The following is a 70,848-nucleotide window of genomic DNA, read 5'->3' as shown; positions in this document are numbered from 1 at the left end:
AGCTTTCCTTTCTGCACCCTGCTCAGGACACCAACCATCCATGGACCAAAAAGAGTACAGCCTTCTATGCTTCTGTGAGAAGCAGAAGGATTCCTAAGAGGTGTCAGTGACCTGGCCACAAAATTCCCTGGGGAGGTGACTTAATCTTCACAGAATCCTTTCTTCTTTTTTTAATGTTTACTTATTTTTGAGATAGCACCAGCAGGGAGGGGCAGAGAATCCTAAGAGGGCTCTGTGCTGACAGCAGTGAGCCCGATGGGGCGCTTGAACTCACGAACTTCAAGATCATGACCTGAGCCAAAGTCAGACGCTTAACCAACTGAGCCACCCAGGCGCCCCGGATTCCTTTCTTCTATACCAGCAGTTCACAAAGTGTGGCCCCTCGATGGGGCCAGCACCTGCTACAGCAGAACCACCACCAGAAACTATTTAGAAATGCAAATACTCAGACCTCACCCCAGATCCACTAGATCAGAAATGCCGGGGATGGGCCAGCCAATTTTTTAAAGAAGTCCTCCAGGTGACCCTGATGCACTCTGATGTTCGAGAACATTTGCTTTACATTTACCACTGGTTTGAATAAAAATAGCATTTCTTTATCTTGACCTGCAAGGTCTGCATACGTGTGGGGGAGGGGCGGCGTTTGGATGTCCTCTCTCTGGCCCCACTGCTTGCTTTCTACCCCTTCTCAGATGATTACACCTGGGAAGGGAAAGAATCTAAGCCCTTCTTTTATGTGGACTCCCCTCCATACACAAATATGAGGTTTTCTTCTTCAAGAACAGAAGACACCCTCTAAACAGCAAAGCACCTGCTACCTAGATATAAGGCTAAAGACAAAGCCTCAAGGAACTTAACAGTTTTTTTTTTTTTAGTCATTATTCAGTCAGAATTTACCTGGTGCTAATAAATTTGCAAGCTTTACTTTATCACACACTTTATGACAGCTTGTGAATTACTGGCTAGAGAAATTACAAAACAGTGGTGTGAAATTAATGATAGTCACCAAATTGTATCCGTTGTTGTAATTGATCCAGCAGTGACTTTTGGAAGATTTTCCTTAAAGGTGCATTGGATTCTGTATGGGAGGGAAAGACCCTTTTCTTCTACCCTCTCAGATGTAATGACTGAGCCCTGCAAATTATACTGACCAAAGATGGATTAACAGGAGAAAAGGTTTATTTCTTTAAAAAAAAGTTGTTGTTTTTTTTTTTTTAATTTTGAGAGAGAGGGGACGCGAGCACGGGAGGGGCAGAGAGAGACGGAGAAAGAGAATCCCAAGCAGGCTCCACACTTGCCATCATGTGGGGCTGGATTCCATGAATGGAGAGATCATGACCTGAGCCAGTATCAAGAGTCGGAGGCTTAACGGACTGAGCTATCCAGATGCCTTGAAAAGGTTTACTTCATATGCACATGGGGAGCCATGTGACTCCCCACCCCCAAAGGTGGTTAAGCCTGGGCGCTTTGTGCCATTTTTAAAAAGGGCAATACATTGTGCAGAAGTGACAAGACAAAGAAAAAAGTTTCGGCTTCTAAGAGTAGTGAACTGTACGAGGGTAAATATACAGGGAAAATTAATGGAAGAGAAAGGACATTTAACAAGATTTGATATGTGGACTCAAGTGGGTGCTGTCTCCACTGGTAAGAATCATCTCCCCTTGCTGGTACAGAAGATGCAGGGGGGACACAAAGGGAAAGGGAAATCTTATGCCCTGCTTTTGGGCAGAAAGGGAGAGGGCAGAGAGGTCTGAAGAGAATGATGTAATGTAATGCAAAGTTCAAGGAGCTTTTTTCTGGATTCATTTTAGCTCAAGAAAAGTTTACGAAGCTACTCGGTGAATTGTGCTGCTAGCTGGGAAGTAAGGTGCTTGACTTGGCAGAGCAGACAGATACACGCTTGCTACATCCAATGTCTAAGTGTGTGCACTTTAACCAGTGTGGGAGGTGAGAAAGTGGCTCAGAGGAGGGAGTGTTAATGTGTGCGCAGGGGTGTGGGGTCAAGAAGGGTTCACAGAGGCAATAATGTTGCATAATAACCCTCCCCCAAACTCCAGGGCTTATCATAACAAATACTTGTTTATTTCACTTACAGTCTGCAAGTGGGTAGGCAGGAGGGGGTCAGGTCTGCTCCAGGGGTGTCTCATCCACTTTGGACCAGCGGCTACCGCAGGACATAGTCTCATGGCAAATGGCAGGAATGCAAGAGGACAAGTGGAAACATGCAACGTCTCTGAGGTCTTGGCTTAGAACTGTCACAGCACAGCTTCCACCCACGTGGCATTGGCCAGAACAGCTCAACATGGCGAAGCCAGGAGGCAGAGAAATATGCTCTCTCCCCACTAGTGGGAGGAGGTGCAAAGTCAGACGCAAAGGGGGCAGGTGCATTAGTGTTAGCCTGGGGCAAGAGATGGCAAATGGGAACAGTAACCCACACCATGTAGGGAGGTGATACTGGAGCAGGGTTTTGAAGGATACATAGGAGCTAGCCGGGGAGTGAGAGTGAAAACTCCATTTCATAATTGGCCTGGCTCAGGCTAGAGCCATTAGAGGTTCCCTCAGACGTCAGTTACTGACTTTCTGGGATCCAGGTGTGAAAGGAAACCGACCCCCGCTCTTTTCTAGCTGAGACCTTCTTAGTCCTTCCCTGCAGAATCCTCAAAGGAGTTTTTTGTTTGAGCTCCTACTGGGCTGTCTTTTGTTTTTTTTCTTCAACCTGAATGTTGCAAAGGTGAACTGGGGAGAAAGGCCCTGGGTAATTGGGACCCTTAGGAAGAAGGTGACCGATGACAACATTGGGACACACCTCTGTACTACTGACAGGGCACCTGTGGTCCTTCCCAGAGAGACGTAGAAGGCCAGGTTTGCTAGTCTCTGGCCCTGCTGAAGAAGATCATTATCTGCGGGGCTCTCACTCTCTCCCAAGTTTTATTGAGATATAATTGGCATGTAATGCTGTATAAGTTTAGGGTGTACAACATGATTTGGTGCATATATGTAATACATACTGAGAAATGATCATAATAAGCTTAGTTAACATCCATCACCTTACAGAGTTACATGTTTTTTCCTTCTGTTGAGAAATTTTAAGATCCACTCCAAATATGCAATACGGTATATTTTTTTTAAGTAGGTGCCACACCCAACGTGGGGCTTGAGCTCATGACCCTGAGATCAAGAGTCACATGCTCTACCGACTGAGCCAGCCAGGCGCCCCCGCAATACAGTATTATCAGCCACAGTCACCATGCTGTACGTTACACCCCTGAAACTTACCTTTTTTTTATAACTGGAAGTTTGTACCTTTTGACTCTCTGCACCTATTTCCCCCACCCCTACCCCCACCTCTGGTGACTACCAATCTCTTCTTTGTATCTGAGCTTGGTTTAAATGTTTGCTTATTGAGAGACACAGAGAGAGAGAGAGAGAGGAGCAGAGAGAGGGAGAGAGAGAATCCACACTGTCAGCACAGAGCCCGATGCAGGGCTCAATCTCTTGAACCGTGAGGTTATGACCTGAGCCAACGTCAAGAATCTGACACTTAACCAACTGAGCCACCTGGGCGCCCTGGTGTTTGTTGTTTTTTGCTTGTCTGTTTCTCGGTTCCACATATAAGTGAGAGGGTGTGGTATTTGTCAGTCTCTGACATATTTCACTCAGCCGGCCTGTCTCCCGGTCACCGTGCTTCCCCTCGGCAACCGCCCACAATCTCTTGGCTTCTCCAGCCTGCCCATCTCAGCCTGCCCTGGGCCTTTTGCCCTGGGTGTTTCCTCTGCCCGAAATGTTCTCCCCTTGGGGTTTTGCAGCTCTGGACCCTTGTCCCTCAGAGCTCAGTTTGAACATGTCTTCTCAGGGCGAGCTTCCCGGGTCACCCAGTTCCCATCTCTTGCTGTTTATTCCTTCACCGAGTGCCCCCTCGCCATCCGGGACCTTTGCATATGTGCATTATGTGCATGTCTATATGTTTACTGGAATATAGAGACATTGTCTATTTGCCTGATTATGGGACTCTAATCACTAGTCTTCTTCTAATCACTAGTTGAATGAGCTCCCAATTCAACAAAACTACATTTTCTTTTCTTTCTTGAATTATGCTTCCAATTTGCTCTTTCTTTTTTGGCTTCTTGCACAAAATTATTGCTCCCATAGAATAGCTTGTGCCAGACTACGGAGAATCATATTTCATATCCTCATTGTTCATTCTTTACGTACACCCTATGTACTTTTTTGCAATTCTTTGCAATTACTTGAGCAAAATTTCAAGAGAATTTTTTGGGGAGTTTTTGAATCGACAGTTTATGTGGAAGATACAGGAAGAGGAAGAATGTTTTAGGAAGAGCTAAAAATAATTTTGAAAAAGAATAGTCACTGGAGACATACGTACAAGAATGTGTGCCTACAGCCTTGGACAAATCTTAAGTGGGGTTGAGACTGCTTAAATAAATTAGAAAACATCAGCCCAATGAAATGCCGTGCGGTCATTAGGAAAAAGAAATAACTCTCTATTTGCCCATACAGAAAGATCTCTAGATGCTAAGTGAATGAATGATATGTGAAGCGTTCATTTGTGGCAGACTAAGGACCACGAGGCATCAGATGACATGGGTTGTCCTTCCCCACCTTGCTGCTGAGAGTGGAGACACAGGGCCCTCAAGGCTTGACTCGGGGTCTCTGCTCCCCTCGGGGGTGCAATTAGATCACATCTTTATACCAAGAACAGTTGTGTGAGAGTTGAACAGGATTAGGCTTGCATCTCTCAAAGATTATGCTGGCTGAGGTGTGGACAATACATCAGAGAGGATTACAGAAGGATTGGCAATGATGCAAGGAGACCAACTGTGATAATCCACAGGAGAGATAATGGTGGCTCAAAATATGGAGGTGGTGTTAAAGATGGAGAGAAATGGATGGATTTGAAACACACAGATGAGGTAAAATGGACAGGACTCGGTGATAGATATGGAGGATGTGTGAGGAGGAGAGTCAGGAGTGACCTCCAGGCACTTTCAGGCACAGTTCCTGCTTTCAAGGAAGGGGCAGTAGTTAAACCAATACAATACGCGGTTCGTGGGTTCAAGCCTCACGTCAGGCTGGGTGCTGACAGCTCAGAGCCTGAAGCCTGCTTCAGATTCTGTATCTCCCTCTCTGCCCCTCCCCCCTCTCAAAAATAAACACTTAAAAAATTGTTTTAAACCAATACAACGACAGCTGAAATTAGTCTACGTAGGGACTTTTCCCAGTGGATGAGCAATGATACCTCCTCTCTTCCCCAGGCCAGCCCCCTGCCATCCCTGTTCTCACCTGTGATTCTGCGGCAGCACCTAGCTCAGGCCTCAGCGCGTGATAATCGACACAGCTTTGTGGAGTGAGGGGGGGCGGGGGATGAGGGTTCCCACGGGCAGTGTACTGAGTGCTTAAAACCTTGTACCCAACTTGTGAAATGGAGCGGATTCAACGTAGGAGGGGCCAAATCAATGACTCCTTTTTGAAAGGGCATCAGTAAAAAGCATCAGCAGTTAGCAGAACGGCAGAATGTGAGATGTAGTATTATAACTGATGAACTGATTAAGTCAGAGGGTTTTTTTTTCTTTAAGTTTTTTAAGTTATTTATTTTGGGTGCGGGAGAGGCAGAGAAAGGGGGAGAGAGAGAGCCCAACGTGGAAGCTCAAACCCACGAACCGACTGAGCCACCCCCCCAACTTTTTTTTAAAGTCTAAAGAGCATAGCAAGGACTAAAGCTTACCGCCTCTGCTATGTCACATCTGCTCTGCCTCTGTTGGGGACACCCTCCTTCCTGGGGCTCCAAATAACTTGAAAAGCTCCCATTTACTTTTTTGAGATGAGACTTAAACATCTCTGCCTCTGGGAAGCTGCTCATGACCCGTCCAAACCAAGAGGACTTCAGAGAAGGCATTTATACTGGCTCCAGTTCAATGACTGCATTTACACTGCTCTGCACCTACCTGTTTGTGTCCAGCTGTCCCCCGCTGAGGGCAGGGGACCTGCACTTTGCATCCCAGCATCCATTAGAATGCCTCTCTTGTGGTAGTAGTGTTTCGGTCTAAAATCCTTTTGGGGTCAAAGTGATCATAAGGATGAAAGAGAAAAAGAAAGGAGGAAAAGAAAAGAGAAGAAAAGAATAAGAATGTTCATCAGTTATTGTTTAATAAGAGATTGAAAATAATAATCAGTAAACATTTATTGAGGTACACAAAGCACATTTTGTTCAACTCAAGTTAGAGGCGGCATAGTTGCAGGGGAAAAAAAAAAGTGTTGGACCTTGGATGCAGAAGTACCAGTTTTGACCCTTGACTTTGCTTACCCTGCTGGGTTTGGGTTTCTCATCTGTTAAGAGACGAGGGTTGGGCCACATCTGTATGGTTCTTTCCAGTTCTGAAGAGTCCGGACAGCAAAGTGGATGTCAGGAGGTCTGATTCCTATTCTATTCAACTGTCAAACATTCCAGCCAGATCCTGTGCTCAGCCCTGGGGGAGTTGGGAGCAAGGGGGGGGGGGGGGGTGGGGGCGGGGGGGGGGCCACGGGGGAGGGGTAAAATAATGACTCAGCATTTTGCCCTTTTTTGCTCACGTGATTACTTACATGTTTCCAAAAGCCAGAACTAAATGCCCTTTTATATGGAAAATGCCATTCTCTCCCCTCTCCCTTTAATCCTGTACCTCCTCACCCCTTGTCGGCAATCAACTTCATTGTTTCCAGGTTGATCCCCTATGTTTCCTTTTTTGAAATAAGCAGATATGCGTATGTTTTCTTATTTTCCTCCTTAAGCTGAATGTAGCTTTCCACATATGCTCTTTTGCACTTAGCTTTTCTCCGTTAACAGTATCTCCGAGAAATCACGACATATCAGTACATAGAGATCTTCCCCATTCTTTTTTGTAGCTGTGTACTTCTCCACGTAATGTGTGTGTGAGTATTGAACCAATCTCTTGTGCTTACATGCGTATTTTCATACTGCTGGAGAGACATCTTCCGAGTATGTGCATTCTGACAGACTTCCACACTTGTTGCAAAGTTGGCCTCCAGAAAGCTGTTAAGTTATGCTTCCACTTCTAGTGCTTTCGACCATATAATATTAAAAAAAAAATGAGGGGCGCCTGGGTGGCCCAGTCGGTTAAGCATCTGACTTTGGCTCAGAGCATGATCTCACAGTTTGTGGGTTCGAGCCCTGCATCTGTGCTGACAGCTCAGAGCCTAGAGCCTGCTTCAGATTCTCTCTCTCTCTCTCTCTCTCTCTCTCTCTCTCTCTCTCTCTCAAAAATAAAACGTTTTTAAAAGCAACAACAAAGAAAATAGACTTTTTGAATTTCATGGAATATTTGGTATTGTAGAATTAAATTTCTTCCTTTCTTTGTAAGGTGAAACCATCTATCAGATGTTTCTCTGCTTATTGAAGTAAAAATTCAACTTGGAGTACGTTTTTTCTTTTTCTTTTTCTTTTTCTTTTTTTTTTTTTTTTGCTCTGAGAAGAGTCACTAGGTGGTGAGTGGAAAATATAAGTGACTAACATATTATATTCATCCCTTAGTGTATTTGCTTGAATAAGCAGTAATGCTGTCTGAATACCCTATCTTAGGTGAGAGAGGAAATTGAGATTATGCTTTATAAGTGGTAGAACTCTGAACAAATAATCATCATCCCCTCTACAGCTCAGAGACCACAAAAGTGCATCAGAAAAGGGCATGCTGTCAACTGGGGCTAAATGAAGTGTCTAGGCAGGGGTGTCCGGCTGGTTCAGTAGGTGGAGCACACAACCCTCGATTTTGGGGTTGTGAGTTCAAGCCCCAGGTTGGGTATAGAAATTTCTTAAAAATACATGCTATCAATCAGTCAATCAGTAAGTGCCTAGGTATTATTTGGGCAAGAAGGGGGCATCTAAATAAACATTATATCCTAAATCTAAACCTGAAGGTACAGGGTGGCTCTGTCTCGATTTGAGGCTTAGCTCAGCACGATAGGTTTTGCTTATTTCTTCCTTCTTCCTTTCTTCCTTCTATTCATGCGTATCCCAAATGCTTTCATTAGTGTCACCGAAGGATCTGGTTTATTATCACCCTATGCCTCTGGCGACATGAAAAATAATTCCCTTCTGGGGCACCTGGGTATCTCAGTCAGTTGAGTGTTGACTCTTGATTTGGGCTCAGGTCATGATCTCACGGTTCAGGAAATTGATCCTGCTTGGGATTCTCTCTCTCTCTCTCTCTTTGCCTCTCTCCCTCTCTCTCTCTTTCTCTCAGAATAAACACTTAAAAAATAATAATTCCCTTTCTTAATATCACAATGTCTATTTCTATTTTCAGACTTGACAGTCATTCAATTATTCTGTTTCTGGACCTGGTAAGAACAGTTCCTTTCTAATTGGTCCATTTCCCGTTAATAATTTCTTAATAGAGAGCTACATGAATTCAGAATTATTGTGCTCGTTTTCATCATATGATTGTATCATTCAAGCATTAATTTTCCCACAGTAATTCTGCAGATGATTATATTTTAATTATTTCAGAATCCTGATTATATTACATGCTCTTTTAACGAAACACCATGTATTTCTGCAGGCCCTAATCCTATTTTTTAAAATATGATTTAGGTTGATTTTATTACCATTTAGAAACAGATACAAATTACAGGGAGATCAGAAACAAAATTGGCACACAACAGGTCCTCAATTTCATGATGCATTAAATCTGGAGGCAATTTATTACAAGTGGGAAAAGTTCAAATGACAGCAATGGCAATATATAACTGAGATCTTAGTGAGAGAGATGATTTTATCTTTAAGATCCAGTGCCAAGAAAACTCATCTATTCCCTGCCTGAATAGGGGTGACTTCATGGCTTTCATTTTTCAATAGGGAAGCCTACAGATTATTCAGGGATTGATTCTGAAGTTTCTACTTTGGAAAAGGTGATCTCATCAACCGTGAGATCACAACCTGAGCTGAAACCAAGGGCCAGACACTCAACCAACTGAGCCACCCAGGCGCCCCCAAAGTAAAGAATTCTTTAATTTTTTTAAGGTTTTTATTTATTTTTGAGAGAGAGAAAGAGACAGAATCCAAAGCAGGCTCTAGGCTCTGAGCTGTCAGCACCGAGCCCAATGTGGGTCTCAAACCCACCAACCAAGAGATCGTGACCTGAGCCGAAGTCGAACGCTTCACTGACTGAGCCACCCAGGCTCAGTAAAGAATTCTCAGCGAAGAATTATTAAACAGAACACTCAGAGCTTTAGCCACAAAGGAAAAGACTGATAAATTACACTATATTAGAATTAAGAATTTGTTTATCAAAGGACACCATTAAGAAAATTAAAAGACAATGTACGGAACCAGAGAAGGTATTTGAAATACATATACCAAAGAATTCATATCAGAATAAGGACTTTTGACAAATCAGTTAGGAAAATAAGGCCAACACAATAGCAAAATAGGAATGAAATTTGAATAGCATATTGCACAAGAGTAGTTCTACCTGGCTGGAAAACACATGAAAAGGGAGATCGCCTCACAAGTAAGCAGGGATATTCTAATAAAAATACAATGAAATATCACTACACCTACCAGAATGACTAAAACTTAAGGGAACAACAATATAGTCTTAGAGAGTACCGAGAATCAGTATACTCTGCTGGTAGAACTCTAAACTCCAATCAACTTTGGAAAAATGTTTTGCATTATCTACTAGAGTTACATATCTTCAGACCCTGTAACCTACAATTCCACCCGAGAGGAGTGTGTGCACATGTATCAAAAGACAGGAACATGACTGCATAACAACAGTGCTGTAGGGTTAATTCCAGCAGGCCTGGAATTAGCCTGAGCCGTTCTGCTACAGGTGCATCGCAATGTCCTTTGGCCAAGCGAGAAGCTTACTGATTCATACATACTGTTGCTTTGTAACTATAGGTCTAAGAAGCTTTGGGATGGTTTGTATACTTTTCGACATTGTTTATTGATGAAATGGATGATTCTCACCTGGTTTGATGAGACTATCAGAGGCTGGTTATGGAACAGGCAAATGCCTACTTGGCCAACAAAATGGGCAAAGTAATTGAGACTCTAATTCATGCTCTCTGATTCGAAAATGTTCCATGCACACATTGATTCCTGATTGGAGAAAAAGAGTATGGTCCTTACAGAGGGAAGACAACTAGAGCCTTGGTCTGGTCCCTCTGGACCCCCTGCTGTTGTCTGTGATGCATATCCTTATTTTAATGCTTCGCCATCATAAGTATTTTTAGTATAATAACTTGGAGACTTACAAGCATTCAGACTTTGGGTCCTGTGAGTCTTTTCTAGCAATCAAACCTTGCTTAACTGCCACTGGCATCTCAATAGCATTATTTGTAATAAATGACCCAAATGTTCATCAACAGCAGACTGGATAAATAAGTGAGGCTACATTCATACAGTTGAATACTGAACAGCAATGAAAATGACTACTCCTACATACAGAACATAGATGAATCTTACAAACATAATGCTGAAAGAAGCCAGGTACAAGAGAATCCATTGTATACATGTACACATGTATGTTTACATTTGTATAAAACGGTGCAAAAATAGACAAAGCGAATCTAAGGTACATGCTGGTCACCCTCGGAGGGGAGGGATGGAGTAATGATTAGGGGAGGACAGGCGAGGGGCTTGTGGGCAGTGTTCTAGCTCATGACCTGCGGTGGTTCCGTGGACATTTTCAGTTTGCTGTAATTCACCAAACTTGTGGTTTTGTGTATGACACTATAAGTTTTAAAAAGCTTATTAAAAACAAAACAAACACCAATGAGTCCACAATGTTATTCAAAAAGAGAGAGAGAGAAACACTTTGTTGGTGGCCTTTGGAAGTAACTAGAAGAATAACACCTTAAGGTCGGAAAATTGGACACTAACGAGGGAAACTTCCTTTCTTGTACAGACTGTACTTCAGTGTAACTCAAATAGCCCAACTTGATGAGGGAAAGGTCTTCTTTACAAATTATTTCTGATTAATAGATGTGGAATTAACAACGGAATTAGAAAATTATCAATCAATAAACCCTCGTGAAAATAATCCAGGCGAAGATCACTCTAGTAGTTACCTATTGCTACTAACAGATTACCTCAAAATGTAGCAGCTTAATAATGTCTTTTTTTTTTTCAACGTTTATTTATTTTTGGGACAGAGAGAGACAGAGCATGAACGGGGGAGGGTCAGAGAGAGAGGGAGACACAGAATCGGAAACAGGCTCCAGGCTCTGAGCCATCAGCCCAGAGCCCGACGCGGGGCTCGAACTCACGGACCGCGAGATCGTGACCTGGCTGAAGTCGGATGCTTAACCGACTGCGCCACCCAGGCGCCCCAAAATGTAGCAGCTTAAAACAAACATGTCACTGGGGCACCTGGGTGGCTCGGTAGATTGAGCGTCTGGTGTCATCACAGGTCATGACCTCCTGGGTTGTGAGTTCAAACCCCAAGTTGGGCTCTCTGCTGTCAGCACAGAGCCCGCGTTGAGTCCTCTGTCCCCCTCTCTCTGCCTCTATCTCAAAAATAAGTAAACGTTCATTTTTGAAACACAAAATAAATCTGGAATCTGGGCCTGGCTTAACTGGGTGCCCCTGGCTCAGGGTCTCCCACTGGGTTGCAGTCAGCTGCCTTCTCCAGGCTCAACAGGGGGAAGGTCTGCTCCCAGGTTCACTCATGTGGCTGTGGGCTGATCTCAGATCCTCGCCAGCTGTTGACCAGAGATACATCAATTACTTCCACAGGGACCTCTCCATAGGGCATCTCAGAAGAGGGCAGCTAGCTTCGCTATGAGGTAGCAAGTAAGAGCAAGAGAGGGAGTCCAAGAGAGAACCAAGGTAGAACCAAGATAGACTTTTTTTAGTAACTTACAAAATAGAAGCCACAGTTTTTGCGTAACTTAATCTTGAAAGGAGATGCTGTTACCTTTGCTGTATTCTATACATAGAAGCAAATCGTAAGTCTCGCTTAGACTCCTGGGAGGAAATTACACAAGGGTGTAACTACTGGGAGGCAGAGGTCACTGGAACCGTCCTAGAGGATGCCAACTGTAATCGTCAACGGATGGAAGCCATCAGGTGAAAGGTTGAGGGGTCACCACCTGGATCCACTACTCAATCTCAAAATCACTAAAGCAGGAACAACCAGATATTGTTTGCCTTGTTGTGAGGCTGTCTGAAGTACACAGCGTCACCTAACAAAGTATTCTTTCGAAAAACAGTTGAGCCTGAAAATAATTAAACTTGTAGCAAACATCCAATTTACAAGAAATATGGATAATGGGAGAAGTTAAATGACACCATGAGGGTCCAAATCTCATTTGTGGGAACTTCCACAGGACAACAGACGTAGTTCCTCAGTAAGTCACTTGGATGAAAAAACAATGAAGAATTGCTCTAGGTGAAAAGAACTTTATGAGGCCAAACAATCAAATGCAATCTTTAGACCTTGCTTGGATCCTGATTTAAACAAATCAACTAGAAAAAGGAACTTTTGAGACAATAAGGGGATTTTAAATATGGATAAATAAATGGTACCAAGGAATTACTGTTAATCTTCTTGGTATAATAATGGTATCAGGGTTATGAAAGAAAATGTGCATAATTTTCTGAGATGCACACTCAAGCATATAAGGATGATATCTTAGACATGAAACCTAAAATTTGCTTTAAAATACTTCAGCAGGGGTGCCTGGTTGGCTCAGTCCATAGAACATGCGAATCTTGATCTCGGGGTTGTAAGTTTGAGTCCCACGTTGGGTGTAGAGATTACTTAGAGAAATAAAATCTTTAAAAAAATATTTCAGCAGACACAGCAAACCCAGTAACAAAAGGAATAGATTAACTAAGTGTGGGAAAATCGTAATAAATATTGAATCGAGGTGATGAGGATGTGCAGGTTCATTACACAATTTTATTTATTTTTATGACTGTTTAAGTATTTTCATAGCAAAAATGGGAAGAAAGATGTCAGGACTAGATGGTTTTATAGCTGATTTCTAGCTAGATTTTAAAGAATAAATATATATTTTTTAATGTTTACTGATTTCTTTATTTTGAAGGGAGAAGGGGCAGAGAGAAGGAGAGAGAAAATCCCAAGCGGGATACACACCTAGCATGAAGCCTGACTTGGGGCTCAATCCCATAACTGCGAGATCATGACCTGAGTCAAAATCAAGAGGTGGACACCCAACCGACTGAGCCATCCAGGTGCCCCAAGAGGAAATATTCTCTCTTTTTTAAAGCTTTTATGTATGTATGTATTTTTTTTTTAAGAGAGAAAGAGAGGGCATGAGTGAGCAAGGGACAGAGGGAGAGGGAGAGAGAATTCCACGAAGGGCAGAGAGAGAGAGAGAGAGAGAATCCCACACAGGCTCTGCACTGTCATCACAAAGTCCAAAGTGGGGCTTAAGCTCACCCCGTGCAAGCTTTGAACTCAGGAACCGTGAGATAATGACCTGAGGCCAAGCTGGATTCTTAGCCAACTGAGCCACCCAGGTGCTCCAAGAATAAATATGTCTAATATTTAAATAGCTATGGCCTCATACAAAATGATAACTCCCCAACTCATTTTATGAAGGTCACATAACTTTAAAGAATTTTTTTAACTATAACATACACGAAGAAAAGTTGACAGAAGTGCATAGCTGGGGAGATTTTTGCATGCTCAACACAACTGGGCACACAGATGAAAAAACAGAATATTATGAGCACCCCAGAAACCTCCCTCATGCCCATTTCTCATGCTGAAGGTATTCATTATGCTGAAGGTAAAATCCAATTAAAAAAAAATTGTACCAGGGGTGCCTGGGTGGCTCAGCCAGTCAAGTGTCCGACTCTTGGTTTCAGTTGAGGTCATGATCTCACTGTACGTGAGATTGAGCTCCGTGTTGGGCTCTGTGCTGACAGCATAGACCCTGCTTGGGATTCTCTCTCTCCCTCTCTGCCCCTGCTCATGCACCCTCGCTCACTTGCTCTCTCTCAAAATAAATGAAAATAAATAAACATTTAAAAAATAGTGCCAAAATAGGAAAACATAGACTAACTTGACTTAAATGGAGGCAGATTTTCTAAATAAAATATTAGGAACTAGAATCCAGAAATACATTTTAATATCTACACATACACATATATTATTAATCATTTATTTGCTTATCATTATTTCTTTAAAAAAATTTGTTTATGTTTATTCATTTTTGAAAGACAGAATACAAGCAGGGGTGTGGCAGAGTGGGGGGGGGGGGGTGGGTGGTGGACAGAGAATCTGAAGTAGGCTCCAGGCTCCGAGCTGTCAGCATAGAGCCCCAAGCGGGGCTCAAACTCACGAACCATGAGATCATGACCTGAGCCAAAGTCGGATGCTCAACTGACTGAGCCACCCAGGCGCCCCTATTTCTTTTTTTTTCTTTAATTTTTATTTGTTTTTGAGAGAGGGCAATCAGGGGAGGGGCAGAGAGAGAGAGAGAGAAAGAATCCAAAGCAGACTCCAGGCTCTGAGTTGTCAGCACAGAGCATGATGCAGGGCGCAAACCCACAAACTGAGATTATGACATGAACCAAAGTCAGACGCTTAACCAACTGAGCCACCCAGGTGCCCCATTAACTTATTTTGTAATTTCTTCCTTTTTCTTACTGTGATATTCTCTCTCAGTGCTATCTTTCAACTCACTAATCCTCTGTCTTAAGATATATCCAGTATACCACTGAGATAATTTATTGAGGGACATTATAATTATTATTTTACTTCCAGTAATTAGATTTTTCACTTTCAGGATTTCCAAATTGTTTTTTTTCAAATCTTCCTGTTTTTATTTCATAAATGCTACTTCCTTCCTCATGTCTTCGAGCAGTTAACATATTATTAAGTTCGCAGATTGATCTCTATATCCTCAGGGGTTAATTCTTCCATTTGTTAAATTTACCAACTAGTTTTATGATAATATACTTCTTCGTGTGCTTACACTTAAATTTTTTTTTCAACGTTTTTTATTTATTTTTGGGACAGAGAGAGACAGAGCATGAACGGGGGAGGGGCAGAGAGAGAGGGAGACACAGAATCGGAAACAGGCTCCAGGCTCCGAGCCATCAGCCCAGAGCCTGACGCGGGGCTCGAACTCACTGACCGCACACGAGATCGTGACCTGGCTGAAGTCGGACGCTTAACCGACTGCGCCACCCAGGCGCCCTCGTGTGCTTACTTTTTAAAGAGGTATTCTTGGGGCGCCTGGGTGGCGCAGTCGGTTAAGTGGCCGACTTCGGCCCAGGTCATGATCTCGCGGTCCGTGAGTTTGAGCCCCGCGTGGGGCTCTGTGCTGACAGCTCAGAGCCTGGAGCCTGTTTCCGATTCTGTGTCTCCCTCTCTCTGACCCTCCCCCATTCATGCTCTGTCTCTCTCTCTGTCTCAAAAATAAATAAACGCTAAAAAAAAAAAAAAAAAAAAAATTAAAGAGGTATTCTTACTTGGTAGTTCTTCTTCCTCGGAATCCTTACCTTTCACATGATCCAGATTTGCCTCAGCCTTGGTCCAGATGGGTTTCACAAGTCCAAACCTGGTCTTACCCAAGCAGATCAATTCGAATTTTTTTCTCTGTATTAATGGCTTGATTTTGGACTTCCATGAATATTGTATGGATCCAGTTCTTATGTTCCATGGCTCCTCCCCTCTGCTTCTTTACTTTTCATGTATAAGTTCAACGCTGTCAAAAGCAAAATCTACATCCAAGATATTTTAAGAAGCTACAGGTTTTATTTAAGAGGAAGTTGTACTTTTTGGATAATCAACCTGAGGATAAATGACTAAAGACCTATAAACTAGAGGGGGGGAAATAACACCAGGCATCTGCTGGCTCTCCACAAATCTCTTCTCACTGTTGTATTTTATATTTATGAATGAATCTGAAGTACCGTGCTTGAACTTCACGATCCCCTTGTAATACCTCCACTCCAGATCCCTTAGATCCATGAATTGTTTTTCTGCAAAGAATCACATTTTCAAAGAATTACATGACGGAGTGACTTAACCTTCAGTTACCCAGAGATGCTTCATGAACAGAATGAAACTTAGATGAACTGGAGTCTCCTTCTCCCTTCTGGTGGAAAGCTGTTTCTAGAGCTTTATAAACTAAAAGGTCACCTAAAGTGTTCATCTGATCTAGAGCTTTCCTCCAAATAGGAAATTGGGTGGGTCTAGCTAACTGGGCTGGAGTGGATGCTGCAGGGCCATAGCAGGTGCATGGGCTCTCATTTGGTGCTTGGATATTATAATGTACAAATGGAGAGACCCTACAGAGCACTGAGGTCAACAGGGAGGATCCTAATGAGGGCTTAATACAGGGACAACGATTGGTTAGAAGTACATAGACTGCTAGTGTCATTTTTTCCAAGATGTTGTCTTAAGCCCTGGGTATAAAATGGCAGTGGCTTAGCTAGAATTTGGCTGTTTCCCCTACTTTTTCAGGACCTACTAATTTGGGGTATCACTAGTGGTTACAATCCCTTCAAGAAGGGATCTTTTAAACATTTATTTTATTTTTGAGGGAGAGACAGAGAACATGAGAGAGGAGGGACAGAGAGCGAGGGAGAGAGAATCCTAAGCAGGCTCTGTGCTGTCAGCGCAGGGCCCGATGTGGGGTTTGAACTCATGAACCGTGAGATCATGACCTAAGCTGAAATCAAGAGTCTGGCACTTAACTGACTGAGCCACCCAGGTGCCCCAAGAACAGATCTTTTAATGACTAAATTGTAAACCACCACCACCCCTCAAAAGAGAGAAAAAAAAAAAAAAAAAAAAAAAAGCAAGGCCCAAGGCAGATTTGAGTGTAAAGCCAGAGGCCAAAGAGCCAAGATGGTAAATGTAATACAAGGAGAATAACGGTACAGCAAACAAGGAGGAAGTCTGATCTATTTCTCTCTTACTATTGAGTTAATACCTTCCCTAGCGGAATAGATACTGGAGCAGGCTATTGGTGGTGAACACTGGGGGTCAACAGTCCTTCCCTAAGGGCAGTTACCAACTGTCAGGGAGTTTAACAAGATCTTGGCAGGCCTGGCATCGGAAGATCTGGTTATAGAAGGAAGGAAAGGGATATCTGACAAGAGAAAGCCACAGAGTTGATTATTTTGATTACCACAGAGCTTTATGTTGTGATCCGTGGTAGATACCATTCCATTCCATACCCATTAGGGTCCTCTTCTATAGAAGAGGGTCACCCTCTGACTATAGAGGGTGAAAAGCTAAGATCTCTAGTCACCACCCAGCAGTAAGGGGTGGCTATTGGATGCAATTCTGACCAATGAGATGTAGGGAGAAGTCACTAGAGGAGGAGTGTTTGAGGAAGTTTTGCTTTTCTATTAAAAGAGAACAGAAGTGGGGTGCCTGGGTGGCGCAGTCGGTTAAGCGTCCGACTTCAGCCAGGTCATGATCTCGCGGTCCGTGAGTTCGAGCCCCGCGTCAGGCTCTGGGCGGATGGCTCAGAGCCTGGAGCCTGTTTCCGATTCTGTGTCTCTCCCTCTCTCTCTGCCCCTCCCCCGTTCATGCTCTGTCTCTCTCTGTCCCAAAAATAAATAAACGTTGAAAAAAAATTAAAAAAAAAAAAGAGAACAGAAGTAGCCAATATGGTCCTTTGTCTTAGCCCCCTTTCCTGCCCGGAATGTGGCCATAGTACCTGGAGGTGAAGGAGACCTCTTTTGTCCATGAAGACAAAAGCCACACACGAAAAGGTGGTGGAGCCTGGGTCCTTGACAATATAAAAAAGCCTTGTCCCAACACTGTCTGCCTGCCTCCAGACTTCTAAGTGTACAAGAAAAATAATCTTCATTTGCTTTCTCTGTCAAACACATTCTTAACCTACATGGTCCCACATGATTTAGCCTGAGCAAGAGTAACTGATGTGATAGAAGAAGAAAATGGCAGCACCCACTCTCTTTTCCTCCCCCAGTGCCTGATGCTAGTAAGGATATGTTCTATAACATTCTTTGGTACACTAGGAGTCCTAAAGTTCTCCTGGGCTGAGAATACTTTAGAAACTGGCTGGCTGATAAAATAATAGTAATGCTGGGGAATATAGGACTGTAAAAGATGAACTGTTACAATACCAGTTAAACCTAAGAAATTACTGGGTATTCTTCATAGGGATGCCTACCTGGCTTCATGCATGTTCCTTGAACAGACAGGATGCGTGCCTGAAATCCTACGTAAGGATCTGAGGAAACGAGGTCATGAAGACAGAGAAGAAACTCTAACACAGAGTCTGGAAGGCCACACGAGAGAGCTGGAGAAGTTAGGTAGCCAGGGAAGGGAGGACAATTTGTTGCCTGTGGGTGTGGCAAAACCACAAACATCCTATGAAGCATCCAAAGCCTTCAGTACTTTTCAATAAGCTCTGGCAGTATCTACTGATTACCAATACTTTCCATGACTTTTCCTCTCTGGCCCAAGGCTTGACCTTATGCACTTCTGTGGATTATCTAGGCCATTCCTATAATTGCCCCGATTTCTACTTCTGCCTGGGCTCCAGAACACACAAAGTGTGACTCTACCGAAGGAATCTGAAACCTGCATTAGACTCTGTCAGGACATCAGTGTGGGGAGTTACGGCAAAGACTGTTGCAGTATCTTGGACCAGATACGAGCAAATTAATCCATCTGTGCCTTTAAGTTTGCTCCTCTGTCTCTCCCACGACTTTTAATATAAAAATGGTGTTGTCAAAATATTTGCGGTGCAGATGGTTTCTCTTGAGTCGAACCTACTTCAGAAAGGCTCAAATATTTTATATCGTTGATTTAATCTATCGTTTTTTTACAGCTACACAGACTCACAAATTATTACCTCCCTCAAATTAAGGAAAATGGAGACCTTATAAGACACTCCCTTCTCATTAAAACTCGCCACCATATATTTCCAACTTTCTCTGAATAATCTTTGGTCTTTTATGAATACCTCCCTATTAAAGAATCAGAAATGAAGGGAGGAGTTTCCTCTTGTTAATGTAACAGTAAAGAAGAGGTAAAGGTTCATGAAAAAGTATCTAAAAAAGCTCTCAGTTGCATTAAAGCCAAGATGCTTGAGAAAAAGAATTTTTCTTCCAGTAAATTATCTTTACTGGAAAAAATTATCTTCCAGTAAATAATTGGCTAAGTTCACGTAACAAGAAAGAATAGTTATGAGTGCTTTAGAGGCCAAGCTTAACCTGCTCGTGTTGTAAAGGTGAGTGTAAGGACTGCATCTATACTCCTTTTTGAGACTGGACCTGAGATTTGACCCTGGAATGTTCGAGTCTCTGTTCTCTACCTCGTGTTGGCGCTGTAGGCGGCCAGCAGCACATCAGTCGTGGACACCGTGACTGCCAGGTTCCCGGGGGTCACTATTTGACTATTTTGGCTCCGGCAACCTAAGTCAAAATTGCAGTCAGATTTCCACGAATTTCATCTCACACATCTTCATCCGTGTAGATTACCTGGATCAACTAAGAAGTACTTAGCAATTCTGTGCTCAAAGGTGAAATTTTCTGGCATGATCCTGGAAATGCCCAGCCCGTGTAATATGTTAATTCTCTGAGTCTTCTGCGTGGGGAACAGTGACGAGGAGCTGGAGTGATCGATGAGAATCTCATGAGGAAAAGTGTGTGCAGGGGGAGGAATTCCACTCCGCAAGAGCCTCTGTTGGGATCTGGAGAGTCCCTTCCCCGGAGAGGTTGAGCTGGTCAACAAGCTTCGGTACAGCAGTTCGGTCATCGATTCTGGTTGCTCCTTTTCTTTCCTAACCACCTTGCATGTGAAAATGGGCCGAGGGTCTTCATCCCTCACATCAGCTCCACTGGTGAATGACATGGCATTGAGGTTTTGACTAAGCATTTCCTGTGCCTCACTAGGTGAAATACCGTGAGTTTTTCGGAGACTCGATTTCTTGCTCTCCTTATTAAAATTCTCAAGAAATGCATAAAATTCTGGCAGCTGTAGGACAAAGAGTGGGGAGTCATGAGATTAGTGAAAATGTAATTGTCTGGTGGACCCATAAACCCTAGAATAAAGAGGATAACAAACAACCATGAAAACAGAAGCATTGGAGCGCCTGGGTGGCTCTTGGTTTTGGCTCAAGTCATCACCTCACAGTTTGTGAGATCAAGCCCCGAGTTGGGCTCTGCGCTGACAGTGTGGGGCGGAACCTGCTTGGGTTTCTCTCTCTCTCCTCTCTCTGCCCTTTCCACCTCTCAAAATAAAGAAATAAACAAAAATAAAACAAAACAGGAGCATCTATCTTAGGGAAGATATGTCTGCCTCACTGACCCGAGTTAATAATGAATGACAATGTGGAACCGAGACCAAAGGGTCAAATCTCTCAGTCATTCCCAGAAAGACATATTTAAAAACAAATTTTTTTTAAGGTGTATTTTATTTTTGAGAGAGAGAGAGTGTGAGCAGGAGAGGAGCAGAGAGAGAGGGAAACATGGAATCTGAAGCAGGTTCCAGGCTCTGAGCTGTCAGCACAGAGCCCGACGCGGGGCTCGAACCCACGAACTGTGAGATCATGACCTGAGCTGAAGTCGGATGCTTAACTGACTGAGCCACCCAGGCGCCCCTCCAGAAAGACATATTATTAAGTACATGTCACTGGAACCCTCCATTATGAAAGGAGCCCATCAAACTTAGACTCTAAACTCTATAAGGTTTTTCCACTGTGAAATTCAGTGAGCTGCAATGGAGAGAAAGAGCTGTGGGGGGTTGCAGCCTTTGTTTTGAGGAAGGCTACATTTCTCTTAAGGAAGAAAGAGAGCCAGATAGTATGGATATCAAAGCTTCATCCTGGTGTCCGAAGGGCTCAGAATGTTCTGGAATGCAGTGCAAAGGAAACTATAAAAGTCCTAATTCACGGAGATATTTTACCAAAGCAAAATAGTTACATCTGTGGGGTGTTTGGCAGTAGTTGTTGGCAAAGACAAAAATATTCCTCAGAGTACCTTTCTTATTTAAAATCCCGTATTGGAGGAATAAAATATCATTTTCCAGAGCATCTTGCCTCTTCATTCCATTATCCCTAAGAAGCTTCTTAGGCCACTCAGCTGGAAGGCCAAAAAGGCCAAAGTGAGAGCCCAAATTTGGATCAGTCAGCCCAACGCAGGGCTCCCCTTCGGTCCTAGGCACTTCTGTGCAACAGCAACAAATACAGAGCGGGCTAAGGTGGGTGAGTGGCATTTTCAGTTGGTTGCCATTATCACGAAGACAACTTAGCTCTCACACTGGCCCGCCCACGGAAGTGTTGCCTTTCACTGGGACAAAAGAGCATAAGTCAGTGAAGAGGAATGTCTGTATTCCCTGTGGCCCCCAGGCTTGTCACCGGTATTCAGTAGCTCCACATTTTTCCCCCCACAATGTTTGAATGTAAAGTTTCCCGTGTAGATTATGACAGAATTGTAAGCACGTACTGAACACCTGGGAGGCTTGTCCGCCGCCTCATCTTCAGTTGCATCGGTGGCCCCGGTGGGGAGCATTGTGCTGGGATTTTATTCCCAACTTCCTGACAAAGCAATACAAGAGAAGACAAAGTGAAAGATGAAACATCCAGCAAAGTATACTGGCGGGGGTAACACCTTTACAGTCTCTAAAACTTCATAAGCGGGGCCCTTTTGGGTTTTTTTCATGCAAGTTAGTTCACATGCAGTGTAGTCTTGGTTTCAGGAGTAGAACACAGTGATTCATCTCTTACGTAGGAGGACACCCAACGCCCATTCCTAAAAGTGGCCTCCTTAATGCCCATCACCCAATCAGCCCATCCCCCCACCCACTTCCCCTCCAGCAACCCTAAGTTTGTCCTCTGTATTTGAGAGTCTCTTATTACATTTTAAATTTTGAACTTTTAAACTTTTATACCATTTTAAGTTTTCTTCTTCCTTTAGGACTATCGAATTACTCACATGCCCATCAAATGTTTTCTCTGAAACACCTCAAATTCTTACATGACATATATCCTCAGGCATTTCATACTAACTCAAAGAATCCTATATGGGTGGTTTAAGATTTTTGTCTTACATATTTGAACAACTTTCAGTTTATCCAAAGAAAAACTCACTTATTCGTTACTCAGGAAAAGTACTTTTTATTCAAGAGGAAAAGGCCAATGATAATAATAATGATAATAAAATAACAACAACAATGAACATTTTGAAATAATTTGCTTTGAGCCAGATATGCCAGTATGCATTTTACAGATGGACTTGAATTTAATCCCTTTGTGAGGGATTAAATGGCCACAGATGGGTGCCCAGCTGACTCAGTCAGTAGAGTGTGTGACTCTTGATCTCAGGGTTGAGTTTGGGCCCCATGGTGAGTATAGAGGTCACTCAAAAATAAATTCTTAAAAAAAAGAAAGAAAGAAACAGCACAGAATCTTTACAGTTGGTCTCATCAGTAAGTGGCAGTCTAGTCTGCTCCCACATTTGGCCGTGGGCTGGCCTTATGCTTGGGTTTGACCAACACCATGAGGGCTTGTCTTTGACCGACAGCATGTGGTGTAAGTGGCCTTGTATGAATGCCAGAGCCTAGGCCTTGAGCTTTGGAGCTCTGCTTCACACTCTTGGAATTCCGAGCCACCATGCAAAAACCAACCACTAGACATGTAAGTGAGACCATCCGGAATCACCCAGCCCCATTCGAGGCTCCAGATAGCTACAGCTGCATGAGTGACTCCAAATGATCCCAAATGAAGAACAACAGCCACTCAGCTGAGCTGGCCACCTCCAAAATTATGGCAAATAATGAATTACAGGGGCACCTGGGTGGCTCAGTCGGTGAAGACCTGACTCTTGGTTTCTTCTCAGGTCATGATCTCATGGTTTTTGAGTTCAAGCCCCATGTCAGCCCCATGTGCTGTCAGCACAGAGCCTACTTGGGATTCTCTCTCTCCCTCTCTCTCTCTGTCCCTCCCTTACTTGTGCTCCCTCTCTCTCTCAAGATAAATAAACATTAACATTTTTTTAAAAATTAATTATAGGGGCTCCTGGGTGGCAAAGTCGGTTAAGCATCCGACTTCAGCTCAGGTCATGATCTCACAGTCTGTGAGTTCGAGCCCCGTGTCGGGCTCTGTGCTGACAGCTCAGAGCGTGGAGCCTGCTTCAGAATCTGTGTCTCCCTCTCTCTCTCTGCCCCTCCCCTGCTCATGCTCTGTCTCTCTCTGTCTCAAAAATAAATAAAAACATTTAAAAAAATGTTTTAAATGAATTATAGTCATTTCAAGACACTAAGGTTTGAGCGGACTGTTACACAGCAATAAATACTAGATAAACCCCACAATCTTCACATTCTTGATTTAATTTATTCCAGTGAAACCTCTGTTGGAGATCTGGGAATGTAGGAGGGAAAATACGTTCCTGGGAACCACTGTATCCTGACTAGTAGCTGCAGTAACTGGGATGAGAATCAGAGAAGAACCAAAAGTGTTTGGGATGAAGCAACAACAATTAGGTTCTTCTTCTGTTCCTGGCAAAGCAGGAAAACCCAGAATGGGGGCACCTGGTGGTTCAGTTGGTTGAGCATCGACTCCTGCTCAGATCATGATCTCGTGGTTCATGAGGTCGAGCCCCACATCAGGCTTGCGGCTGTCAGCACAGAGCCTGCTTCAGATCCTCTGTCCCCCCCTCCCCGCCCCTCCCCTGCTTATGCACGCTCTCTCTCTCAAAAGTAAACATTAAAAAAAGCAAAAGAAAGAAAAATCCAGAATAAATAGAAAGAGGTGCAAGTACATATATCCAAATATATTACAGTCACTAGTGAGTACACTATGTCAATATCTATGACCAAACAAAGACAATATAATGCAGCATGATGACCCCCTTTCCTACATTTGCATGGTGGCTCCATAAACATGTCTATCACCACCAGTTAAAATAAGACTTGATTGTACTTTTGTTAGTTCTTGCAAAGGAAAATATTTCTCTAGCTTCCTTCATCTGAAACCTCTCAGCGTCTCCCAGGCAGCCACCTGTCTTCTGGTGGTGCCACCCACCGGGAGAGGACTGCCTTTTCCCATGACGGGGGGGGACACTATGTTTTTCTCCCTTCTCCTCCCCTTAAAGAAGGCTTGGCTCGAGCCCCAACTACACGCGCAGGCTGAACTTTAATCCGAATTGCTGATGCAGACGAATGATTTCCAACATCAGTGGCCCGTCTTGCAACGCTTCATACATATATTCAAAGCAATATTTGAGAAATCTGTACTCATTTCATTACCGTGAGATTGACAATAGGGAATGGGACACAAGACAGGTTAGCTTCTTGCTGTGTCTCTTTGCAGAATTACTATTGAGGACACCTCACACCTCTCTCATGTTGAATGCTATTAACAGATCATTAGCTCAAAGATGCTTTTTAAAAATTTATTTGTTTTTAATTTTTTTTAACGTTTATTTATTTTTTGAAGGAGAGAGAGACAGAGTGTGAGTGGAGGAGGGGCAGAGAGAGAGGGAGACACAGAATCCAAAACAGACTCCAGGCTCCAGCTGTCAGCACAGAGCCCCACACGGGGCTCGAACCCACAAACCGTGAGATCATGACCTGAGCCGAAGTTGGACGCCCAACCGACTGAGCCACCCAGGCGCCCCTCAAAGATGCTTTTATCCATTCTGATTCTGACTTCACTAACATACTTCTCACTTTGGGCTATTCCCCATTGACTAAACCTTAGAGTAGCCCTTTATTTTATTTTATTTTATTTTATTTTTAATTTTTTTAATGTTTTTATTTATTTTTGAGACAGAGAGAAACAGAGCATGAGCAGGGGAGGGGCAGAGAGAGAGGGAGACACAGATACTGAAGCAGGCTTCAGGCTCTGAGCTGTCAGCACAGAGTCCGACACGGGGCTCGAACTCACAGACTGTGAGATCATGACCTGAGCTGAAGTTGGATGCTTAACCGACTGAGCCCCACGGGCACCCCCAAAATTGCATTCTTGAAGGCAATACTGACTTCTTAATCAATTGTAATGTTGTTTTTACAGTCCTCATTTTTATCCATCTCAACTCTTAACTACCCCTTTGTTTTGAAACTGATTCTTAAAAACTATCTTACCTATTCTTTCCAAATTCATTGCCATGACTCTAATAAGAAGCCTGATTAACTGGGATGTGTGGCTGGCTCAGTTGGTTAAGCATCTGACTTGTGATTTCAGCTCAGGTCATGATTTCATGGTTCATGGGTTCGAGCGCCACATCAGACTCTGTGCTGATGGCACGGACCCTGCTTGGGATCCTCTCTCTCCCTCTCTCTCTGCCCCTCCCCTGACCATGCTGTCTCTCTCTCTCTCTCTCTCTCTCTCTCTCTCTCTCTCAAAATAAACTTTAAGAAGACTGATTGACTTCAAATCAAACTATTCTAGTTCATTTCCTAGCCCTTATGTTGTTGTTTTTATTTTTGTAATCTATCCTAAGTCACCTCTTTATCCAACCATTCATTAGTCCTTTTTTTCTAATTTGGTTCTTTACTACTCACTTTTAGGATAAGATTTATATCTTCCTGATCAGACTTACAAAACTAACCACAATCTGCTTCTAACGCTTTCCCACGATCTAAAAATCATATTTCTATGCCACCGCAAGGCTATAACGTCTTCTCCATTTCAGCCAGCTGGCCCAATTCATTTTTTTCTGAAACAATCTCCTGTGCTTCTGTGCATCCTTGCTTGAGTCTGTGCTTACTCTGACTTCTCATTTAATCAGCCAGGATGCCAATCCAGCATTCCTTCTCTTTTATATAAATCTAAATAAAAATTTATAGATAATAGAGTTAAAGATGAAATTCAAAGGAGTGCAATGTTGAGTAGCTATTGTGGCAAACAAAAGTAAAATGTAAACAGGAAAAAAAGTTAAAAATTCTTTTTGGAAGACTAGTAGAATCAATTGATTTTTATAAGGTGGGCAAGACAATTCAGTGGAAGAAGAGCGGTCTTCTGGTTTTTTTGTTTGTTTTTTGAGAGAGAGAGAGCGAGCAAGCATGAATGGGGGAGAGGCAGCGGGAGAGGGAAAGAGAGAATTGTAAGCAGGCTCCGTGCTGTCAGCAAGGAGCCAGATGAGGGGCTGGATCTCATGAACTGTGAGATCATGGCTTGAGCTGAAATCACGAGTCAGACGCTTACCTGCTAAGGCACCTGGGTGCCCCAAGAATAGTCTTTTCAATAAATGGTAGAGAGACAATTGGATATCTAAAGTCAGAAGAATGAAGTTGGACTCTTACCTCAAGCCATACAATGAAATTAACATAAAATGGATCACAGACCTGAACGTAGGGGGTAAAACTATAAAACCCCTGTAAGAACATAAGAGTAAATTTTCATGATCTTAGGTTAGGCAATGGTTTCTTCGATACAACACGAAAAGCTTAAGCATAAGAATAATAAAGTAGATAAATTGGAACTTCATCAGTTAAAACTTCTGTGTAAATAAATAAATAAATAAATCTTCTGTGTTTCCAAAGACACCCTAAAGGAAGGGGAAACACAACTCACAGAATGGGAGAAAAAAATTGTAAATCATATATCTGACAAGTGACTTGTGTCCAGGAACACAAGAACACTTACAACACAACAATACAAGGACACATACGGTAACTTGATTTAAAAATGGGCAAGGGGCCACCTGGGTGGCTCAGTCGGTTGAGCATTTGACTCTTGGTTTCGGCTCAGGTCATGATCTCACAGTTTGTGGGTTCAAGGCCCGCATTGGGCTCTGTGCTGCCAGCGTAGAGCCTGTTTGAGATTCTCTCTCTCTCTCTCTCTCTCTCTGTCTGTCTCTCTTCTCTCTCTGTCCCTCCCCCACTTGCACTGTCTCTCTCTCAAAATATATAAAAAGCTTAAAAAAAAAAAACAGGCAAGAGGGGTGGCTGCGTCAAACACATGACTGATAAACACATGAGGTACACAACATCATGAAATGTCAGGAAAATGCAAATTTAAAACACAATAAGATATCTTTCATTCCCACTAGGATGGCTGTAATAAAAACAGATAATAGCAAGTGTTGACAAGGATTCAGAGAAATTAGAACCATCATACGTTGTTGGTGGAAATAAAATATGGTGCAGTCATTTCGAAAATCAGTTTGGCTGTTCCTCAAAATGTTAAACACAGAGCAGCCATATGATCCAGGAGTTTTACTCCTAGGTATGTATCCAAGAGAAATAAAAACACAGTCCACACAAAAACTTATATAGGAGTATTCACAGTGGCATTACTCATAATAATCCAAAAGCCCATCATGTAATGAATGGATAAACAAAATGTGGTATTTCCATACAATAGAATACTATTCAGCTATAACCAGGAATGAAGTTCTGATACCTGCTACAACATGATAACCCTTGAAAAAATTACGCAAAGGCCACATATTGGATGAGTGCATTCATATGAAATGAACAAAATAGGCAATCCATGCAGATGGGAAGTAGATTAGTAGAAAGTAGCCTAAGCCTGGGGGGCATGCAGGAATGGGGAGTGACTGCTAGTCAATACAGGGCGTTTTTGTGGGGTGATAAAAGTGCTCTGAAACTAATTGTGTGATGGTTGCACAACTCTCTGAATATACTTAAAATTATTGAACTGTGCACTTGGGAAGAATTTAATGGTATGTGGACTGTTTATCAGTAAAACTATTAAAAATGACTTGGAGAGAAAGTGATAGATCTGAAAGATAGATGATGGAGATACAAAATATTTAACTGGATACCTCAAAGGGAAAAGCCCCACATCATGGAATAGAAAAATATTCATGGGGGGCGTGGGTGGCTCAGTCGGTTAGGTGTCCGACTTCAGCTCAGGTCATGAGCTCACAGTCCGTGAGTTCAAGCCCAGTGTGAGCCTCTGTGCTGACAGCTTGGAGCCTGGAGCCTGCTTCACGTTCTGTGTCTCCCTCACTCTCTGCCCCGCCCCTGTTCACGCTGTCTCTCTCACTCTCAAAAATGAATGTTAAAAAATTTTTTTTTTTAATTCAGGAAGATTTTCCTAAAATAAATAAACTCAAAAAAAAAAAAAAAAGAAGATTTTCCTGGAATTGAAAATTTGAATCCACATATTAAAATATCAGAATGGCTAGCACTAAGACATGTTCTGGCAAAGTAACTGAGTTTCAGGAAAAAAAAGAAGTCTGAGTTTTTCTAATTTTTATTTACTTATTTTGGAGAGAGAGAGAGAGCAAGAGTGAGTGGGTTTCAGGCAGAGAGAAAGAGGGAGAGAGAGAATTCTAAGGAGGCTCTGTACTGTCAGCACAGAGCCCAATGCAGGGCTTGAACCCATGAACTGTGAGATCATGACCTGAGCCAAAATCAAGAGTCAGAAGCCCAACTGACTCTTGGGCTTCCCAAGCTTTCTTTTTTTTTTTTTTTAATTTTTTTTTTTTCAACGTTTATTTATTTTTGGGACAGAGAGAGACAGAGCATGAACGGGGGAGGGGCAGAGAGGAAGGGAGGCACAGAATCGGAAACAGGCTCCAGGCTCCGAGCCATCAGCCCAGAGCCTGACGCGGGGCTCGAACTCACAGACTGCGAGATCGTGACCTGGCTGAAGTCGGACGCTTAACCGACTGCGCCACCCAGGCACCCCCCAAGCTTTCTTTTTAATGTTTATTTATTTTTGAGAGAGAGAGCAAGAGAGTGCACACACAAGCAGGGAAGGGGCAGAGAGAGACGGGGACACAGTATCTGAAGTGGGCTCTGTGCTGAGAGCAGAGAGCCCAGTGTGGGGCTTGAACTCACGATCCGTGAGATCATGACCTCAGCCGAAGGCGGACACTTAAACGACTGAGCCATCCAGGCACCCCAAGAAGTCTAGTTTTATCCATAGCAACAGTCAGACAAAAAGACAAAAAAGTGAAACAAAGTTTGAGCCAAGGATCTTTCCAGTTATCCAAGTTGTATTCAAAAGAGTAAAACCCCAAGAGAAAGTTTTTGATCTTGCAAGAACTCAGGGAATACCGTTCCCGTGAGTCCTTCTTGAGAGAACTACCAGTCGATGGACTTCAGGCAGCCAAGGGATGAATGGACTTCAGAAGTAAAGAGTCTGTCAGCAGCAGGACAACCTTTCTTGTAAGGGAGAACTACAAATGCATCTACTCTCTGAACTTGAATTCCGACTCATAAGTATTATACATTCTTACATTTGGAAAAATATATATATTTGCATAGATAGCAGTGAAACATGACTGAGGTTATTCACTGCAACACTGTTCTAACAGTTACAGGATGAAAACAACTGGAGGGCCCTAGGGGAATGAAGGCTCCAGAAAGCTCAATGTCCATCCCAAGTGTAAAGGATAAATTGGGCTTTTTCACACAATAGAACAATCTTCAAAAGAGTCTATATTTGATGTTACGATGTATATAACACTCAACTATGAGCAAGCTTAATCTACAAGGTTAGGAGTCAGGATAGTTTTTACCTTGGGAGGGGTCAATGCTGGAACATGAGACTCCCACAGCTCTGGTAACGTTTTGTTGACTTGATCTGAATGCTACTTGTGTTTAACTTCTAGAAATTCATTGAGCTTCATCTTTATAATCTGTGCACATTTCCATATGTATATTCGACATCAAGGGAAACCTTACTTAAGGGGGAGAAGAACAGTTTCCAGGAAAAAGGGAAGAGAGCCAAGAAAAATCCATTCACGCTGTTTTGGGGCAACCAGTGGGGCTGGATACAACTGTCAATATTGAATGATTAATGATAGCGGAAAGGATCCAGTATGATAAATAGATGTCACCAAGTAGGAGAAAAACACATTGGAGGAGAAGTATAAAACAAGCAAAATCTAGGTTAAGGATATTCTATGGTGAAACATGAGGGATCATGGTTGATAACCAACCATTGACTGTGTAACTGCTTCATTGAAATTCATTATATTCTACTTTTTTTGCAATTTTTAAATTATATTCTTATTTCCACTTTTTTGCAATTCTATTTTTGTTTGCAACTTGTCACAATAAATAATTAATTTTTTAATGTTTATTTATTTATTTTGAGATAGATAAGGGTGAGAAGGGGAGGGGCAGAGAGAGAGAGAGAGAGAGAGAGAGACAGAATCCCAAGCAGGCTCTGCACCATCAGCAAGGAGCCCAATGCGGGTCATGACCTGAGCCGAAATCAATAGTTGGACTCTTAATCAACTGAGCCACCGAGATGCCCCACAATAAATCATTTTTCTTTTATTCTTATATTTTTTAAGATTTTATTTTTAAGTAATCTCTACACCAAGAGTGAAGCTTCGCCTTACAACCTCAAGATCAAGAGTCGTGTGCTCCAATGGCTGAGTCAGCCAGGTGCCCCTGTCATAATAAATGATTTTTAAAACAGTTTATGGAAGAAGTATTACTCAAGGAAACAAGACAGTTTTATAATCAAAATTCTCCATGTTCTGAGTAATGTATAGAATTGCCAAATCACTACATGTACACTTGACATTAATAGAACACTGCATGATAACTGTCCTGGGATTAAAAAGCTTAATAAAGGGGCGCCTGGGTGGCTCAGTCGGTTGGGCGTCCGACTTCAGCTCAGGTCATGATCTTGCGGTCTGTGAGTTCGAGCCCCGCGTTGGGCTCTGTGCTGACAGCTCAGAGCCTGGAGCCTGTTTCGGATTCTGTGTCTCCCTCTCTCTCTCTGCCCCTCCCTCGTTCATGCTCTCTCTCTGTCCCAAAAATAAATAAAAAAACGTTGAAAAAAATTTATAAAACTAAATAAATAAATAAATAAATGAACATTAAAAAAAATAAAAAATAAATAAAAAATAAAAAGCTTAATAAAAAAAAATCTGTTAAAAAAATTCTTCGTGCTCTGAAAGAAAATAAAACACGGGATCCGTGAAAGAGACACCTCAAAGAAGGGATAAGACGACAGAATAAAATGAAAAAAAAAGAAAAAAAAAAGAACAAAGGCATTAATACTATAAGACGATGATAATTCTAATCCCCTGAAATCACTGTTGCGCTATTTGTTAGCTAACTTGGGTGTAAATTTAAAAATTAATTAGTTAATTAATTAAAAAGACCACGATAATCATAAAACATAGTAAAGAACCAACACATGCATACTCGGTTTTACTAGAGAAGAAAAGAGAACAAAATAATAAACGGTATAATGTTTTCACTTTGCTAAATAAAAGGCCCATAATAATTTATTGTGACTGAAAAAGCATTAAGAATGATAGACATGGAGCCACACATTGTGAAGGAAAATTAGAATCGCAAATGTGTGGAGCGCATACAACGGGCCAGATGTTGCACCGAGTTCTTTTATACATTAAGTAACTTGGTATTCATAAAAATGAGTAGATGCCATTATCATCAGCCCCAGCTTACAAACTGGGAACTGAGACAGAGGTAGGTTAAGAACACAGTTAAGGCTCCAGAATGGCAAAAGATAAAAACATGAAAATTATTTCATGTCGATGAGCTTTTGGGAAAAAGGCAAGCTTACAGAATATTTGGGGGGAATACAGCCTTCTTGGCAATCTGGCAATATCCATTAACATTCAAAATGTTCTTTTTCTTTTACTGTTTATTTTTAAGAGAGAGAGAGAGAGACAGAGACAGAGCGTGAGCGGGGGAGGGGCAGAGAGAGAGGGAGACACAGAATCCGAAGCAGGCTCCAGGCTCTGAGCCATCAGCCCAGAGCCTGACGCGGGACTCGAACTCACAAACCGTGAGATCATGCCCTAAGCCGAAGTCAGACGCTTAAGTGACTGAGCCACCCAGGTGCCCCCAAAATGTTCTTTTTTAATGACTCTACAGTTGCATTTCTTTTTTTTTTTTTTCAACGTTTATTTATTTTTGGGACAGAGAGAGACAGAGCATGAATGGGGGAGGGGCAGGGAGAGAGGGAGACACAGAATCCGAAGCAGGCTCCAGGCTCTGAGCTGTCAGCACAGAGCCCAACGCGGGGCTCGAACTCACGGACCGCGAGATCGTGACCTGGCTGAAGTCGGACGCTTAACCGACTGCGCCACCCAGGCGCCCCTACAGTTGCATTTCTTGAACGTTTTTCTGTAGAAATTGTTGGCCAAATATATAAATTATGAATCAAGCTAATCATGCAGCATTTTTGTTATAACAAGAAATATCTTGTTTAATTTCTTTATTAAGATACTAAGGAATTAAGATAATGTGCAGAAGAGAAACAGAGGTAAGACAGACAGACGCAGAGAAGGTCCTGGTACCATTTGATTTCCTGGTGCCCATCATTCCTGAAATTGGCACCACAGTGTGCCTCCTGCCTTGTAGTTTCATTTGCCCAAAATTTCCCCTTTGCTCATGATCACTTATATTTGGGTTTCTGCCCTTCGCAACCCAATTCTGATAAATATACTTGATGTAGAAAGAGTTTTTTAATTAATTTTGTAAAGTTTATTTATTTTGAGAGAGAGCATGAGTGTAAGTGGGGGAGGGGCAGAGAGAGAAAAAGAGAGAATCCCAAGCAGGTTCCATGTTGCTAGCTCAGAGCCTGACGTGGGCCTATCATCCCACAAACAGTGAGATCATGACCTGAGCTGATATCAAGAGTCGGATACTTAACTGAGCCACTCAGGAGCCCCAAGGGTTGTTTTAAATCACTAAGAAAAAGATAGGGGCGCCCGGGTGGCTCAGTCAGTCGAGCGTCTGACTTCGGCTCAGGTCACGATCTCACGATTCGTGAGTTTGAGCCCTACGTGGGGCTCTGGCAGGCTGTCCGGCTGACAGCTCGGAGCCTGGAGATCTGCCTCAGATTCTGTGTGTCTCTCTGTCGCTCCTCCCCCCCCCAAAAGTAAACAAACATTAAAAAAATTTTTTTAGGGGCGCCTGGGCAGCTCAGTCGGTTGAGCGTCCGACTTTGGCTCAGGTCATGATCTCATAGTTTGTGGGTTCAAGCCCCCCGTCAGGCTCACTGCTGTCAGTACGGAGCCTCTCTGGATCCTCTGTCCCCTCTCTCTCTCTGCTCCTTCCCCCTGCGCGCGCTCTCTCTCTCTCTCTCTCTCTCTCTCTCTCTCAAAAATAAAGATTTAAATACGGAAATAAATAAATGTATTACCGTAGCAGTGCCTGATTGGGTCAGTTGGTGGAGCATGTGACTCTTGATCTTGGGTTGTAAGTTTGAGCCCCACTCTGGGTGTAGACATTACTTAAGAATAAGATTTTTTAAAATGTTTATTTATTTTGAAAGAGAGAGAGAGAGAGAGAGAGAGAGAGATTGAGCAGGGGAAAAGCAGAGAGAGAGGGAGACAGAATCCCTACCAGGTTCCACACTATCAGAGCAGAGCCTGTCATGGGGCTCAAACTCGCAGACCATGAGATCATGACCTGAGCCAAAATCAAGAGTCGGTGGCCCAACTGACTGAGCCATCCAGGAGCCCCCAAAATAAAATCTTTAAAATAATAAAACAAAATCTTAAAAAAATTAATTAATTAAGGTATTAGTTTATCTTATTCACACAACTAAATCTGTTCTTTCTTGCCCAGGAAGTCTGATGGTTCTGTTGTGCCACCAGATGGCGCTCACGGGAAGTTTGTGTCCACTATTTCCTAATATTCTTTCTCTCTATTTCTCTCTCTCTTTCCTTTCTTCTTTCTTGACTGAAGTTTTGGCTGTAAGACAACATTGATCCAACAACAGTTAGTGTTTATAATGTGTCGGGTACTGGGCTAAGCCTTAGGAATACAAAGGCAAATGAAGTGTAAAGGAAAAATTTCTAAAATATTTACAAATAATTCATTGAACACCTGTTATTAACCAGGCACAGCTTGGGCCCTTGGGATACACTGACAAACAGAACAAACATTTCTGCTCCTGTGAAGTTTACATGCCAGCGAGGGGAGGCACACAGAAAATCATACACATAATAAATGAGTTAATACTCAACACCCAAAAAATAACCCAATGAAGAAATGGGCAGAAGACATGAATAGACACTTTTCCAAAGAAGACATCCAGATGGCTAACAGACACATGAAAAGACGCTCAATATCACTTATCATCAGGGAAATACAGATCAAAACCACAATAAGACACCACCTCACACCTGTCGGAGTGGCTAAAATGAACAACTCAGGCCACAACAGATGTTGGTAAGGATGCCGAGAAAGAGGAACCCTCTTGCACTGTTGGTGGGAATGCAAACTGGGGCAGCCACTGTGGAGAACAGTATGGAGGTTCCTCAAAAAGTTAAAAATAGAACTACCCCATGATTCAGCAATTTCACTACTAAGTATTTATCCAAAGGATACAAAAATACAGATTCGAAAGGGCACATGCACTCTGATCTTTATAGCAGCGCTATCAGCGATAGCCAAACTATGGAGACACCCCAAATGTCCATCGACTCATGAATGGATAAAGAAATGGTACATACACCATATATATATACATATATATATATATGTATATATATATATATATACACACACACACCATATACACCATATATGTATATGTATATATGTATATGTATATACATATGTATATACATATCATGGAATATTATCCATCAAAAAGAATGAAATCTTAACATTTGCAATGACATGGATGGAGCTAGAGTGTGTTATGCTAAGCGAAATAAGTCAGAGAAAGACAAATACCATAAAATTTCATTCATATGTGGAATTTAAGAAACAAAACAGTTGAATGTATGGGAAGGGGAAAAAGAGAGAGGGAAACAAACCCTAAGAGACTCTTAGAGACAGAATAAACTGATTTGTTGACAGAGGGCGGTGGGGGGAGATGGGCTAGATGGGTGATGGGTATTAAGGAGGGGGCTCGTTATGATCAACACTGGGTGTTGTATGTAAGTGATGAATCACTGAATTCTACTCCTGAAGCCCATATTGCAGTGTATGTTAACTAACTAGAATTTAAATAAAAATTTGAAAAAAAAAATAAATGAATTAATAAGTTTGAAGTCAGAGTACTATAAAGGAAGTAAAATATAACAGGGACAAGGTGGATTAGGAGTGCTGGGGGGCCAGCTGTAACTTTAAATAGAGTGGTTAGGATAGAATTCATTGGGAAGGTGACATCTGAGCAAGGATGCACAGGAAGTGTGAGCCCTGATAATAAATGGGGGGATTCCAGACAGAGACCAGTCAGGGCAAGGGCCGGATTCTTGGCTGACCGGAGACAGAACAGGTTTCAAGAGGACTGGAACAGAGGAAGCGAGGGAAAGAGGGCAGAGAGGAGGGAGGAGGGCCCTGACGCCCTGGGGCCTTGCAGGCAGACATGGAACTTTGGCTTTCCTCAGAGGGAGCTGGGGAGCCACTGCAGGCCCTGTGACAGGCTCTGACTTACATTTTTAAAGAAGCACTCTGGCTGCTGTGTGGAGAAACATGTCACTAGAATATGCTCCACAAATGTTAATGGTCATTGTACAGTGATTTCACACGTACAAAAATAAAGCCACATATGTATTTCGTGTAGCAGAGAAATAGTTTTGCATATGAAGTAGATATATGAACACAGTTGTCAACTCACAGAGAATCATCTGGAAGGACACGTACCAATTTCAACAGAAGAGAGGTAACAGGAAGGGAATGGAAGGGGAGATTTGCTCCCTCCTATTGATTACTAGTGTACATCTTGTTGGAGATTTTTATACAGCAAGCACGTATTTCTTTTGTAACGTCAAAACAATTCCGTTAGGACATGGCCGACTTCCTGTTTTGAGGAGAAAGGGTTACATATGGGAAAGAAAGATAACTTTATGTCTTCTTGTGTCTACAGAGTTACTTATGTGCTCAGTCACGGGATAGGCCCCCCTGAGGATACTGGGAACAATATTTGAAACCGTTCTTACTCTCAAGAATATTTTGGGGGGGCGCCTGGTGGCTCAGTCGGTTAAGCTTCTGACTTCAGCTTGGGTCACGATCCCGCGGTTTGTAAGTTCAAGCCCCGCCTCGCGCTCTGTGCTGACAGCTCAGAGCCTGGAACCTGCTTCAGGTTCTGTGTCTCCCTCTCTCTCTGCCCCTTCCCTGCTGATGCTCTAGCTCTCAAAAATAAATAAACATTAAAAAACATTTTTTTTAATTAAAAAAAGAATATTTTTTGATATACAAAACTGGTCCCGGAGACTTTTCTCTCTCCCTCCTGAATCCAATAGGATGACAATAAAGGAGTTAGTTGTTAAAATATAAACTTACTACTACAACCAAACAGCAAAGAAGACGCTTGAGAGGGGAGCCATGTAGGCGTCGTACAGAGGGAAGGTTTGGCTTTGCAAACACCCGCTCTCCAACACACGTACCTCACAGGGGAAAATGTGTGCAGGTGAGATCAGGGTGGTGGGAGCCATTAGGTGTTCTGTGTCCCCATGAGAGTGCCCGCTCAGGCCTCCTCATGGGGATATGCTTTCCTGCTGTCTGGGCTCACTAACCCTCAACCCCTTAGATGCCACACTATGCTCCAGCAGCCTGACAAGGTTATAAAAACCACCTTCCGCAAGCTCTTCCCCCGAATCTACCATTCGAGCTCCAGGTTTGCTCTCTTGGATGCGTCCAGCCCCATTTCCCTACCTCATCCTTAGGCTTTGTAATAATAATCAGTCCTCGGGGCCCCTGGGTGGCCCGGTCGGTTGGGCATCCGACTTCAGCTCCGGTCATGATCTCACAGTCTGTGAGTTCGAGCCCCGAGTCGGGCTCTGTGCTGACAGCTCGGAGCCTGGAGCCTGGCTTCGGATTCTGTGTCTCTCTCTCTCTCTCTGCCCCTCCCCCGTTCATGCTCTGTCTCTGTCTCAAAAGTAAACATTAAAATAAATTAAAAAAAATAATAATCAGTCCTCACCCCACACGTCCTGCATTGTAACTACCGTCTCGTAGCAACTTCATGCTTTAAAATCTCTGAAAAGTGGGGTACGTTTTACAACCAGCAGGGGTCTCACGGTTGATGTTGGCCCAGTGGCCATCAACAACACTATCGTCATGGCCTGTACTCGCATGAAACTGGACATGGCTGTTGGTGTTGCTCGGTCTGATTTTGTTCAGGGCAACGACGTTGTTGAACGCCTGTTGTTCATTCACCTTAATCATATGCAATATGGTAGCACAGGCTGTGTTGAATCGACATTTGCAGTGTTTTTCTCAGTCTGCGCTGTCCAGTATGGTGGCCACTGGCTAAGCGTGGCCACTGAGCCCTTGATTTGTGACTAGTCCAAACGGAGACATGCGGTAGTAAGAAAAAAGAATCAAGATATGTCACTAAGGATTTGCATGCTGGTTATCTGCTGAAAACACACTACTTCAGACACACTGGGTTAAATGAAATGGTTAACATTATTTTTGCCTGTTTCTTTTACTTTTTTGAATGTGGCTAGTGGAGAACTTAAAATTACACAAGTGACTCACATTCTGCTTTTTTTTTGACCACGTTGATCTATAAAATAACACCAGTTTAGCAATGATCACAAGCAGGTACCAAATACAGCAGCAGATATATATAATAAAACTCAATGCCTAAATAGGCGAAAAGGGCTCAGTTTCTTTACTAGAGAGTAAATAATAGAAAAGGCAATAGAGAAGCACGTCAGCATTCAAATGGGAATGAATAATCATAGAGTTCCGTGTGCCCAAAACACGGACTAAGACAGAATGTCAGGAACAGCCCTCTGTCCCCGCTCACTGCCACCCTTCCCTTACCACACCCGGGGAGAACCACCCTCCTAAATTTAGTGTTTAGCATCCTCTTCCTTTTTTGCTTTTCGTTTTTTCTCTCCTCCGCCTCATTTTCTTACCTATATATGTCTCCCTACAGATCTCTCCTTCAACTTGCTTCCCTCTTTTTAAAATTTTAATTGCACGGGGAGGAGCCAAGATGGCGGAACAGCATGGGAGCTTTTTGCGTGTCTCATGTCCATGAAATACAGCCAGACCAAAACTAAACCATCCTGCACACCTAAAGTTTTCATTACAGTAAAATACACATAACAGAAAATTTACCAACACTACCATTTCTTTTTTTTTTAAGTTTATTTATTTTGAGGGTGGGGGAGGGGTAGAGGGAAGGAGAGAGAGAATCCCAAGGAGGCTCCGTGCCGTCAGCTCAGAGCCCGACGTGGGGCTCCATCTCACAAACTGTGAGATCGAATGGGGTGCTAAAAAGCTGGCAGGAAACTTTACTCTCCCTGATGGGGCTTGTAGGCTTTGGGTAGAGCATTTGGGGGAGGATCCCCTAATGCGATCATCTTTAGGCCTTTCCTGGGCTAGTAAGAGTCCACCCTCCCTGATCTGGAGGGTGTTAAAGTATCTCACTGTGACAGGATAAATCAGAGCTGCAGAGTGGGGGGAAGGAGGGGGGCTGGGAGGCCCTCGTATCAGGCACTTACTGCACATACGTTCACATAATCCCTTGTTTTGTTTGGGTGTCTGTTCCTTGTTTTACAGTGTGATGCTTGCACCCCCTGGTGGGCCTGGCCCCTCCCAAGTCTGCAGCCCCTGGATTAGCCTCTCCAGAGAGAAGTTCTTTAGATTACGGGCAGAGACATGAAGTGGGGGAAGGCATCTGAGGGTCCACCTTCTCAGAAACCGTCCTCTTGGCCCACCTTCCCCGTTGCCCTTAGTTCCAGGAAAGCCGGTGTCACCTGCAGTCGCATTCTGAGAATTCTGAAGCATAATAGGGCCGTCCGGTTCTTAGCCTGCCAAACCGTTAGCAACCCCTCATCCTTTTACCTTCCCACTTCCGAAATGTTTCTGATGTTAGCATCTCTCCAGATCTCATCTTTGGGCCATGTCTTTTTAAAAAACGTCCCAGTGTTGCTGTCCCATTCCGATGTGGAGGCACGGAATTACTTGGAGGTTTTAATCCGTCATCTTCACGGACACTTAGTGGTCTCACTCTGTCCCTGTTTCTTTACAGGGCAGGTGGGCACGCAGTGGTCACAACTTGATCATACGTGGCGTTCGCGGTATCCGTCCCAGTGACATGAAAACCAAGAGGAAGCTCCCTGGGAGTGAGACGGTATGGGGCGGGGGGGGGGGCATTCAGAGACGTGCCCTTCATTTCTGGAATGAAGCGCTCCTCCACTGCCCCTGAGGTAGGACGCCTGGGCATCTTTTTCTGCCTACAATCCGCCTCTCCAATGGCTCTTCACTGTATGTTCAGTAACGCAGAGCAAAGCACCACTGTGGCTTTCTTCCTCATGTGTATATACAACACATAACATCAACAGCTATAGACCAGCTCGCGTCTGCAACTGGAAATGTTTTTGTCATATTGCATATTATTAATAGCAGTACAATAAGGTCTTTTGATGGGGTGCCCAGCTGGCTCAGTTGGGAGAGTGTGTGACTCTTGATCTCAGGGTCATGAGTTCAAGCCCCACACTGGGTGTAGATTACTTAAGTAAATTAATTAATTAATTAATTAATACACTCTAAAAAAAAAGAAATAATAAATTCTCTGAAAAAAATAAGATCTTCTCACAGTCCATGGGTTTGGGCCCCACATCGGGCTCTGTGCTGACAGCTCAGAGCCTGAAGCCTGCTTTGGATTCTGTGTTTCCCTCTCTCTCTTCCCCTCCCCTGCTCACACTCTTTCTCTCTCTGTGTCAAAAAATGAATACATGTTAAAAGTAAAAATAAAATAAGATCTTTGGGGGTGCCTGGGTGGCTCAGTTGGTTAAGCGTCTGACTTCAGCTCAGGTCATGATCTCGTGGTTCATGAGTTTGAGCCCCGCATCTATTTTTGCTTCAATAAGTAAAACTTTTCAATAACAGGTTGGCCATTTTTGACTTTACTCTGTGTTCAGCAATTAATCATTTTGTCCTAGAGAGCAACTTTTTTACTTCTTCTGGAAAAGTCCCACCATCTTTGTCGAATAACTCAAAAGTTTCAGTGGTACCGTCTGACCAGGTTTTGTAACTTTGCTGGGGAAGACCTGGGCAAGTACGAGCTCTATCTAGTTAAATTCAGCTTTCAGATATTCATCGTGGCACCTCCTGTTAAGTTTTTAAGTAAGCGCTACATCCAACGTGGGGCTCGAACTCACGACCCCAAGACCCGGAGTCATATCTCCTATTGAGTTTCCATTTTTAACTTCTTTGTGTAAGAGCACACCTGCAGATTTGCTAGACCCGGTAAATCCTGACATCCTATATCCTTCTGGAGAGACAGTTACCTTGGGTATTCATAAGATTTTTCCGATTTGTAGGATATATAACACTGTTTCCATCACTATTTTATGCTTCAGTGAACACTTTTGGGCCACTAATCCTCTTGAAAAATGAAATCGAGTCAAATATAACCCAATCACAATAATAAAGATTGCAAATTTGATACCAGCCAATGGTATGAAAAATACACTAAACCACAGTGAACTTTGTCAACCGGATGTTACTTAAGATAATCGGATGCTGTCCTTATGGAAAATGCTCAACATTTTTTTAAAGTTTATTCATTTATTTTGAGAGACAGAGAGAGAGAGAGAGAGAGAGAATCCCAAACAGGCTCTGCACCGAGCCTGATGTGGGGCTCGAACCCACGAACTGTGAGATCATGACCTGATCCAAAACCAAGAGTCGAATGCTCAACTGACTGAGCCACCCAGGGACCCCAAATGCTCAACGTTTAAATGTGGAATGGTTGCAGAGGACAAAATAGGGTTTCTGTGAAGTCACTAACTACAATCTTTCGGTCCCAATTCAAGAAGTTTGACTACTATTGTGTTGTTGCTTTTTCTCTGAACCCCCCGGGTGCCTGTGGCCCACTGGAGAGATTACGGGGTTCCATGCTTTGGGTATGTTGGTCTAAGTGAGAAGAGGACCCCTTTGGGAAGCAGGTGAGAGCCCACAGGGAACCCAGGATTCGTCTGGGCTTCGTTAGCTCTTGCCTGATTTCTCACCAAAATGCCTAGGGGGCTTTTCCTGGCTGATTTCCCTGGATTCCTCAGCCTCAGAATCTGCCCGCCCATAGGATCCGCTTGCCCGGCTTAGCGGCCGGTGCAGATTAGGTTCTCCATCACTACATGCCGCCTGCTCAGGTTTTCAGATGAACTGCATAGAACACAATTGATTAGGGGGTATAATGTGCTATTATTGATTGTAACGCAATCAGAAATGGAAACATGGATCCATCAGATTCAGCACCTCAGACAGAGGAAAAGTCTGTGGCATTGACTAAGAGCAGATGAGGCAAGAACAATGCCTCAGGGAGCGCATCGTGGAAGGCTGCACGCACCACCCTGCGGCTGCTGATGTGCTGAGAGAGCTTATCAGTCTCGAGCAGAGACCAGACACGAAGGCCAGAGTGCTTTCTGATGTGTGGCTTTTATGGCAGTCCACAGCCTACTATTAAACATGATCTTTATTGGGGTGCCTGGCTGGCTCAGCCCAGAAGAGCACACGACTCCTGATCTCAGGGGTGTGAGTTTGAGCCCCACGCTGGGAGTATTTAAGTGTACTTACGATTACTTATATTAAAAAAATGACCTTTATCATTGAAATTCTGGTAGGAAAAATGAACGAAACTCAATTCTCCCTTTGAAGCAATTTTTGAAAACCTGAGTTTTCTTAGGAATGTAAAACTATTGTCTTATTTTGCTAATAAAACATGTCTATTGAATCACTCCATCGTGCACCTAAAATTAATATAACACTGTATGTTAGCTTTTTTGAAATTAAAAGTTTTAAAAATGTTCTTAAAAAAAGACTTCTAAATAATTGATAGACTTTTTTTTTAGAGCAGTTTCAGGTTTACAGAAAATTGGAAAGGAGAGCATTTCCCACCGTTATAGACAATTTTTCCTATGACTATCTTACATAGTGTGATGCATTACTCGTAACTGACAAACCGATACTGTTATCAACTAAGTCTTTAGTTTACATCGGGGTTGACTTTGTGTTGTATGTCCAATGGGTGCTGACCAACATATGACATGTATCCACCATCACACATCATACCATCATACAGAACAGTTTCAGTGCCCTAGAAATCCTGTGCTCCAACTTCTTACTTTCTATAAGCCACACCGGGTCACCCTTCCTAAAAGAGAATTCTGATCCCGACTTGTTCTCGCTCAAAACCCTCAGTGGCTCTGCCCTGGCCCACAGCGCACAGGACATCAGCCTCGTGCTTGGGGCTTCTCAGCCGAGCTGCGAACCATGACCATCTGTATCCCCATCACTTCCCTCTCGGGCGACTCTACTCCCCGTAGCGTATCTTCTGACGTTCCCCACACACGACCCTCACTCTCATCCGTGCCGGCTTATCTGCCCTCTGCATATGAAGGCCCTTCTCCTCACAGTTGCGGTGTCTTGTGAAAATCCATCTCTGGGAGCGTCTGGGTGGCTCAGTCGGTTGAGTGTCTGACTTTGGATCAGGTCACGATCTCACAGTTCGAGCTCCGTGTCAGGCTGGCTCTGCTGCCAGCTCAGAGCCTGGAACCTGCTTCGGATTCTGTCTAGGTCTCTCCTTGCCCCTCCCCAGCTTGCACACTGTCTTCCTACCTCCCAGATATAAACAAACATTTAAAAATAAGTAAACATGAAAGAAAACAAACATCTCTGGAGCTGCCCCTCTGACATTCTCTGTTCCCTCATGTCCTCTCTTGCTCCTCTGAGCCTCCTGGACAGGGCTCCTGTGCCCCCTCAATGGCATTTATTGGCCTCAGTACTCCGTATACACATATGTAAAATGGGCGTGGTAAGTAGGGCACCAGCCACCTAGAGCTGTGTGAGGACTCAACCCCTGAACTCCTGCAGAGTGCCAGCCAGGAGGCCAGCCCCTAGGACGTGTTCTTACAAGCGCCGGCTGCCTAATCACGGCCACTGCCACCAGCCGCTACTGCTGTGCTCTTCCTCCTCCCACCACCTCCCCCCTCCCACAGGGCCAGCTCCCGGAGGCACGTCTTTGTGTCCTCCGTGGTACAAGGCATGATTATAGCAAGGGCTCCATAGACGCTTAGCAACGGAACGGCTGGGGCTCTGTGGTCACACGCGGAAGGCAAGCCTGAAACAAGGCAACGAGACAGCCCCGCGTGGTAAGAGGGGGAATCCTCAGTGCACTCCCCCAATGGACCAGCCCCCATCCCCCCTGGGCCTGTTAGAAAGGACGTGGTGCTGAGCATCTCGTGGTGCCGGCAGGTCATGGTTTCCTGTGGCACAAGCTCTCGGGGAAGGGGACGTGGGGGCAGCTCAGGTGCCTCAGGAGTGGCCAGTGGAGGATGCCAGTACTTTTAGAAGCGGGAATCGTACCTGGTGTAGCCTCCAGGGAAGATCTCTGCTTGTTTCCGGTTTGCTTGGTGAGGGCGGCAGCACTTGACCTACAGGATGGAATCCCAAAAAGGAGCCAGATTCCCAAAGACAGAAACCAGAGGAGAGGGACACCGTTCTGCTCGGCAATCTAGAGGAGGAGGAACAGAGTTCCTTGGGGGTTCCTGGGGGCCACACCCATCTCTGCACCTACAACCATTTCTACTCCCTTTGATACTGAAGAGCTGTGCATCGGCAGTGGGGCTCACTTCCCCACCTCTCCCCCAGGGACCTGACGAACACGGAGCGGGGTCCTAGGCTGGTCTGGAAGCACTGGCTGAGTCACCAGCCTTGGCTCTGTCTGCTGTCCACAATGCCAGTGTACTTGTGGGTGCCCTCAGCACCCACGAAATGGGTACATACCCATGAGATGTAAGGTAGCATGTACAGAAGGTTAGAACGAAGGCCTCAGGTGGATAGCAGCTGGGGTAGGAGAAGGCGGGATGGGTTGGGACAGTACAACTCCACCCAAAGGGATTGCCGTTAGGCTGATGCTTACTGTCCTGTGGACAGTCCCCAGGGAAGGGTGCCTGCTCAGGGCCTCCATTCGTTGGATGGACAGTGGCCTTAGTGGCGGCCTTGAGGATGGACAGGCCTGTCCTGGAACCCAGTTTGAGGAGTTCGGGTATTTCCACCATTCAGTTTGGGCCCATGAGAGACAGCTTGTCCACAAAAGCTGGCTCCAGAAAAGGGAGAGGAAGCTCACTACCATTTTTTGGCCTCCTCCTCCTCCTCCTCTTTCAGACTCATCTCTACTCTCAAGGCTGGATTTGGGGACAGGGGGAAGGGGCTATGGGTGTAGTGAGAACAGAGTCCAGTCAGGGCTAGGAGTCAGTGGCAACATGGTGGCGAGGGAAGAAGGCAGAGAAATCCACCAAGAGGGCAAGGCTAAGAGGGAAGGCCCGAAGGAAGAGATGGACTGTTGAGGCGCAGTCATGAACTGCCGGAAGGTCGGTTTCCCAGCTCTGATTTGTCGACACGAGCCCAGCTTCACATCTCTCAGCTCTAGCCTCTGCTTTCTCTCTCCCTACCGCCCACTTCCCCCCACATCTCCTGGCCAAGCCCAGGCTGGCCGAACGTTCACTTCTCTGTTCTCTCATTATGCCCCAGGAGTAGGTCAATCACAGCACTTACCACTTGCTTTACAGTTATGTTTATGTGGCCATCTTGTTTACGAATCTGCAGGGCTGGGTCTCATTCATCTGGTAGCCCCATGGGCTAGCCTGGCATCTGCTAACGCTTAGTGTGAAGGAATAACTCACTGTCCATTGTGACATACGGACGTCCTCAAGGTCACATAAACAGCTGCATGACACCAAAGGCCAGGGGGTTATTTTCCTTCATGAGGGTGATAGGTGGAAGGTGGAGGATGGAAAGACATTTTAAAAAGTGAACATGTGCCATGAAACGCTAAAAAATGAACGAGCTGAATTGTGATTTTCTAATCAGTCAAGTTTTTCCTTCTATAGATACGGACAAGATGCAAAGGAGAAATCGAGGCAGTTAATAGGACACAGCGTCCTACGTCCGCCTACACAGTCTGGCCGCAAGTGGATTGGGGCTGCATTAGAAAGAAAGGAAGGAGTAGGAGATCTGTTGCAGCACCAAATGGTTTCGCTGGACTTCGTCCTGACAAGAGCTACATATTTCAAGTCCTATCTATTGAACTTCCTTTGTAATACCTGATGTTTCTGCCCAGACTCCTCATGATGAATTTCGTCTGGGTCAGCCTAGTGCACAATCTTTTGATGCTTTTCTTAAACTGCCCTCAATTGTCCATAAATAACCATCAGCAGACACATCATCAAAGGAGTTTCACAGCGGACAAACTAAAGACTCCATCCGCGGTGGGTTAAAGAGCAACCGTGAGAACTGTTGAGGCCACGTCTCCTTGCTAATGAAGATCAAAACTGTTACCTCCGGACCAGACACAAAAGGACAAATACTGCAGGATCCCACTGCTCTGAGGCACCTAGACAAATCAGAGACGGGAAGTAGAATGCTGGTTACTAGGGACGGGAGGTGGCGAGGAACGAACAGTTAGTGTTTAATGGGGGCAGAGTTTCAGTTGGGAAGATGAGAAAGTTCTAGAGATGGATGGTGGTGATGGCTGTGCGGCACTATGAAGGTTCTTACGGCCGCTGAAACGCACACTTAAAAGTAGTGGTTAAGTGGTAAATTTTGTCCCGTGCACACTTCCCACAAGACACATTTCCTGAGAAAGGCAATGCCCTGTGCCACCTTTTGTGGTCGTTCAGAGAAAAGAAGGGCCATGCAAGGTGTCCCCTTCCTTGTAGGTCTCCCCGAGATGTCAAACCCAGCCTATTTGAGGACTCTGGTTCCAGAATATTAGGATCAAAACGATTCATGGACCACCCAGGTCGCCTGGTTGTGCCCGCGCAGTGGGGACTGAGCGGGGACCCAGCTACTGAATGGAAACGGGGCTGGACATCCTCGAGACGGTTTTAGGATTTCACTGAAAGGAACCAGACAGGTCTTATAAAAACTGGTGGGTAAGCTGTTCTGTCATCTCAGGCTGGCCACGGGGCTCTCTCATGCTGATCAAAGACCCTGAACACCACGGTGGGCGGTAAAAACTACAGGTACAAATGATCACTTAATACAACCAAGTACCCCTGGAGACATTTTAAAACCTTGCTACTCAAAGGTGGTCTGCAGAGCAACAGCATGGGCTTCACCTGACCCTTGGCTCAACGTGCAGAAGCCCAGTCCCCTAGACCTTGGGGATCGACAAGATACCCATTTATTTACACTTTGAAGCTTGAGAAGGACTGCTTGAAGACCTGACTCCACAGAGAATAACCATGTACTTTAAAGTTTATTTATTTTTCTTAATAATCTCTACACCCAACCCGGGGAGGGAGGGGGCTTGAACTCACGACCCTGAGATCAAGAGTTGCATGCTCTTCCGACTGAGCCAGCCAGGTGCCCCTAACATGTACTTTATAGTGAATAGCTGGGAACTATGTACTTATGGAAGTAAATCTGTGATGCAGTCCACTAGGGCTATCAAAGAAACAGGGTTTTGTGCTAGGGGGCCATCGCTGGTGCAGAGTCCTTGCCCTGGGGAAGGTTGCATTTTGTGCCACTGAGAACCCCAGCCTTTACTGAGGATTTTGGGGGATAGCAAGGGAGGCAGATTTCACACATCCCACCAGGACTCACCCCTGGCAAGGGCTCCACATTGCAAAGGAGGGAGAGGGTAGGTACGCCGCCAGCCTGGCTTTCCCGTTGACCTGACCCTCCACCCTCTAAGCCCGTGGGGGTTCAGCTCGTCAGTCAAGAAACCTCTCTCTACACGGGAGTTCTCTTCATAGCTAATCAGCTACAAAGAGAATATAATTTGTTATTATATCTGTAGTTCTTTTCAATCAAGCTGTTGTGGTCATGTAAAGAGATACAGTAAATTGCCCCCAGATTTTAATGTGGGGCAGTAACTCCCTAATTATATGAAAACTCTTTCCCCGCACTCTTGCCTTGACTGATAACCATGGGTAAAAGGGACCAGAACCACTAAGTACTGAGTGTCATCTCTAATCTGGATCCTGTTTATGTGCAGTTAGCTCATCCAACTTCCCCCAATTCTGAGACTGTTCTACAGATAGGGCAACAGGCTCAAGAGAAATCACCTAAACTGTGCCGGGTCAACAGGTCACAAAGTGACAGAGCCCACGATTTAAACCCAGATGTATCTGACCCCCAGAGCTCTAGCTCTGACATCCCACGAACTTGCGGACTGAGCCCCAGCCATCAGGCTGGCTGCATTTATATTTACTCGAGTTGACGCAGTCTCGTGGGCCAGGTCACGTCTGCTCTGAGGCCCAAACTGGACACTTATAAAAAGCTTTGTAGGCCACAAGGGTCTTACAGCTCTTCAATGGCATGGGAATGACCAGGCAGCTTAACATCACAGGCTTTTGCACTTCCTGATTTCTCAGGCATCAAAACGAGACAAGAAAGGCTCTTTTTAAAAGGGATTTCCTGAGGAATGAAACCTGGGAAGTCCTGCAAATCTTAGGGACTTCTGATCTTGTAGGGATTTTTCCAACCCCTCCCCACTTTCCTCTTTGTCAACAAGAAAATCATTCTTGTGGGTAGGAGACAGGGCAGGGACAGGGACACTCTGCAGCAGAACACCGCTGCAGCCCCCGTCTCCTGAAATTCTTCTGGGGCACGTCCGCCACTGGAGTGGGCTCCTAAGAGTGCTCTTCTGATTAAGAAACCATCCCGCATGAAGCTCCTGCCGCGGCAGCTGACGTCCTCCGTGTCACACAGGCACTACCAGGTGACCTCTCACCGGACGCCAGGGTTTGGTGACGCTTGGCTGAAGCGAGAAAGAACATGACGCAGCCGTAGGCGAGCCATTTTGCCAAAGAGGATTACGACGTGCCTGTCGCGAAGTGAACACCAAAGAAATGACAAAGCTCCTACTTTTCAAGAAAACATTTCAGTACTGTGCAAGAGACCAAAACCAAAACACCTGGTAAAGCGTTGCCAGTGTGATCGGCCATGGGCCACAGCGCCACGGCCCTGTTGAGGTTGGTCTGTTCGACGGGAGTCCTGCTGACGGCAGCTCCGAAGGCTCACCCCAGTGAGCCTCAGGTTTGGGGGTTCAGCGGCACTTCCCCGTCTTCCTCCCCTCCCAGCCCCCGACTTCTAAACGCAGAGGTTTTGACGGCTCCCAGCACCTACAGCAGCTAGAGAAAGCCGCAACATGCTGTCCCATCTACTGTCCCTTCTGTCCCTCACAGCATCCTGAGTGCCTAGCTTCCTGCAGGTTTTCAGTTCTCTTTAGTTTTGTCCATGTCTTCCCTTTTCCCCAAATCTCTCAGGGGTTTTAAAAGCTCAAGGTGTCACAGCTTTTAAGTTAGCCTCTTAGAAGTGAACCATCTTGGGGGTGCCTGGGTGGCTCAGTCGGTTAAGCGTCCGACTTCAGCCAGGTCACGATCTCGCGGTCCGTCAGTTCAAGCCCCGCGTCAGGCTCTGGGCTGATGGCTCAGAGCCTGGAGCCTGTTTCCGATTCTGTGTCTCCCTCTCTCTCTGCCCCTCCCCCGTTCATGCTCTCTCTCTCTCTCTGTCTCAAAAATAAACGTTAAAAAAAAAAAAAAGTGAACCATCTCGGTTCTCACTACACATGGCACAGCCCAACTGCTAGCAGCACGGGCGGGTCACTGTGACCTGGCCACTTCCTGTGGGACTCAGGTCAACTATTTTATTCATCCTGAGCTCTTAATTTCTCATCTAGGAGAGGACAACAGTCAACCTACTTCACTAGCTTGTTGTGAAGATGATACTGGAACAGCTCCTGGCACGGAGCAAGTCTGTGTCACATTTTACCTATCACGACACTTACCCTACTCTCTTCATTGGTGTCTCATTTGTCCATTCTTTTTTTTTTTTTTTTAATTTTTTTTTTCAACGTTTATTTATTTTTGCGACAGAGAGAGACAGAGCATGAATGGGGGAGGGGCAGAGAGAGAGGGAGACACAGAATCGGAAACAGGCTCCAGGCTCTGAGCCATCAGCCCAGAGCCTGACGCGGGGCTCGAACTCCCGGACCGCGAGATCGTGACCTGGCTCAAGTCGGACGCTTAACCGACTGCGCCACCCAGGCGCCCCTCATTTGTCCATTCTAAGATGGCCGAGGTCAGGGACTGTCTCCGGTCATCTGTGAAACCTCAGGGCTTGGACAGCAGGTGCTTCCAAAGATGCCTGAGGTGAACGGCTGAGAACCTTTCTGGAGGTGAACATAAAGCCTGGATGACGGATGTGGGAAAAGCATCGCAGGTAGGGACAAGGACACAGGGGGCTGTACGAAGGAGTCCGTGTGGGAGGGAGGAAGGGAAGCGGGGAGGAGACAAGGCTGAAGAAAGGCGATGCTCAGGTTTCTGGGGCCAAGAGCGATCCCAAAGGCTCTGTCTGTCAGAGGGCCAAATGGAGAACGACGCCAGAAGACTGGACACAAATGCATCGGGTGGGGAGAATTCCCGTTAGCGACGAGACTGGTTAGAAAAACGCAGCCATTACAGCTACAGCAACAGCTACAGCTATTATTCCCAAACCCTTCTTCCTTACAAAGAAAAGGCAATCTTACGATCACACAGAGGCCACGTTCTTTTTTATTGACAATTCATTCTCTACACACGTACAGTATTGCACAAATGACAGGTGGACCGACAAGTGTATTAACGATACGAACTCGCAAGCACCTACAGAGCCACCGCGCTAGGTTTTGGTGCATTCCGTGCCGGGTACTTCAGTAAACAGGACGGACAGAAGTGTGACAGCTACCTCATGAGAACCGGCTTTCAAAAAAAGCGTATGTGTTGTAGAACAGTATGTCAAACCCAGGAAAATCACTAAATGACAAAAGGAACACCGTCAAAGAAAAGGTGGTAGTGACAATGTTAGGTTAAGAATTTCACTGAACTTGAGATTCAGAAAACGTACACGTACTGGGAATCTGAAGAAAAGACCCTCATGTTCAGCCCTCATGAAGACCCTCAACATTCGAGAAGGATATTTCTGGGGTGCTACAGTGTCCTCTCTACTGTAGAAAACATGTCTCATAGTTCTAAAGAAACAAGACGGTAATTCACATGACTGGGTTTTAAAATAAGATTCTTCTCACTCAAAATAAAATAAACTAAATAACGATCTTTGTCAAATTACAAGAAAATCCTATCAGAATGCCAACCAGATAGAGAAGCCAGTCCACACGCCGACCGTTGCTGCCTGCCTCAGACTGTGGAGCCGGCGTGTCCCCTACACAGAAGGGGACACGAGAGTGGTCCCAGCTCCGCTGCTACAGAGCCTACGGTGTGAGGGTGGACAGAAGTCCTTCAGCTTCCCCGGGGGTTGCACCCCAGGTACAGAACTGAGGGGTGGACTGGATGGCTTTTTAGACACCTTTCAACCAAAAGGATCTAAGCTAGCTTGAGACTCCACCGTGGAGGGGACACCGAGGGTGGCAAAAGAAATGGATTAAAAATGGTGGGTTAAGTAATTCTTACCTTTAGATGACACTGCTTGGAACCTCTCTGCACTGCAGTGCAAGGAAACCTTTGCTCGATACTTTCGTCTGCCAGCTGCTGCTAAGGGGTAAAGCAAATGAGGCATCTGACAATGAAATTTGGGACAAAAATGTAGAAACGCTGTACCAAGTTTGGGTAGAAAAAACAGTGCACTCCCGCGTCCCGCCAGCAGTCAGGATCTTCCGCCTCTGAACTTTAAGAGCCATCAATCTGGTTGGTAAATGCACATTCGCACCACTCAGTGGAGATCTATGCAGTGCACGTGTATCAAGTACATTTCCTGAAATCCTCCCAGGAAGGCGGCTTTCATGAAACTGGTTCTAATAAAAAGGATGAAGACAAGGAAGTGCAGGATAGGGTTTTTTTTCTTTACAGATCAGGAAAATGACTCAAAGAGAGTAATGGCTTCTCATTTTCTGCCCTTTAAAAATAATACAAATATCACTTCTTTAGGAATCTAATACACTGGCTTCACTTTCAAAATGCATCATTTTATTTTCCTCATAAGGCAGTCATACATTATAACCTTTCAGCACGCGACAGTCACATCATTTCTTCAGTAAGCCCTAGGACTTCCATGAGTGTTCCCGGAGCTCACAGCCAGAGCAGTCAAATATTAAAGCTTTCTCCACAGCCACACGTTCCTTTGATGTTTGGGTTATTGAAAACAAACTCACTGGATAACTTATCTTCAACATAGTCCATTTCTGTTCCTAAAAGTGTCAGTTGTGCTTTCTTCTCGATGAACACTCTGACTCCTGGCGGGAGAAGAAAACAAGTGTCACATAAATAAAACCTGCAGAGTAACCACTCACAAAAGTCAAACAGGAAGCTTCTGGATCAGTCCCACTATTTCCTTTAAGGGATTTAGTGCTCAGTTTCCTGTCTGTCCCTTCTCTTCCACCCAATAACCTAAGTCAAACACAATGACACTGGCTAGACTGTTGTGTATCAGCAAATCCCATGACAATTCTATGCAAAACTAGAATTTGCTTTGCACTTCACTCCTTTTTCAAATATGCAATATGAAGGAAATGAGTATATTCTCGGTGAGACTTCTGTAAAGACAAAGTCCGGAAAATGTGTGAGAACTCTGCAACGACGTCTGTACACATGACACAATGGCAAGCCTAGAGGCACACAAGGACTGTGATACACTGGGCTGGTTTCATAAGACCAGCCAGTGCGCCGCAGCCGTTTTGTGCTGCTTAGGGACCGGAAAACTGGTAACAACCTAACTCCCTAGTAATTACGCAGGTAGAAGTTGGTATCTTCGTAAATATAATCAGCTTAAGAAAGCTTTCCAGGGTGCCTGGGTGGCTCAGTGGTTAAGCATCCGACTTTAGTTCAGGTCATGATCTCGCAGTTCATGAAAACAAGACCACATCAGGCTCTGTGCTGACAGCTCAGAGCCTGGGACCTGCTTTGGATTCTGTGTCTCCCTCTCTCTCTGCCCCTCTCCTGCTTGCACGCTCTAAGGTAAATAAACATTCAAAAAAAATTTTTTTAAAAACCCAAAACTTAAAAAAATAATAAAATAAAAAAGAGAAAGCTTTCCTCCTTATAAGAAACTTAGTAATTACTCATATATAAACTACACATAATTATTAGAACTCCTCTTCTTAAAAATGAAAACATTTAAGATATTTAATGTATTGATCTAAAAAACAACACACTGGGGCACCTGGGTGGCTCAGTCGGTTACGTTTGACTCTTGATTTTGACTCAGGTCATGATCCCAGGGTGGTGGGATCGAGCCCTGTGTTGGGCATGAAGCCTGCTTAAGATTCTGTCTCTCCCCCCTCCCCCACTCGCTCTTTCTCTAAAATAAAAGAAAAAATAAAAACTACCTATTAACAAAAATAGGTAGTTTTTTGTTTTCAATAGGTTTTATCAGATTCTTGGGTTGGGGCAGGAGGCAGGACAAAATTAAAGCACTGACATTTTAAATAAAAATGAAAAATACAGATTCCTCAAAAGCACGAGATGACATTAATTATTTGGTACAGACGTCAAACTGCTGCTTCACACACGATGCGTGGTTCAGTATGAAGTTTAATCATTTTAAAACCTTTCTGCACACAGTGATTATTTTTTGTAACTGAAATAAACACACAAATGATAATCGGTCAGTTACTAAGAGCACAGCCTCTGGAGTGAATCTGATTAGGTTCAACTTTTCACGAGGCCACTTAATTAGCGGAGAGACCTGAAGCCAGCTATGTAACCTCTCCATGCCTCAGTTTCTTCATCTGTAAAATGGGGCACGACATGGTACCATTCTCTCAGCTGCTGTGTATGAATCACTTAATACACGAAAGGCCATCAAACCAGATACACTGAGCACCACATACGCCATTCCTACTATCATCTTTACTCTTCTTGCTGTTCAAGGTTAAAGATTTGACGCCAAGTTTGCTTAAAACTCACCGTCTTGAACAACTTCTTCATCAGAATCTCCTTTTGTCTTTGTATATTCTAGAGTATAAGAAAGGCCATTACAACCCCTGGTTCGGACACCAACTTTCAGACCTACCTGAAAAAGCATTGTAAATAAAACTTAAGTTTTAAAGTAGTACATATTAAACAATTACATTCATAAAAACCCTGGCTGGTTGACCCTGTATGTTTCTTTGTAAGCTCAAAGACAAATATTAGATTTCTCGCTATAAAATGTCCCTTTAGGAAGTGGAAGGGGGAACATGCACTTAAAAAATTTAACTATTTAACAAACATCACTGCAACACTAGTGGGGATCCTAAAATAAAAAAACAATTATGTGCAAAGAAAACAGTACGGAGGGGTCAAAACTCCAAAAAGCCAGTCACTATCACTCTACAAAAGAGATCTCCTACGGTTTTCCCATTTTTCTTCCAGTCCTCGTCATATATGCATACACTCGAAACACAGGTTTTATTACAGCAGGAATAAAAGTCTTATTGTCTGCTTTGTTTCTGCCACGTAAGACGTCATCTTTCCGTGTCATCAGCCTTCACAACTATCATTTGCATGTAATGCCTCAGTAATCCACTGTACCACAGTAAGCTGTGCCCCACCCGGGGCGTGCACTCACCACCCCTCGATCAAGAGTCACATGCTCTACTGACCGAGCCAGCCGGGTGCCTCTTAAAGAAGAGTTTTAATTCTAAACATGAAGAATTTTTTTTTTTAAAGGGAAAAGAAAAGTATCTGATGGCAGAGACGGCTACCTACAAATTCTCGATGGTTTGTGCTCCACCTCACTGCAGGAGATGCTCTCAGGAAGTTTCTGTGTGGCTAGGTTCACCGAGGCTCACAGGCTGTCACCTGGCAATCACCCTGCCTCTACACGGGGCCTTAACTCTAAGGCAGACCTAGGTACACATTCTCGAGTACCAGAAATCAGAAGATTGCAGCCAACACAGACGTAAGAAGCTTAAAAGGTGACCAGGGGCGCCTGGGTGGCGCAGTCGGTTAAGCGTCCAACTTCAGCCAGGTCACGATCTCGCGGTCTGTGAGTTCGAGCCCTGCGTCAGGCTCTGGGCTGATGGCTCAGAGCCTGGAGCCTGTTTCCGATTCTGTGTCTCCCTCTCTCTCTGCCCCTCCCCCGTTCATGCTCTGTCTCTCTCTGTCCCAAAAATAAATAAACGTTGAAAGAAAAAAATTTAAAAAAAATAAATAAATAAAAGGTGACCAAACCGCACTTTTAAAATACCAATGTCTATCTTAATGTGACTGCCTAACAACACCTACCAAATGCCTACTCTTGGATCCTATCTGCTTTTTCATTGAAGTGTATGGTAAAACTATCACCATACAAAGGAGGATTTCAGCCAGTAGACCCTGATTCTCTCAAAAGCAGCGATGTGCACTTGCTTCAGGAAAACAGGGAGTAGGAAAGACGTGTGGCAAAGAGGGGGGCTTACAATGTTGGGGTGCCTGGGAGTCTGGACAGCTGAAGCATTCAGACAGCAGAGTGTGTCCTTATACCCTTACACAACACGGAGACAGAACTGTGCTCTTATTCACTTTCAGAGTGAGAGCTGACAGAACACGGGAGGGAGTGTCCCGTACTGGGCACCATCAATAAACCGTCTAGCTCAAATTCGGAGGCACATGTCCTAAGTATGGGTTTAAGCTAGCTTTTATCTTTGTCAATAAGAGGCCTCCAGCAAGCAGGAAGTCCTACTACTAGGAACGAATACAGACGCTTACAGAATAAATGAAAATACAGCTGTAGGTACCTGGAGCCTGGAAAAGGGATTGCCTGTGCCCTCAGCGACTCCAACGAAGTATGTGTTCCATCCTTTTCACGTCACTATGAACAAACATTCCTCAAATCTACACAGCTAAGTTCGTGGTCCATTTGGTCATCGATCTATCAATGGAGCTGGAATACTGATATATGTATGCAGTGATTCTTAGGAGGACCGTCTAGAACTTCATGCAATTGTAAGGTAGATCGCACAACAGAAGCTAGAAACCACTCTGTAGTCTAATTACTCAATATTAATAGTCTAGTACTTGGATGTGATTTATGGTACTCCACAGGCAATTAACAATGCACTAAGATGAAGGTGAGGCACACACCCCCTACTGCACAATTCTGCGTCTAGGACAGGCTATGTAGGTGGACTACACAATGCTTACAGGCTTAGCCCTCTAAGCAATGGGCCTGGCACGCTACAGACACGAAATGTTTGCTGCATGATGGTTGTGGCAGCACTGGATGTAAACAACCCCAAAGACCGTTAGTATGGGCGGTTGGCTAAATAAATAAAACCTGTTCGATAAAACACACTAATAGATGCAACCATTAAAAAGAATGAGGTGGGTCTTCCTGTAATGACACAGAAAGCATGTCGAGCTATTATTATTAAGGACAAAAAGTCAAGTGTAACCACAGCATGTATGGAATGCTTTTATCTAAGTACGAAGAGATAGACACACAAACAAGCACAGGCATAGTCTAGGTCAGTAGTCCCCATCAGGGAATCATTATTGGTTGTTACAACTAAGGAGTGGGGCAGTGCCACAGGTACCTATGTGCAGAGGCCCAGGATACTACAGAACATCCTGCATTCCACCTCCAACAAAAAATTATCTGGCCCAAAACATCAACTGTGCAGAGACTGAGAAACCCTGGTGTAGACAGATTAAAAATGTACAGATTGTGTTGGGAAGGACAATGGGAGGTAGCCCCTTAGAAGGATGAATGACAATCAAGAGTCTGGGGTCACAAAACGATGTCTTCTCCATTTAATACCTTGTTATGAAATAATTTTGTTTTTTTTAAAAACCTTGAGTGTACCTTTACTCTTTTTTTTCAACATACTTAATTTTATTTTTTTAAATTTACATCCAAATTAGTTAGCATATAGTACAACAAGGATTTCAGTAGATTCCTTAGTGCCCCTTACCCATTTAGCCCATCCCCCCTCCCACAACCCCTCTAGTCACCCTCTGTTTGTTCTCCATATTTATGAGTCTCTTCTGCTTTGTCCCCCTCCTTGTTTTTATACTATTTTTGTTTCCCTTCCCTTCACCTATTTTGTCTCTTAAAGTCCTCATATGAGTAAAGTCATATGATATATTTGTCTTTCTTTGACTAATTTCACTTAGCATAATACCCTCCAGTTCCATCCATGTAGTTGCAAATGGCAAGATTTCATTCTTTCTGATTGCCGAGTAATACTCCATTGTATATATATACCACATCTTCTAATCCATTCATCTGTCGATGGACATTTGGGCTCTCTCCATAATTTGGCTATTGTTGATAGTGCTGGAGTGTAGCTTTACTCTTTAAATAAAAGTCCGTAACCAATGAAAACATACTGTTTATCACAAGATAAATTCATTGTGAAAACAGGACTTCAATTTTTTTAGTAAATATTCAACTGATTGGTTTTACTTACGTGTTCAGGCTTATCTTTAAGAAGCTGTTTTATCTTGTTTACTGCTGAAGGTGTCTGAAAAAAGAACAAGTTATTAAGTTTTTAGCTGCAAAACTTGCTTTTTAAAAAAATTTTTTTTTATTAAATTTTTTTTTTTCAACGTTTATTTATTTTTGGGACAGAGAGAGACAGAGCATGAACGGGCGAGGGGCAGAGAGAGAGGGAGACACAGAATCGGAAGCAGGCTCCAGGCTCTGAGCCATCAGCCCAGAGCCCGATGCGGGGCTCGAACTCACGGACCGTGAGATCGTGACCTGGCTGAAGTCGGACGCTTAACCGACTGCGCCACCCAGGCGCCCCTAAAAAAATTTTTTTTTTAACGTTTTTTATTTATTTTTGAGACAGAGAGAGACAGAGCATGAACGGGGGAGGGGCAGAGAGAGAGGGAGACACAGAATCGGAAACAGGCTCCAGGCTCTGAGCCATCAGCCCAGAGCCCGACGCGGGGCTCGAACCCACGGACCGCGAGATTGTGACCTGAGCTGAAGTCGGGCGCCCAACCGACTGAGCCACTCAGGCACCCCAAAACTTTCTTTTTTTAAAGCCTTATAGTTCCCTAGCTTTGAGACTATTCAAGTCTATCTTCAGCAAACTCATGTGACAAATTTATATTCCACTCTTGCCCAAGTACTTTATGGCTTTTATAAACAAACATATGAACTCTCAATACAAAGCATTTTATTTTTATTAAAAAAAATTTTTTTTAATGTTTATTTTTGCCAGAGAGACAAAGCGTGAGTGGGAGGGGCAGAGAGAGGAAGACACAGAATCCAAAGGAGGCTCCAGGGTCTGCGCTGTCAGCACACAGCCCGATGTAGGGCTTGAACTCATGAGCTGTGAGATCATGACCTGAGCCGAAGTCAGGCACTTAACCGACTGAGCCACCCAGGAGACTCTATTTTGATTTTTAAAATACCTTCTAGCAACATCTTTTGAGTCTTGCTCCCCCCCCCCCCCATCAAGGTCAGCTCCCTGTCATTAGCGCTGGTACTCTCTACTTACATCACAAATGTAATTTTTCCAAGGAGCATCTATTTTGTGCTGCTACTACATGCTCAGCACAAGTACAATTCCCAACACAGAGATCAGGTGCTCAACAGTCAATGAATGACTCAAGGAATCACTGGGGAAGCCTATCTTCAGGCGGTTTTTCTGTTGATTATTATTAACTCTATTGCTTTTTTTTGCTTACCCCTAATCTATGTCAAACTCGTCAAAATGCATACAGGAAACAGTGATACCAGCATCAACCCAGGGTGTGCCTCGGTACAGTCCTGCCACATGGTCCCACAGATACTAAATGTGGCTTAAAACAACATCTCAGGATATCCGGACAAACAGAAATAAGCTGGTCAACTACAGAAGCAAGCACAGGGAGGCATTTTTCAGGAGTAATGCTGTTTAATCTAGCCCATTTGTCCTCAAGATGGATCAGCATCACCAACCCCGCTTTCTCGGGAAGTGTAATTTTCCAAATTTACCAAACTGGTACTCTTGGATCCTCTCTGCTTTTTCGCGGTGCTGTCAGGGACAAAGTCTGTTCCAGGGCATTCCTGCTCCACTTCTTGGCTGTGTCCCAGCCTGTGACTTGGCTTAAATGGGGAGAAGAGACCCTCCTCCTCAGGATTAAATAAACGAGCTCACGAAGTACACTCCGAGCAGTGCCAGGCACAAAGAGCTCAATATAAACCAGCCCTTATCACAATGAAGAGAGTATATTAGTGAAGACATCATGTCCTTCCTACTTTGTTTTATTAGCTCCTCAGCTGGCAACACTGTGCTGGTCCTCCAGTTTTTTGTACTGGCATCTTACTGGTTTGTGAAATCCCAGTGGACATTATGACCTATGACTCAGAAGCAACTGTAGCCAAAACTCAAGCCCGTGCTGAGGGAACAGACCCAAAGGATGGCCCCAAAGCGTGCTCTTCTGGCCTGCCTGGAGGGGGCTCAGCCAGGTAAGGATGTTGAAGCAGAGTCTGGACCCAATTTAGAAAGGCCACGAAACCAATTTAGAAAATTGAGACTAGTATTTTTTAAAAACACAAACTAGGGGCGCCTGGGTGGCTCAGTTGGTTAAGCATCTGACTTTAGCTAAGGTCATGATCTCACAGCTCCTGAGTTTGAGCCCTGTGTTGAGCTCTCTGCTGTCAGGGCAAAGCCCAATTCAAAAGAAAAAAAAAAAGGTAAAAAAAAAAAAAAATCACCACCAGTCAGTGGTCTATTAAAAAGCCTTTTCCCACAATTCTACCAGAATAGGAGCCAAGCGGTGTGACAAAAGCAGACAACAGGGAACAGTACGCATGGGGAAGAAGGAAATGGAAAAGAGAATTTTGTGGTTTTTTTTCTCTTGATATTATGGCATATCAACCTCAAACAGTTACAGAAATATTTCTGAAAAGATGTTTAAAAACGCTCATTTGTCCTTCTCAACAACTGCCAGTAAAAACTAGCTTCCGTAATTTTCATGGTCATACTTCCCACATTGAGTCCTGAATCTAACTACTGTCCTTAATCTAACTACTGTCAAAGAGCAAAGGATTTCCAATAAGTGAAAAAACAAACAGACAAACAAAACCCCAGGCATGGCCATGGAAAAATATCCATTTCAAGTATAACTTGCCCTGTGATGCTGGGAAGTCAAAGATGAGGAGGGTTCACCACTCATCCCTCCATGACCGAAACAAAGCAGACAGGGTATCAACACTACTCTGTCAGCAGCCCCTTGTGGTTTTTATCTCCAAGTGATGATTAAATCACCTAACTTGGCTTTCCAAAATGATGTATTTTCTTCTTTTCTCAACTCTTAGTAGGAAACACTTAGACACAGTAAGTAAAAACAATTCTTGGAGTGGTCTCCCTATCCCAAAGCGGCTGACTTCACGCCTTGTACTGTTAAGGGAAAAGTAACTGGTGTGCCTAGGAAATGTCATTTAGGAGCCAAACCAAGTCTTAATGTTCCTGTGTCAGAGGCCAAAACCAAACATACTCCATTGGGAGGAGTGTTATTAATGATGGAAACCCAGCTGAGTACTTATTTAAGGGAAAGATATGATCTTACAACTTGCTGAGAAATTTGATTTTCAGAACAAGTCAGAATGACTAACAGGGAACATATGGCACTTAAAAAAAATGCTAGCTCTTAAAGGTACTTTCTGTATCTTGGGGCCAGGCAGAAGCTGAGGATCACGCTGGGTTGTCTATTTGCATACACTAGCACCTCTGCAAGAAGTAAACTCAATCTGGCAAACAGTGCGAGAACTTCAGCTAAACAACACGCTCCAGGCCTGGTAGCCTTCCAATTTCCAAGCACTACCCCCAAACAACTAAGACACCTATACTTTTCCAAGGAAAGTATAATATACCTTAATTTAGGTATAATTAAGGACTTATTCCCCTGAGATTTGACCAATGAATTAAAATTTAAGATTCCAGGGGCGTGTGGGTGGCTCAGTCGGTTGAGCAACCGACTTCGGCTCAGGTCATGATCTCACGGTTCATGGGTTTGAGCCCCACATCAGGCTCTGTGCTTAACACTTGCTCAGAGCCTGGAGCCTGCTTCCGATTCCATGTCTCCTTCTCTCTCTGCCCCTCCCCCGCTCACACTCTGTCTCACTCTGTCTCTCAAAAATAAATAAATGTAAAAAAAAAAAAAATTAAGATTCCTGGGACGCCTGTGTGGCTTGGTCAGTTAAGTGTCTGACTTCGGATCAGGTCATGATCTCCTAGTTGTGGTTCGTGAGTTCGAGCCCTGCATCGTCTCTGCACTGACAGTGTGGAGTCTGCCTAGGATTCTCTCTCTCTGCCCCTCTCTCCCCTCAAAATAAATAAATAAACTTAAAACAAAATTAAGATTCTTGAAACTTGATTAACTACAAAGACAGTTTTTAATCTACTCATATGTATATCACAGAACAAGACAAAAGGCCCTTAAAAAAAAGATTTCAGCCTGTTTTTGTAGCAGAAACTTTTCATTTGCAACACTGTATTTCCTTAATTCCTCATGCAATTTTAGTATTTTGCTGTTCAAGAAAACAAAATTAAAACCAGAGCTAACTCCAGGATTACGTATACTAAACACGCGTCAACAACTACAACCTATTTTAATTTCATTATAAATACGGCATTTTAATGTTTAGAAGATGGTAACTAGCAGCCTATGAACAAGTCACAGTATATTTTAACTCGTTCTTTAACAGCTAGGGGTGGCATTATAGTGTTTTCCCTTTTGTCTTTTCCTATTCATCTCTGTGTATTATGTAGCCCACATTTTAAAAGTTTAACATGTCTCTCATTTAATACATGGTAATAAACACGTTATTAACGATTTACTAAGTACGTTCCAGGTGCTTAATGGTTTACATGCATCATCTTATTCTCACAATTCTGTGATTTAGGTATTAAAGATTAAATAATTTGCACAGAGACAGTAAGTTAAAGAACGAAGAGTTATGACTCCCAAACTTAAAAAAAAAAAAAAAAGGTATTATTTACAGTGACCACACCAACTGAATGTACTCACCAACTCCATCTACTCTAATTTAACCAATCTCTCATTGTTACACATTTAGGCTACTCCCAATGGTTTCTTGGAGAATACCCTTAAATGGCCTAAATACAGAAATCTTACTGCTTGGTCACTGTTCCAAAGGACTTCTGGTACTTGTCCTTCAACGAATTAACAGCTCCTTACTGGGACTCTAGTATCACATTGTTCCCTAGCCCTTCTCAACCAGGTGCCACCGGAAAGTTAAGTCTTAAGGCACCCACTGAACATAATGAATTAACTTCTCTGTGCTCATGAAAAATGATGCTGGCTATGTACCATTATTCTCTTACAGCTTTGCTTGAGCTTTATGCACAGCTATAGGTACACCCCTCATCCTAAATTATGGTTACATTAATTCTGATTTGTAGAATGATGGAAATAAAAGCCTCTGCCAGCAGGGCAGTGTTAAATCTTCAAGTTCTTTTGTCATTTTTCACTCTGCCTCCTACAAACTCAATTTCAACTGTCAGTTCCTGGATATGTAGAGTAGGGACAGCATCCTCTTTGGATGTGCCTCTGAAGATGTCCAAAGGTACTCACTTTCATGCGATGGGGTGGAGTCTTAAAACACTCAATCAAGGAACCATCTCTGGTTTGCACCAAAGTGTTTAGGACAGCCTATCAACAGATGAGGCCTTTTGTTCCAGCAACCCACCAATCCTCTCCTGGATTAACATCAGTTAATGTAGATAATTTGGAAGCATGGAACCATGTTTTCATTTCATCAATTCCTTTTCCTAGCCTTTTGATGACCTCTGGTAGGCTGCACAGGCACAGCACTTTAACAAGTTTGCGCCATGTCAAATTCCTGATGTGAAGTTTATACATCTAGGTAGCGCTGATCGCTTCCTCCTTTTACTGAAATCTCTAGTTTCATTTGCTTTCATCCACATTCACTCATTAGCCCTTTGATCACCTCCTTGCTTCTGCACTTGACTTAAAATATTTGCAAGGGACTTAAAATATCTGCTGGGACTTAAAATATTTTTTGCAAAAACACTAGAAAACTAACAAACAGCAATACATGCATGCCATAATGTCTGGAGACTAGGGAACATATGCTAGAATTAAAAGGACTGCATCAGGTGGAAAGCAGCAAGGACCTTTGTCTTTAGCACCAGCTAAGATCACAGGGAAAGAAACTTAAAAAGTCACCCAGACAGTTAAACAGGCTAAGTTCAGACAATGGACTTTGGCAAGTTAATCAGAACACTTGATCAGATGCCAACAATAGAGCCCTGCTGAAATAAGACATGACACGGTAAGGAGCTGTTACAATTCTGTTAGCAGAATTAGCCTGGTAAGTGGTAACAGGTAATGAAGCAGGAGAAAGTAAGTGTAGACAGCTCAGGTCTGAGAACGTATACTGTCATTATTCCTAGTAATTCCTAAGGGTGGCCAAGGCCTGGCCCACAACTGTGTCCCTGGAGGGTGGGAAACTGTGTAACACATTCATTTCTTATACTGAAACAAAGGAGGTCTTAAACGTCAGCTGAATGACAAGGAGCAAGAGGGAATGACTTAGAGATTTTGAACGAGCAAGTAATGATATGCTAAATGATGGACTTCTCTTTCTGGCTCTACCATTACCAGTGGTAGAATTCTTTTCAATTCTGAGTACTATGTTTTTTGTTTTTTTAATGTTTATTTATTTTGAGAGAGAGACAGAGTGTGAGCAGGGGAGGGGCAGAGACAGAGGGAGACACAGAATCCGAAGCAGGCTTCAAGCTCTGAGCTGTCAGCACAGAGCCCAATGCGGGGCTCAAACCCACCAGCCACTGACATCATGACCTGAAGTCGGAGGCTTAACCAACGGAGCCACCCAGGTGCCCCAATTCCGAGTACTTGTGAACTGAGACCGAAAGACACAAAGTATGACTCGTGTCTTCTAGTATGACTTGTTGTGATTTCAAGACTTTGGAAAATTCTAAGCTCTGATAATGTTATCTTCCAGACATGAAAACAGGCGGGTGGTACAGAAAATAGTAATACAGAATAATCGGGATAACCTCTGTACAGGCTGAAAACAACGAACCATTATAAAAGTGAATTCTCCTGCCTCATCACAACTTTCTTCTGTTTTGCTACAACCTGTTTTCTGGCAACAGGCTTTCTTATAGCATTAGCTTGAATGGAATCTAGGATTCCTATAGAGAATCTACTTTCCCACTCTCTAGGTGGTGAATGCTTGCACAAAGGCTTCTCCTTCATCTCTTGATGGGTGTGTGAGAAGTTATGCTGATCATAGGCTTTCCTATAAAATTCAACTCTTTCAAAATGGCAAACAGAAGTGACTGCTTAACGGACATGGGAGTTTTCTCGGGGTGAAATGTTTTGGAACGAGATACAGGTGATGGTTGCACAACACTTGGTACTAAATGCCACTGAATTGTACCTTTTAAAGTGGTTAATGTTATGTTATGTGAGTTTTCCCTAGGCTAAAAAGAAAAAAAAAAAAAAAACAAAACAACTGCACAGTGCACCAGGGATCCCGTATATGCAAGGTAAGCCCTGCGGTGAGCATCTGCGGTATGGACTCTGGGGCCCTCCGAGTGTGTTTGACCTTTCACCTAGAAAACGCTCACCCAGGGTAGAGATTTTTATCCTTCTTTGTCCTTTGTGAGAGCCGACCGCGGCGGAGGCCTGCTGGAGGCACACAGGGTGTTTCAAAAAGCCTCCCCTCCCCGACCCCAGGAAGAAACCCTTTGTGCGCTGCAGCCTTGATCTCGGCGAGGGGTGGGCTTTGTTGGAGCTGCACTCTCACGTCGCTCGCCGCGCTCGCCCGGACGTCCCCCGGCGAGCTACCGCTCCCCCGGCGAGCTACCGCCCTCCCGGCGCACCTCGAGGGCAGGGGTCGCGCCTCCCTCCCCCAAACTCCCCGGAGTGCCGGGCGCCGAGCTCTGAAAGGCCCGCGACGCACGCACAGTCGCGCCCCTGGGCTCGCGGCGGGCTGCCCCGGCCGGCCGGGGACTCGCGCACACGCGGCGTCCCCCAACCTCCGCATGCGGCGGCGCGCGGCCTGCTGGGAAACGTAGTTCCGGGGGCGCCAGGCTCCCGTGGAGCAGCCCCGCCCGGGCTTGTTTATCTCTCCAGCCGGGGTGAGGCGGGCAAGGCGGCGACGCGGCGGCCGCCCGGAGCCCTGCTGCCGTGACCTCCTCGAGAGGGCGGAGGTGAACCAATGTCACCCGCCCGACCAAGCGCCCCGGCCACTCACCAGGGTGAGGGCGGCCCGAGTGGGCTGCAGCTTCCTCTTGCTCACAGCCCGGACAGTGGCCCGGACTAACGAAGCCGACATCCTCGCCGTCCCGGCGCCCCGGTGCCTTGGGCCGGAACTCGGCCACCTCAGCCTCTCTCCATGGACACAGCTGCCGCATTGACGCCACAAGCTCCGGCGCACGGCGCCCCAGGCCCCGCCCCGCGCGAGCCCGCCCCCGCTGCCGCCATTGGGCGGGCCGTGTGAGTGACGGACAGAGGGCGGGGCGCGGAGCTCCGGCCATGGGCACGTGACTTGATAGGCGCAAGGGCCCGGGGGCAAGGTTGTCTTTGCAAGGACGGCCTTCGCGCTATGTGGGGAGTGGGGCTGGGGCGCGCAGAACGCCTGCACTTGTGGACTCTGGAGGCGTGTCGCTCCACGACCTGCCCCTGGGCAAGCTGCGGCGTCACTCCTTAAGAACGCTGAGCCACTAGCGCTGGTGCTCTCCAAAGCAGAAGGGTTCCGAGTCGCAGGTACACACGTTGGTCTTCCTTTTGGTTCAGCTAGGCAGTTCTTAAGAGCATGGACTTACCGCAGAATTGCGAAATAAACAACCCAAATACTCACCAGGCTACCTCCTCACCGCGGGCTGTACTGCACCGGATGTTGGAAGATGGTGCTAATGCAAGTTTTGCTTTTAGGTGCTGACTTTGGAACGCCGACCAACCCGAAGATGTGATTGGACAGATCTGTCAACATTCATAGCGAGAACCATTCCGTAAGATTGGTTGAACGCCTGTTTGTCAGACCTTGTAGTGGCTGCTCAGGGCCTCCTGCCTTTTAATTCTCCAAGTACACCTAAGCTTTAGGCATTATACCAGGCATGCACTCACAGGAAGCCTGGTCAATGGAGGGTCCAGGAAAGAATGAGAGATCCTGGAGAACAGAAGTGCTGCAGGGTTAGCAGTAGGGGGGAGGAGGAGAACGTAAAGGATGGGTGGCTTTTCTCGTGGAAGTGCTAGAGGTAGAGGGGAAAAGTAGGATCTGTGGAATTGTGATGGCGAGGAAAGATTCTTGCTCAGTGTTTTGATGTGAAAAGAACTAATCAGTGTGTTTTAGAGCCCAATTTATCTTTCATCCCCTAGAGCCTATAGGTTTGGATGGTTCAGAATTCCCTTAGGTAGTTCTGTCTCCCTGCTACTGAAATAGAACTGCACGACAGCAAGAGAATGGTTATCTTTGCCTCTAAGCCCTCTAAGCACAAAAGAAGCAGTGAGATTAGGCAATGGTAGTATGGTAGGTTTGTATCTTGGCTTCCTCTCCCTAGCTCGGTGATTTGGGACGGGGTATTTTACTTCTTGTGCCCTTCCTCTTACTGATGCTAAGAAGACTAAATGGAAAGCCCTTAGAAGATTGTATGGCACCTAAGTACTAGAAACTCAATAAAGGTTGCTAGTTATTCATGGATAAAGATGTCATATACTGTGAAACCGTGGAACCACAGCGGTGGATACACATGCCATTCCACATTTGTCGAAACCCACAGAACGTGTCACACCAAGAATGAATCCTAATGTAAACAACGGACTTTGGGCGATAATGTTGTGTCCACATAGGCTGTCAGTTCTAACAAATACCCGACCCTGGTGCAGGATGTGGATAGTGGAGGGTTTTGGCTTGTGTGGGGACAGGGGTATCTGGGAATTCTGTACTTTCCATTGTTTTGTTGTGAACCTAAAACTGCTCTGAAAAATAGTGTTAATAAAACGTAAAAAAAAAAAAAAAGCCATGTATCATTCTTAATTATTGAAATATCATTATGTAGTCATGTAGCACGTTACAGGTTTCAAAAGCACCCTCGAGGGGCGCCTGGGTGGCTCCGTCGGTTAAGCACCGACTTCGGCTCAGGTCATGATCTCAGGGTTCCTGAGTTCGAGCCAGGCGTCTGGCTCTGTGCTGACAGCTGGGAGCCTGGAGCCTGCTTCGGATTCTGTGTCTCCCTCTTTCTCTGCCCCTCCCCTGCTCATGCTGTCTCTCTCTCAAAAAAATAAACAAACATTAAAAAAAAATTTAAAGCACCCTCGAGCACATAGTCTCATAGCAGCCTCACCGTTTTTTTTAGGCAGGTGTATTGGCATAGCTAGTTTAAAAATGATACATAAACTCTGGCCTTTTAGTAGAGTGTGCCAGAAAGTATTTTTAAAATCTAGTTCTAAATGTTCTGATTCAAGATCCCATGTATGCTTGATTCGTTCATCTATTTAATACACACTACTCAGTTTTGTTTTAACTTGGCTGGCTGTTTTGCATGTGAGTGGTAAGTCCCATAATCTACTTGTTCGTGGGTCAGGCATACCTACTGTTATTTGAAACTGGTGTAGGTGGCTGAGCTAAACTGGCGTTAGAAGAAAGCTTTCACGACTGTATAAGAAATATGTGAGCGCCCTTATCTCAGGGCAGCAGCTGCCCTGGGGAGTCAGGAGGCGGCCGTAGTTAACTGCTGAAGGAGTTGGCAAGCTGGAACCACATTTAGATTCCCACCAATAGGAAGAACTTAAAATAGGGAAATGTTTAACACTGTGCACTTTGGCCCTTAGTTTCAGGGTTCTAGAAGGTTAAAGTGTTTTCCTAGTAAGACCTCCCTTGAGCATCACTGCTCTGGGAAAGGGCAGATATGCTTTCCATTTTGCAGGCAAGGAAACTGAACTACGCAGAGAGAGGCTACCTACGGGGATTGCCACAGTCTGCTGGAAAACTGGCAGAGCCAGACCCTAATTAAGTCTAGAATTCCACCCCGTGAAATGCGCTAAATTCTTGACGGCTGCTGTGTAAACACACCTGCTTTCAAACAAAAAAGTACTGAGCGCATCTTCATGGTTTTATCGGAGTTTTGTTGAATTCTATTTTCTTGTCAACAAATTTCTTTTTTTTTTTTTGCCTGTAATACTACGAACCCTTTTGACCTTCCTACCCAGGATTTTTTCCACTCAGGAACTTTTTTTTTTTAAATAAAACCATTTGTGAAACACATTTGAAAATGAAAAGTATACTGAAGTCATGTCAGAACATTTTAGTAACGTCTCAGAAAATGCGCACACTGTTGATATGTACGCGCTGAGCAAGGGATTAAAACATGTAGACTGGGGCTGGAAGAATAGATTTCATCTTCCTGTTTGTTCCCGAGAGGCGGAGGAAAGGAGAAGTGGGCTAGTGGAGCCTTCGTGGAGCCTGCTGAGAGACAGGCCAGCTGTGCCTCAACGGTAACTGCGCCCCAGGGGCTGGCCTCAGCGTGGGGCAGATGTGGCTGTCCCCTGGCTGGGGTGCTAAGAAGGGGCTGTGACCAGGCCCATGCCAAGGGAGCAAAGAACCTAGGGTCATCCATTCTCCAGGGCTGGTAAACACTGGTCACTGTCCCGTCGATCCAGTGTGAGGGACTGAAATCCAGAACAGGAATTAGAATAAAATGTAGGAAGCTTTTTAACATTCTCAAAAGGATATAAGAAAACATGGTTTCCATAAAGAGGAAGATAATTAAAATTGAGAGGAAAGGGAAGGTGGCTGAAATAAGCTGAAGACAATTATAAATGAAATGACAAAATCCACATGAGAAACAGCAAACAGCAGAATGACACCAAAAATCCAGTCACTCATGTGGAGATTAAATTTGAAAAGTGTTCCTAGCATGGAGAAAGAGGAATACTGAAAAGAAGACAAAAGCATTTTTGAGAAAAAAAAAAAAAAAAAATTAAGAACACACGTTCCCAAGATGGAAAAAACCCAACCACCAAAAAACCAAACTGGGCTAGAGATACATGGGATTTGCTTTGGTTTCAGACAAAAGTCACTGACACAAACTTATAGGGATAAACAAACACTGGAGCATCCAAGCAGAAAAATAAAACCTACCAGGAAACAAAAATTCGGCCGGTCTCTGATTTCTGCTATCAGGCCAGAAGACCGCATCACTAAGCTTTCCAAAGAAAGTGTGACGAGAAGTGTGTGCCCGGTCAAGCTCACTTTCAAGTTGAAGGCAAGAGAAATCAGAAGAGGAGCAGCTGAGGAAAGTCATGGGGAGCAGCTTCGGCCCCGGGTACATAATTCATGCTTTACTTCAGGAGTTTGGGTTCGTTAAAGCTGAGTAAGGAACGATCGCTGATCCTAGCACAACTTGCCCAGATTCTGTAGTTCCTCGCGATAGGATTCTTCCTTAGCTGGAATATGTCTTCCAGTAGGTGAAAAGAAAGGCTCACAGATGTCTTATTTTCCGAGCCCTCTCCTACCTGGGAACGCTTGCCCAGCAAACACCCTCTCCGTCCTTCTCTGTTTCCATCCCCCCAAGTCTGTGCCTCTCCTCTGCGCGTTCCCAGAGCTTGGCGCACAGTGGGGCCGATGACCAGCAGCTGGCATGAGCACAAGGAGAGGGGGCGCCAGATGAAGAGGAGCAGTTCTGTACTGCCCTCCCTCCCTCCGGTTTCCTCACGACATTAGGACTCTCGCTAGAAAGGAATGTGGATAAAATTACAGGTTGAAAGTCTGATTTTATTTCAAAATGATAAATAAACCGAGGCATAGTTCTGGCCACGTACTACTTCTGGAAGGGCTTGTGGAGTTAGAGAAACAGTTCCAGGAGGGCTCCAGTCAGACCCCAAAATGACACCAACCAAACTTGTGATTGGCAGAGATGGCCTCTTTCATCTTCAGGGAGTTTTAAAAGTTCTCCACCCTAATTTCAGAGTATCATAAAAAGTAAAAAGCACTTCTATATTTTGTCGTTTTTCCTTTGAAAATGTTTTTAGCAGCAAACAGGACTATTCGTTTCCCTTACTTCATTTGTAGGAGCATAGTAATTTTATGTCAACTTAAAATTAGAGAGGGGGAAAAAAACCAAAGCCCCTCAGTGGAGCTGCATACCCCGGAAGGCTCACACAAATATGTACGCGTGTTCGCGTCATCACTTCTACAAATATCAATGAAATCGGCTTGTAAATCGTAGTAAATACAGTAGTAGCGGTTCACACATATTTGATATGCTTTCACACAAGGATTCAGTAAACAACAATAAATATAATCTCCCCTCTTCAAAACAAAAAAGGGATTTATAGATGGAAAAAAAGGGGTAATTTACTAGGGGTTTATCAGCACACCAGTTTTAGTGTGCTCTGAAAGAATTAAAAACCATGAAATTGTATTCACTGAATACTGGCCCATAATTATGCTTTTTTTTTTTTTTTTTTAAACCTGGCTTAAAAAAAAAAATAAAACCTGGCTTAAATACATACGTCATGGCTTTCTCTTAAAATCCTTATATCTATGGGGATTTGTCGTAGGTTAAGACTCTATTAATTTTTTTTTCCTCATTAACAATTTCATTAAGTTAAAAAAAAAATCTGACATTTCCCTAGAGTGTTAAGTAGAAGCCTGATCTACACTGCTGTGTCCTGTGAAATGAACCTAATTTCAAAGAGAATGGGCCCGCCTGAGTGGCCATTTAGAGTGCTGCATTTTCCTTCCCTCATGATTCCTGCTGGGTCCTCTTCGCTGAGGCTTTTCCCTGAGTCATATATTTACTGGAAAGGCTACCTAGAGGGGGGGAAGAAAAAACCCAACATAAATAAAACAAGCCTCACTTTATCACAAAAGCCATAAGATTACTTCTTATTATTCATTATTTACAGAAACTTTTCACACTGGCATTGGTCACTTGTTTTGGATTGAGCGAGTAGGGCTAGGTAAAAAAAAGGGCACGTATGGAACATGATCAATTAAACACACACCTAGTCAAAATTCTTTCTAAAGGCAGGCAAGTTGGTAGAGTGACATCATTCTAATACAGTGGCGTGTTCATTATGTCCATATTGGTGTAGAAGGTCAGTGGACTTTTCAAAACCCCTGCTTTGCATAGATCAGTGTCTTCGTTTACAACCACACAGAACAGATTGCAAAAAACTCTTTGGTTAGAAATAAATATCTTGCATCACTACTTTGTGGATATGAACCTGTGGATGGTCACATTCTAGCAATAACTTACGGATGTAAAAAGGAAAAAAGAACATTTATTATATTTACAGGAGGACAGAAATGTAGATTACTAATTAAAACCATACTACAGAACAGTTAATAAGTCTTGTTCTGGAGCATAAACAAATAGATCAATGAAACAAGAAAACTGAAAATTCTTAAGTGATTACATATAAGAAAGTAGTATATGCCAAGCGTTGCATTTTTTTTTTTTTAACGTTTATTTATGAGACAGAGAGAGAGCATGAACGGGGGAGGGGCAGAGAGAGAGGGAGAGACAGAATCGGAAGCAGGCTCCAGGCTCTGAGCCATCAGCCCAGAGCCCGACGCGGGGCTCGAACTCATGGACCGTGAGATCGTGACCTGAGCTGAAGTCGGACGCTTAACCGACTGAGCCACCCAGGCGCCCCAAGGGTTGCATTTTTAACCAATGAGGTAAAGTATGGATTGTTCAATAACTGGTACTGTGTCAAATAAGTATTTTGGGAGAAAGGGGGCTTAGGTATCTTTCTTACAACATATCCTTCCTCTCCACACAATTCCAAATGAATTAAGTTTGAGAATTAAATAGAAGAGAGTCAAAGTGTAAGAAGTAGTGAATATTTATATAATTTTGGGGTGGGGAAGTTTCCTAAGCTTTACCAATGAAAAAGGCTTGCTATGCTTACTACTAAAGAATTTACAAGTCAATAGGGAAAAGATGAACACCAACATACAGCTGGGAAAATGAAAAGCAATTTTGGGAAGAGGAAAAAAAAAAGCAGGAGTATATATAACAAACATTCAGTATCATTGGGTGATCAAAGAAATGCAAATTAAAATAATTTTTGATCACCAAATTGAAGGAAGATCAGAAGGA

The 70,848-nt window shown here is 44.1% G+C and overlaps 3 protein-coding genes and 2 long non-coding RNA genes across 14 annotated transcripts in view; 2 read left to right on the top strand and 3 right to left on the bottom strand.

The window, feature by feature from the left end:
- Positions 1-15,736: 15,736 nt before the first annotated feature.
- CUNH9orf153 (chromosome unknown C9orf153 homolog) lies at positions 15,737-44,575 on the bottom strand. 3 transcript variants are annotated; one of them, XM_040450272.1, is made up of 5 exons: positions 44,376-44,575; positions 43,185-43,332; positions 21,434-21,525; positions 19,469-19,964; positions 15,737-15,985 (listed from the first exon to the last, which is right to left on the bottom strand). In XM_040450272.1, exons 3-5 carry the CDS (start codon positions 21,497-21,499, stop codon positions 15,762-15,764), a joined length of 786 nt encoding a protein of 261 aa, XP_040306206.1. In that variant the 5' UTR covers positions 21,500-21,525; positions 43,185-43,332; positions 44,376-44,575; the 3' UTR covers positions 15,737-15,761. The 3 variants fall into 3 exon arrangements, with proteins under 3 accessions (XP_040306206.1, XP_040306205.1, XP_040306208.1); XM_040450271.1 differs by having other exon boundaries at positions 43,185-43,252; XM_040450274.1 differs by lacking the exons at positions 43,185-43,332; positions 44,376-44,575 and adding an exon at positions 29,426-29,661.
- Positions 44,576-49,962: 5,387 nt separating this feature from the next.
- On the top strand, positions 49,963-50,378 carry LOC121014205 (uncharacterized). The gene is made up of 2 exons (XR_005783108.1): positions 49,963-50,081; positions 50,132-50,378. It is a non-coding gene; the product is annotated as an uncharacterized LOC121014205 (long non-coding RNA).
- A 388-nt stretch (positions 50,379-50,766) lies between these two features.
- Positions 50,767-64,189, bottom strand: ISCA1 (iron-sulfur cluster assembly 1). The gene is made up of 4 exons (XM_040450275.1): positions 63,993-64,189; positions 56,194-56,247; positions 52,727-52,832; positions 50,767-51,054 (listed from the first exon to the last, which is right to left on the bottom strand). Exons 1-4 carry the CDS (start codon positions 64,071-64,073, stop codon positions 50,906-50,908), a joined length of 390 nt encoding a protein of 129 aa, XP_040306209.1. The 5' UTR covers positions 64,074-64,189; the 3' UTR covers positions 50,767-50,905.
- LOC121014206 (uncharacterized) lies at positions 53,614-54,127 on the top strand. Its single transcript, XR_005783109.1, has 2 exons — positions 53,614-53,718; positions 53,965-54,127. It is a non-coding gene; the product is annotated as an uncharacterized LOC121014206 (long non-coding RNA).
- A 4,300-nt stretch (positions 64,190-68,489) lies between the features above and the next one.
- The window catches only part of TUT7 (terminal uridylyl transferase 7), a 62,206-nt gene continuing 59,847 nt past the window's right edge, over positions 68,490-70,848 (bottom strand). For all 8 annotated transcript variants that reach the window (XM_040450262.1, XM_040450264.1, XM_040450261.1 and 5 more), the window contains one exon: positions 68,490-69,551. In XM_040450262.1, coding sequence (XP_040306196.1) covers positions 69,484-69,551 — 68 coding nt within the window. In that variant the 3' untranslated portion in view covers positions 68,490-69,483. The remainder of the gene's footprint in view (positions 69,552-70,848) is intronic.

Source organism: Herpailurus yagouaroundi, unplaced genomic scaffold (genome assembly GCF_014898765.1).
Source record: "Herpailurus yagouaroundi ecotype Mexico unplaced genomic scaffold, PumYag 201, whole genome shotgun sequence".
NCBI classification, from domain to species: domain Eukaryota; kingdom Metazoa; phylum Chordata; class Mammalia; order Carnivora; family Felidae; genus Herpailurus; species Herpailurus yagouaroundi.
This window is presented reverse-complemented; position numbering and strand designations above follow the sequence as displayed.

Bases quoted from the DNA above. Each gene is read 5' to 3' on its own strand.
- ISCA1 (XM_040450275.1), bottom strand. From the start codon at position 64,073: ATGTCGGCTTCGTTAGTCCGGGCCACTGTCCGGGCTGTGAGCAAGAGG. The intron at 56,248-63,992 runs GTGAGTGGCCGG...TTCTTTTTTCAG, and splicing joins CTCGGGCCGCCCTCACCCTG to ACACCTTCAGCAGTAAACAA. The intron at 51,055-52,726 runs GTGAGTTTTAAG...TTCTCCCGCCAG, and splicing joins TGAAGAAGTTGTTCAAGACG to GAGTCAGAGTGTTCATCGAG.
- CUNH9orf153 (XM_040450272.1), bottom strand. From the start codon at position 21,499: ATGCTCCCCACCGGGGCCACCGATGCAACTGAAGATGAGGCGGCGGAC. The intron at 19,965-21,433 runs GTACGTGCTTAC...TTTGTCCTACAG, and splicing joins ACAAGCCTCCCAGGTGTTCA to CTGCCAGAATTTTATGCATT. The intron at 15,986-19,468 runs GTAATCTACACG...GATTCTTTGCAG, and splicing joins GTACTTCTTAGTTGATCCAG to AAAAACAATTCATGGATCTA.